A 61,940-nucleotide genomic window follows, 5' to 3' on the forward strand; every position below is an offset into this window, starting at 1 on the left:
ATGGGGGAGCAGATATATCATATATCACACTGTGCCCCTATATTACCCCCTGTACACATATGATATGGGGGAGCAGATATATCATATATCACACTGTGCCCCCTATATTAACCCCTGTACACATATGATATGGGGGAGCAGATATATCATATATCACACTGTGCCCCCTATATTACCCCCTGTACACATATGATATGGGGGAGCAGATATATCATATATCACACTGTGCCCCCTATATTACCCCCTGTACACACATGATATGGGGGAGCAGATATATCATATATCACACTGTGCCCCCTATATTACCCCCTGTACAGATATGATATGGGGGAGCAGATATATCATATATCACACTGTGCCCCCTATATTACCCCCTGTACACACATGATATGGGGGAGCAGATATATCATATATCACACTGTGCCCCGTATATTACCCCCTGTACACACATGATATGGGGAAGCAGATATATCATATATCACACTGTGCCCTCTATATTACCCCCTGTACACACATGATATGGGGGGTGCAGATATATCATATATCACATTGTGCCCCCTATATTACCCCTTGTACACATATGATATGGGGGGAGCAGATATATCATATATCACACTGTGCCCCCTATATTACCCCCTGTACACACATGATATGGGGGGAGCAGATATATCATATATCACACTGTGCCCCCTATATTACCCCCTGTACACATATGATATGGGGGAGCAGATATATCATATATCACACTGTGCCCACTATATTACCCCCTGTACACATATGATATGGGGGAGCAGATATATCATATATCACACTGTGCCCCGTATATTACCCCCTGTACACACATGATATGGGGGAGCAGATATATCATATATCACACTCTGCCCCCTATATTACCCCCTGTACACATATCATATGGGGGAGCAGATATATCATATATCTCACTGTGCCCCCTATATTACCCCCTGTACACACATGATATGGGGGAGCAGATATATCATATATCACACTGTGCCCCCTATATTACCCCCTGTACACATATGATATGGGGGAGCAGATATATCATATATCTCACTGTGCCCCCTATATTACCCCCTGTACACACATGATATGGGGGAGCAGATATATCATATATCACACTGTGCCCCCTATATTACCCCTTGTACACATATGATATGGGGGGAGCAGATATATCATATATCACACTGTGCCCCGTATATTCCCCCCTGTACACACATGATATGGGGGGAGCAGATATATCATATATCACACTGTGCCCCCTATATTACCCCCTGTACACACATGATATGGGGGAGCAGATATATCATATATCACACTGTGCCCCGCATATTACCCCCTGTACACACATGATATGGGGGGAGCAGATATATCATATATCACACTGTGCCCCTATATTACCCCCTGTAAACACATGATATGGGGGGTGCAGATATATCATATATCACACTGTGCCCCCTATATTACCCCCTGTACACACATGATATGGGGAAGCAGATATATCACATATCACACTGTGCCCCCTATATTACCCCCTGTACCGTAACCCACATGATATGGGGGGAGCAGATACATCATATCACACTGTGCCCCCTATATTACCCCCTGTACACACATGATATGGGGGAGAAGATATATCACATATCACACTGTGCCCCCTATATTACCCCCTGTACACACATGATATGGGGGGAGCAGATATATTATATATCACACTGTGCCCCCTATATTACCCCCTGTACACACATGATATGGGGGGAGCAGATATATCATATATCACACTGTGCCCCCTATATTACCCCCTATACACACACGATATGGGGGAGCAGATATATCATATATCACACTGTGCCCCCTATATTACCCCCTGTACACATATGATATGGGGGGAGCAGATATATCATATATCACACTGTGCCCCGTATATTACCCCCTGTACACACATGATATGGGGGGAGCAGATATATCATATATCACACTGTGCCCCCTATATTACCCCCTGTACACACATGATATGGGGGAGCAGATATATCATATATCACACTGTGCCCCGTATATTACCCCCTGTACACACATGATATGGCGGGAGCAGATATATCATATATCACACTGTGCCCCCTATATTACCCCCTGTACACACATGATATGGGGGAGCAGATATATCATATATCACACTGTGCCCCCTATATTATCCCCTGTACACACGTGATATGGGGGTGCAGATATATCATATATCACACTGTGCCCTCTATATTACCCCCTGTACACACATGATATGGGGGAGCAGATATATCATATATCACACTGTGCCCCCTATATTACCCCCTGTACACACATGATATGGGGAAGCAGATATATCATATATCACACTGTGCCCTCTATATTACCCCCTGTACACACATGATATGGGGGGTGCAGATATATCATATATCACACTGTGCCCTCTATATTACCCCCTGTACACACATGATATGGGGGGAGCAGATATATCATATATCACACTGTGCCCCGTATATTACCCCCTGTACACACATAATATGGCGGGAGCAGATATATCATATATCACACTGTGCCCCCTATATTACCCCCTGTACACACATGATATGGGGGGTGCAGATATATCATATATCACACTGTGCCCCCTATATTACCCCCTCTACACACATGATATGGGGGAGCAGACATATCATATATCACACTGTGCCCCTATATTACCCCCTGTACACACATGATATGGGGGAGCAGATATATCATATATCACACTGTGCCCTCTATATTACCCCCTGTACACACATGATATGGGGGAGCAGACATATCATATATCACACTGTGCCCCTATATTACCCCCTGTACACACATGATATGGGGGAGCAGATATATTATATATCACACTGTGCCCCCTATATTACCCCCTGTACACACATGATATGGGGGAGCAGATATATCATATATCACACTGTGCCCCTATATTACCCCCTGTACACACATGATATGGGGGAGCAGATATATCATATATCACACTGTGCCCTCTATATTACCCCCTGTACACACATGATATGGGGGAGCAGATATATCATATATCACACTGTTCCCTCTATATTACCCCCTGTACACACATGATATGGGGGAGCAGATATATCATATATCACACTGTGCCCCCTATATTACCCCCTATACACACATGATATGGGGGAGCAGATATATCATATATCACACTGTGCCCCCTATATTACCCCCTGTACACACATGATATGGGGGAGCAGATATATCATATTTCACACTGTGACCCCTATATTACCCCCTGTACACATATGATATGGGGGAGAAGATATATCATATATCACACTGTGCCCCCTATATTACCCCCTGTACACACATGATATGGGGGAGCAGATATATCATATATCACACTGTGCCCCCTATATTACCCCTTGTACACATATGATATGGGGGAGCAGATATATCATATATCACACTGTGACCCCTATATTACCCCTTGTACACACATGATATGGGGGAGCAGATATATCATATATCACACTGTGCCCCCTATATTACCCCCTGTACACACATGATATGGGGGAGCAGATATATCATATATCACACTGTGCCCGCTATATTACCCCTTGTACACATATGATATGGGGGAGCAGATATATCATATATCACACTGTGCCCCCTATATTACCCCCTGTACACACATGATATGGGGGGAGCAGATATATCATATATCACACTGTGCCCTCTATATTACCCCCTGTACACACATGATATGGGGGAGCAGATATATCATATATCACACTGTGCCCCCTATATTACCCCCTGTACACACATGATATGGGGGAGCAGATATATCATATATCACACTGTGCCCCCTATATTACCCCCTGTACACATATGATATGGGGGAGCAGATATATCATATATCACACTGTGCCCCCTATATTACCCCCTGTACACACATGATATGGGGGAGCAGATATATCATATATCACACTGTGCCCCCTATATTACCCCCTGTACACACATGATATGGGGGAGCAGATATATCATATATCACACTGTGCCCCCTATATTACCCCCTGTACACACATGATATGGGGGAGCAGATATATCATATATCACACTGTGCCCCCTATATTACCCCCTGTACACACATGATATGGGGGAGCAGATATATCATATATCACACTGTGCCCCCTATATTATCCCCTGTACACATATGATATGGGGGAGCAGATATATCATATATCACACTGTGCCCCGTATATTACCCCCTGTACACACATGATATGGGGGAGCAGATATATCATATATCACACTCTGCCCCCTATATTACCCCCTGTACACATATGATATGGGGGAGCAGATATATCATATATCACACTGTGCCCCCTATATTACCCCCTGTACACATATGATATGGGGGAGCAGATATATCATATATCACACTGTGCCCCCTATATTACCCCCTGTACACATATGATATGGGGGAGCAGATATATCATATATCACACTGTGCCCCCTATTTTACCCCCTGTACAGATATGATATGGGGGAGCAGATATATCATATATCACACTGTGCCCCCTATATTACCCCCTGTACACACATGATATGGGGGAGCAGATATATCATATATCACACTGTGCCCCGTATATTACCCCCTGTACACACATGATATGGGGAAGCAGATATATCATATATCACACTGTGCCCTCTATATTACCCCCTGTACACACATGATATGGGGGGTGCAGATATATCATATATCACATTGTGCCCCCTATATTACCCCTTGTACACATATGATATGGGGGGAGCAGATATATCATATATCACACTGTGCCCCCTATATTACCCCCTGTACACACATGATATGGGGGGAGCAGATATATCATATATCACACTGTGCCCCCTATATTACCCCCTGTACACATATGATATGGGGGAGCAGATATATCATATATCACACTGTGCCCACTATATTACCCCCTGTACACATATGATATGGGGGAGCAGATATATCATATATCACACTGTGCCCCGTATATTACCCCCTGTACACACATGATATGGGGGAGCAGATATATCATATATCACACTCTGCCCCCTATATTACCCCCTGTACACATATGATATGGGGGAGCAGATATATCATATATCACACTGTGCCCCCTATATTACCCCCTGGACACACATGATATGGGGGAGCAGATATATCATATATCACACTGTGCCCCCTATATTACCCCCTGTACACATATGGTATGGGGGAGCAGATATATCATATATCACACTCTGCCCCCTATATTACCCCCTGGTCACACATGATATGGGGGAGCAGATATATCACATATCACACTGTGCCCCTATATTGCCCCCTGTACACACATGATATGGGGGAGCAGATATATCATATATCACACTGTGCCCCCTATATTACCCCCTGTACACACATGATATGGGGGAGCAGATATATCATATTTCACACTGTGACCCCTATATTACCCCCTGTACACATATGATATGGGGGAGAAGATATATCATATATCACACTGTGCCCCCTATATTACCCCCTGTACACACATGATATGGGGGAGCAGATATATCATATATCACACTGTGCCCCCTATATTACCCCTTGTACACATATGATATGGGGGAGCAGATATATCATATATCACACTGTGACCCCTATATTACCCCTTGTACACACATGATATGGGGGAGCAGATATATCATATATCACACTGTGCCCCCTATATTACCCCCTGTACACACATGATATGGGGGAGCAGATATATCATATATCACACTGTGCCCCCTATATTACCCCTTGTACACATATGATATGGGGGAGCAGATATATCATATATCACACTGTGCCCCCTATATTACCCCCTGTACACACATGATATGGGGGGAGCAGATATATCATATATCACACTGTGCCCTCTATATTACCCCCTGTACACACATGATATGGGGGAGCAGATATATCATATATCACACTGTGCCCCCTATATTACCCCCTGTACACACATGATATGGGGGAGCAGATATATCATATATCACACTGTGCCCCCTATATTACCCCCTGTACACATATGATATGGGGGATCAGATATATCATATATCACACTGTGCCCCCTATATTACCCCCTGTACACACATGATATGGGGGAGCAGATATATCATATATCACACTGTGCCCCCTATATTACCCCCTGTACACACATGATATGGGGGAGCAGATATATCATATATCACACTGTGCCCCCTATATTACCCCCTGTACACACATGATATGGGGGAGCAGATATATCATATATCACACTGTGCCCCCTATATTACCCCCTGTACACACATGATATGGGGGAGCAGATATATCATATATCACACTGTGCCCCCTATATTATCCCCTGTACACATATGATATGGGGGAGCAGATATATCATATATCACACTGTGCCCCGTATATTACCCCCTGTACACACATGATATGGGGGAGCAGATATATCATATATCACACTCTGCCCCCTATATTACCCCCTGTACACATATGATATGGGGGAGCAGATATATCATATATCACACTGTGCCCCCTATATTACCCCCTGTACACATATGATATGGGGGAGCAGATATATCATATATCACACTGTGCCCCCTATATTACCCCCTGTACACATATGATATGGGGGAGCAGATATATCATATATCACACTGTGCCCCCTATTTTACCCCCTGTACAGATATGATATGGGGGAGCAGATATATCATATATCACACTGTGCCCCCTATATTACCCCCTGTACACACATGATATGGGGGAGCAGATATATCATATATCACACTGTGCCCCGTATATTACCCCCTGTACACACATGATATGGGGAAGCAGATATATCATATATCACACTGTGCCCTCTATATTACCCCCTGTACACACATGATATGGGGGGTGCAGATATATCATATATCACATTGTGCCCCCTATATTACCCCTTGTACACATATGATATGGGGGGAGCAGATATATCATATATCACACTGTGCCCCCTATATTACCCCCTGTACACACATGATATGGGGGGAGCAGATATATCATATATCACACTGTGCCCCCTATATTACCCCCTGTACACATATGATATGGGGGAGCAGATATATCATATATCACACTGTGCCCACTATATTACCCCCTGTACACATATGATATGGGGGAGCAGATATATCATATATCACACTGTGCCCCGTATATTACCCCCTGTACACACATGATATGGGGGAGCAGATATATCATATATCACACTCTGCCCCCTATATTACCCCCTGTACACATATGATATGGGGGAGCAGATATATCATATATCACACTGTGCCCCCTATATTACCCCCTGGACACACATGATATGGGGGAGCAGATATATCATATATCACACTGTGCCCCCTATATTACCCCCTGTACACATATGGTATGGGGGAGCAGATATATCATATATCACACTCTGCCCCCTATATTACCCCCTGGTCACACATGATATGGGGGAGCAGATATATCACATATCACACTGTGCCCCTATATTGCCCCCTGTACACACATGATATGGGGGAGCAGATATATCATATATCACACTGTGCCCCCTATATTACCCCCTGTACACATATGATATGGGGGAGCAGATATATCATATATCACACTGTGCCCACTATATTACCCCCTGTACACACATGATATGGGGGGAGCAGATATATCATATATCACACTGTGCCCCCTATATTACCCCCTGTACACACATGATATGGGGGAGCAGATATATCATATATCACACTCTGCCCCCTATATTACCCCCTGTACACACATGATATGGGGGAGCAGATATATCATATATCACACTGTGCCCCCTATATTACCCCCTGTACACATATGATATGGGGGAGCAGATATATCATATATCACACTCTGCCCCCTATATTACCCCCTGTACACACATGATATGGGGGAGCAGATATATCATATATCACACTGTGCCCCTATATTACCCCCTGTACACACATGATATGGGGGAGCAGATATATCATATATCACACTGTGCCCCCTATATTACCCCCTGTACACACATGATATGGGGGAGCAGATATATCATATATCACACTCTGCCCCCTATATTACCCCCTGTACACATATGATATGGGGGAGCAGATATATCATATATCACACTGTGCCCCCTATATTACCCCCTGTACACATATGATATGGGGGAGCAGATATATCATATATCACACTGTGCCCCCTATATTACCCCCTGTACACATATGATATGGGGGAGCAGATATATCATATATCACACTGTGCCCCCTATATTACCCCCTGTACACACATGATATGGGGGAGCAGATATATCATATATCACACTGTGCCCCCTATATTACCCCCTGTACAGATATGATATGGGGGAGCAGATATATCATATATCACACTGTGCCCCCTATATTACCCCCTGTACACACATGATATGGGGGAGCAGATATATCATATATCACACTGTGCCCCGTATATTACCCCCTGTACAAACATGATATGGGGAAGCAGATATATCATATATCACACTGTGCCCTCTATATTACCCCCTGTACACACATGATATGGGGGGTGCAGATATATCATATATCACATTGTGCCCCCTATATTACCCCTTGTACACATATGATATGGGGGGAGCAGATATATCATATATCACACTGTGCCCCCTATATTACCCCCTGTACACACATGATATGGGGGGAGCAGATATATCATATATCACACTGTTCCCCCTATATTACCCCCTGTACACATATGATATGGTGGAGCAGATATATCATATATCACACTGTGCCCACTATATTACCCCCTGTACACATATGATATGGGGGAGCAGATATATCATATATCACACTGTGCCCCGTATATTACCCCCTGTACACACATGATATGGGGGAGCAGATATATCATATATCACACTCTGCCCCCTATATTACCCCCTGTACACATATGATATGGGGGAGCAGATATATCATATATCTCACTGTGCCCCCTATATTACCCCCTGTACACACATGATATGGGGGAGCAGATATATCATATATCACACTGTGCCCCCTATATTACCCCCTGTACACATATGATATGGGGGAGCAGATATATCATATATCACACTCTGCCCCCTATATTACCCCCTGGTCACACATGATATGGGGGAGCAGATATATCACATATCACACTGTGCCCCTATATTGCCCCCTGTACACACATGATATGGGGGAGCAGATATATCATATATCACACTGTGCCCCCTATATTACCCCCTGTACACATATGATATGGGGGAGCAGATATATCATATATCACACTGTGCCCACTATATTACCCCCTGTACACACATGATATGGGGGGAGCAGATATATCATATATCACACTGTGCCCCCTATATTACCCCCTGTACACATATGATATGGGGGAGCAGATATATCATATATCACACTGTGCCCACTATATTACCCCCTGTACACATATGATATGGGGGAGCAGATATATCATATATCACACTGTGCCCCGTATATTACCCCCTGTACACACATGATATGGGGGAGCAGATATATCATATATCACACTCTGCCCCCTATATTACCCCCTGTACACATATGATATGGGGGAGCAGATATATCATATATCTCACTGTGCCCCCTATATTACCCCCTGTACACACATGATATGGGGGAGCAGATATATCATATATCACACTGTGCCCCCTATATTACCCCCTGTACACATATGATATGGGGGAGCAGATATATCATATATCACACTCTGCCCCCTATATTACCCCCTGGTCACACATGATATGGGGGAGCAGATATATCACATATCACACTGTGCCCCTATATTGCCCCCTGTACACACATGATATGGGGGAGCAGATATATCATATATCACACTGTGCCCCCTATATTACCCCCTGTACACATATGATATGGGGGAGCAGATATATCATATATCACACTGTGCCCACTATATTACCCCCTGTACACACATGATATGGGGGGAGCAGATATATCATATATCACACTGTGCCCCCTATATTACCCCCTGTACACACATGATATGGGGGAGCAGATATATCATATATCACACTCTGCCCCCTATATTACCCCCTGTACACACATGATATGGGGGAGCAGATATATCATATATCACACTGTGCCCCCTATATTACCCCCTGTACACATATGATATGGGGGTGCAGATATATCATATATCACACTGTGCCCCCTATATTACCCCCTGTACACACATGATATGGGGGAGCAGATATATCATATATCACACTGTGCCCCCTATATTACCCCCTGTACACATATGATATGGGGGAGCAGATATATCATATATCACACTGTGCCCCCTATATTACCCCCTGTACACACATGATATGGGGGTGCAGATATATCATATATCACACTGTGCCCCCTATATTACCCCCTGTACACATATGATATGGGGGAGCAGATATATCATATATCACACTGTTCCCCCTATATTACCCCCTGTACACACATGATATGGGGGTGCAGATATATCATATATCACACTCTGCCCCCTATATTACCCCCTGTACACACATGATATGGGGGAGCAGATATATCATATATCACACTGTGCCCCCTATACACATATGATATGGGGGTGCAGATATATCATATATCACACTGTGCCCCCTAGATTACCCCCTGTACACATGATATGGGGGAGCAGATATATCATATATCACACTGTTCCCCCTATATTACCCCCTGTACACACATGATATGGGGGTGCAGATATATCATATATCACACTCTGCCCCCTATATTACCCCCTGTACACACATGATATGGGGGAGCAGATATATCATATATCACACTGTGCCCCCTATATTACCCCCTGTACACATATGATATGGGGGTGCAGATATATCATATATCACACTGTGCCCCCTAGATTACCCCCTGTACACATGATATGGGGGAGCAGATATATCATATATCACACTCTGCCCCCTATATTACCCCCTGTACACACATGATATGGGGGGAGCAGATATATCATATATCACACTGTGCCCTCTATATTACCCCCTGTACACATATGATATGGGGGGAGCAGATATATCACATATCACACTGTGCCCTCTATATTACCCCCTGTACACATGATATGGGGGAGCAGATATATCATATATCACACTCTGCCCCCTATATTACCCCCTGTACACACATGATATGGGGGAGCAGATATATCATATATCACTCTGTGCCCCCTATATTACCCCCTGTACACACATGATATGGGGGGAGCAGATATATCATATATCACACTGTGCCCCCTATATTACCCCCTGTATACATATGATATGGGGGAGCAGATATATCATATATCACACTGTGCCCTCTATATTACCCCCTGTACACATATGATATGGGGGAGCAGATATATCATATATCACACTGTGCCCCCTATATTACCCCCTGTACACACATGATATGGGGGAGCAGATATATCATATATCACACTGTGCCCCCTATATTACCCCCTGTATACATATGATATGGGGGAGCAGATATATCATATATCACACTCTGCCCCCTATATTACCCCCTGTACACACATGATATGGGGGAGCAGATATATCATATATCACACTGTGCCCCCTATATTACCCCCTGTATACATATGATATGGGGGAGCAGATATATCATATATCACACTCTGCCCCCTATATTACCCCCTGTACACACATGATATGGGGGAGCAGATATATCATATATCACACTGTGCCCCCTATATTACCCCCTGTACACACATGATATGGGGGGAGCAGATATATCATATATCACACTGTGCCCCCTATATTACCCCCTGTATACATATGATATGGGGGAGCAGATATATCATATATCACACTGTGCCCTCTATATTACCCCCTGTACACATATGATATGGGGGAGCAGATATATCATATATCACACTGTGCCCTCTATATTACCCCCTGTACACATATGATATGGGGGTGCAGATATATCATATATCACACTGTGCCCTCTAGATTACCCCCTGTACACATGATATGGGGGACCACTATTTTCACTGTTTGGCTATGTAGACACGATGGTTATCTTTCGGCGACCCAGACAAGTTCTCTCTTGTTACTTTGCGCATGCGCAGCTCAGTCTCCGCCTTGTTCTCTGTCCCACCAATCAGCGGGCGCCGTCTCCGTTCTCTCAGCGCGTGCTCTGTGGCGCGGCAGCCGAGGATGAAGGGACCGGAGAGTGTGGCGCTCAGTACCGGGGCCAGGATGCCCATCCTCGGCCTGGGGACATGGAAGGTGAGGTCGCGGCTGTCCCACCTCTCCGTAGTTAACCCTTTCTTCCCTCTACACACGGCTGTGGGTCTCTCAGTGGTGCAGACTCCTCGTCACGTGATGTGGTTTCCTTCTGTCTCGCGGGTCTGTAGGAAAGTCGCAGCGATTAATCGCGGCTCTGTCGGACTGGACGCGATTTGCCGTTTAACCCTTCATTGTTGCAGCCTCTCCGGCGGTGACTGCGCCCCCCACAGTCTGTGCAGTCACTCCCCTCTATAGCCACACAGTGATGGCGGCATAGGTGCACAGCTGGGAGTTGTAGTTCTACCACTCACCGTTGTATCAGTCCCCGGTGCAGCGATCTAATCCCCTCCCCCGCGGGGTCTACAGGGTGATGGCGGGGCCAGACTCCTCGCTTCATGGGTGTGAAGGGGCCTGCTTGACCCTTGGGTTCACCCCTGTGACCCCGGGACCCTTCCCCGGCAAGAAATCCGGGGGTGAGGCGGGAGACCCCTATACAGTGCTGCTGAGGGGGGGGTCATCCTGCCTCTGGCTGCCATGTTGGAGGCCCCGTGTCCGGGCACGACGGTTGTAGCCGCGGATGGCGACCACAGGAAGGGGACACCCCCCCATCTACAATATCTACTGCCTGCTTGGAGGGGTGTGAATACTTCTGTGCCGTCATGGATAGGTTAGTGACAGCTATGGGCGGCTGCTAGGACGCTGTTATTACATAAAGCTTATATTTTCCGGGAATTTTCTGCTTTCGGGGACCTGATCCCATGATCGGTTTTGTGACGTCAAATGATAAGCGGGGAAGGGGCGTCCTCCGTCTCGGAGAACCCGAAACCCTCAGTCTCCGCACAGGGTCAGCTTGGGCGAGATTTCTCCGGAGCGATGACCCACTTTCCACGGCTGAACCTGCTTATCTCTTGGTGAGGCGCCAGGGAAACACTGGGGTCCTTGTCATCGCTGCTCCAGAGTACACAGCACGCATGTTGGGGGGGCTCGGGAAGGCTTGGCATGTGGGCCCCTCTCCTGGGCCACCACGGGCTCGTTCATCCCGGCGACTTCCTCATCCCTCCCCCATAGTCAGAGCAGAGCGCCCCAGTAGTCACAGCAGAGTCTCCCATGTACTCTGCTCCTACACTACTGGCAGGAATCCCCCCTTCAATTTTTACTTTATTGCAGTCCGAGCCCGGAAAAGTGACAGCAGCCGTGATGAAAGCGCTGGAGGTCGGGTACCGGCATCTGGACTGCGCCTTCGTCTACCAGAATGAGAGCGAGGTCGGGGAAGGCATCCAGCAGAAGTTCAAGGACGGCACGCTGAAGAGAGAGGAGCTGTTCGTCACCAGCAAGGTAACTCCGGCCCGGTGTCAGGGCCGCACAATACGATCTATCTACACTGGATGGTTGTCTGGGCTCCATTTACTTCAGCTGCAATACCAAACATGGCCAACTAGAAAATGGTGGCACTGTTACTGCATAAACTGTAAAAGTTACTTTTTTTTTTTTAAGCTGTGGTCAACATTTCATGAAAAGTCCTTGGTCCGTGGAGCCTGTGAAAAAACCCTCTCTTCCCTGAAACTTGATTACCTGGACCTCTACCTTATGCATTGGCCAACAGGATTTAAGGTACGGTCTCAAGGATATTCCTCAGGCCGGGGTCACACTTGCGAGAAACTCGCACGAGTCTCGCGTCTCAATACCCGGCAGTCAGGACCGGAGTGTGCGGCTGCGTGTATTTCTATACAGATGAGCGCTCCGGTCCAAGTGCCGGGTATTGAGACTCGTGCGAGTTTCTCGCAAGTGTGACCCCGGCCTAATCCAGACTTCAATTGTGGAATGAGAGCCTTAAAGGGTGACTGTAAACTTGTACCTTAAGGTCGGACAACCCCTTTAAGAAACAAGTGACTTCCAGTGTTTCAACAATAGCCCAAAATGTGCTGCTTATATCTTCATAGAGCGGAGACGCTCCTCTTTCTCTACTCTTCTAAACTGAGATCAGTGATAAAATGAACTACCTGCAGCCACCAACTCCACTGAGCTAGATGTATAATGTGAGCTCCCCCCAATGGTGACTGTGTAATCTATATGTAGTGAGCTCCCTCTAGTGGTGACTGTATAACTATGTAGTGAGCTCCCTCTAGTGGTGGCTGTATAATATGTATGTAGTGAGCTCCTACTAGTGGTGACTGTATAACTCTATGTAGTGAGCCCCCCCTAGTGGTGACTGTATAACTATGAGGTGAGTGCCCTCTAGTGGTGGCTGTGTAAATCTGTATGTAGTGAGCGCCCTCTAGTGGTGGCTGTATAAATCTGTTAAGGGTTAATACTAAAATCAGAGTTGAAGTTTCGTTTTATCCATTTCAATGTAAGGTTTCGTTTCTCCGTTTTTGTTGCTGTAAGATACATTTTTGTAATTGGCATGGGCTGGCATGAAACCAGATTGTTCTCATCAGGTGCAAAGATAAGGGAGGTGGGAATGTTAAACTCTGAAGAATATGCCATTATACTACTTTTTATTTTGATACGGACATATATGTAGTTTCTGGTTTTCTTGCAATATTATTGGCTTATAAAGTGAAGTATTACCATGATGCTATTGGTAGTTGAGAACTTTGCATAATTAAGCAAAAGATTATAAAAGATGTGACTAAAATAAAGGGGCTTAGTGATCTGCCTCGATCCTCCCGTACAGAGACCCCAGTCTCCGTGTGGTCATTTGAGTTGCTAGCAACACTAGAATAATTTGGAAATCACTGGCTCAACCGTGAAGGGTTAATTTAGCCCTCCCTAAATAGCTACCTCGACAGTGGGGCCACTGAATAGGGATGCCTCTGCCCCCGGAGGACAACAAGACAAAGGACCCTCGGAGCGGACACAGGTGTTGGGAAATTGGGATTGATCACCACCCCCCCCCAGCCACGGTAAGTTGGCAGTTATACTGTTCACACTGACCGTTGGTGTGGTTTTCCTGTGCTTGTTGCTGCAAAGAGGATCTGAGGTTTGTCCCCTGGTGGGGTGATTCATGGGTGGAATCATAAAGAGGTGCAGTCCCGTTGGGGGCCCAGTGCTCGAACCGTACCTTATAAGGGACGGACACCCCGGATTGACCAGTGATTGTGACTCTCTTTATAGTCAAAATATCCTGAATTCCTGGTCATTATTAGTATTGGGCGTGGTCATGTGATCGAAGACTGGGTAGGATATGTAACTCAGGTATATATAGAAAGATATATATATAACCAGAGGTGTCCGGAGGGTTAGTCTGAGACGCCCTCCTCCTTTCACTGAGTACCGCGAATTTTGGGCTTCCCAGAGGGGGTTGACCCTGTGGAACAAACTGAGATGGCTGCTCCAGTATTGTGCACAATTTGTCAGGATATTTAGCTCTAAAGGAGAGAATTATGTTTCTGTGGAAGAAAAAGAAAAGTTTGGAATTGTGTGAAGGATCAGATACTGTTAGTCTTATGATTCAAAGACGAGGAAAGAAATCTGTCAGGAATGCAGGAAAAATATTTTCGATTCTGGGATTTCCTAAGGGCGGGAGGTTGCAGCCTACGCTATGGGATGAAGGAGTTAAAAGGTTGACTGATGATGATTACTTAAAGGCGCTGAGGAATTCCGTGGCTTGGCACATGAATTGTATAATGAAGGTTATGTGGAAATTGAACAGAAAGTGAATTCTGATTGTTTCTGTTACTGCTATGTTGAAGAAGGAAAAATTGTCTAATGACAGGGACGGGATGTTTTATGGTTCAAGAAAGTGACTGTGGTATGAGAATGTAATTGATTAAAGAAGGAACTAAGATTGATATTAATGTGTCAGGGAAATAGTTAAAAGTGATGATTTGAAACAAGAAGTTTCCCTGCTAGATGATAAGGTCCCTCCCCAGGAAATCAAGCCTCCTCCCGATTGTAAGCTCTGTGCCCTTTAACCCTAAGGCACCGATGTATCCTGGACTACCGAAACTCAGTATGCCCCCACCCTATGATCCTGCCGGGTGGATCTGTGCTGTATGTGTAGTTACTAATCCTCAGTGGAGAGAGGTCTGTTATAATTGTGGCACTAGGAGACCGAGAGTTGCAGCCCCCACCTCTGCTAACGGCACCTATTATCATCTGCCGCCAGCCTTAGTCCCCGTTATTGCTAGTGGTTATGAGTAGCCACCCCTTCCATTTACCTGCTCCAGAGGAAAAAAAAAAAGTTTTCAGACTTTAACCTGCTCTGTTCAGGAGGGAGAGAGGAAAAAAAAGAGCAAACAGCAGCCTCTAGCCCCCACCGCAGCTGCGAGCACACAGTGTGCCCTTCAGCCCACACAGCAAACTCTGCCCCCCCCCTCAGACTTCATCTAGTGGGAGCCCTGCTCCTCAGCCCCTCCCTGCTAATTCTCGTTACTGCTCAGTTTGTAATCTCATATGTCCTGTAAATTTACTAGGGGCAGATTTATTATCACAGTTCCGCTCCAGAATACAATTCCAAGATGATGGTCAGATGGTTTTTTTTTTTTCGTTATATAATCCTTATGTAGATGAAGACAGTGAGGAAATCTGTATTTTGCATGCCCTTCCTACAGTTATGATGGCCCTGATAGGCTCAGATCCACCCCCAATATTGCCTGAGGATCAATGACTCACCCCATACCTCTCAGAGATACTATCTAAAATCTTGTCAAAAGGGCCAAATGATATAGGGAAAATGCCCGTAGAACCAGTAAGTAGAGTTGAGCGACTTTTGGTTTTTTAGGGTCGCGTTTCGTTTCGTGAAACCCGACTTTTCCAAAAGTCGGGTCGAGCAAGATCGTCCGATTATAGGGAAAAGTCGGGGTCGTCCCGAAACACGAAACCCAATGTAAGTCAATGGGGAATAAAAGTCGGCAGTGAGAGGAGGACAGGAAACACACTTACAGTGCCCATTTGAATGCCAAAAGCATCAATTCTTCTTACTTAAGCTTGTCAACCTTAATTAACTTCATAATACAAGTTACGCACTGAAAAATGGGGGTTATTTGGCTAAGGTTGTGGGGGGGGGGAGGGCTGGCTGCAGGTTTTCATGTGCCCTGGGCGAAAGAGCGCCCCTTTAACACATACCACAACTCATCATGCTCCGATACGGCAGAGAAATAGCGGTATAGTACAATGAAAAATACCTCACTTTTTACATCTCATGACGAGGCCCATCTATTTCTCCATATAGAATCATTGGTCCCATATAATGTTTGAAACAGTATATGATGAGCTCCACATAATGCTACAGTATATGTTGGTCCCCATGGATGAAGCTCCACTGTCTTATGGGCCCAAATAATGCTCCAAACATAATGGGCCCCGTTTCTAATGCTCTAGTGTATAATGGGCCCTGTAAATGCTGCTCCAGTGTCTGATGTCCACCTTTGGAATGTTCCAGTGTATGGTGGGCCCCATCTATCATTCTCCAGAGTATAGTGCTCCCCAAAAATTGCTGTCCCAACATTGAAAACAATCAAATAAGTCTCCTCGCTAGGGAATCCCTGTACCTGTCTGGACTCCTCGTCGTCCCCATCTTCCATCTCACTGCACAGTATTTCAACTTTGCAAGTGCTGTGATCCTGGGCAAGCAGGGGGGCCCACTCGTTGGCGACGGCACTGGCACAGGGCCCCTGAAAGTACGGTGGTGTGTCTGATGGCGGGTGGGCCGAACCTGCACTTTCATCTGCAGCTTCCTCTTTGTCACCGTGTAAGATGGAACTGTATATGGGAAGGGTAACCTGAATTTCATCAGGGTCAGATTCAGGCCGTGTAGCGTGCGAGGGGAATGTAGTGGTCTGGGTCAATGTACCAGCAGATTCATCGAGCAGTGGCTGGGCATCAGTGCACTTGTGTCGCCCCCAGGAGTACGGTCGCCACAGTGGCATTACCTTCTTCCTAGGGAGTGTGATGTCATGCTTGGGAGCAACGAATGATCTCTAGCAGGTTAACTGATTGGGCGGCGTTATTCCCACGAGTCATGACCCTCCAAACAGCGTTCATGAAGGCAAAGTGTTTGTTTTACGTGGGCAGTATGGTTGCAAAGCTGAACCTTAAAGGAATGTCCAGAAGGGCACCACCAGGAGTGGAGCCTACGGTTAAATTCGACTCCACCTGGGAAGCCTCAACCATGCCAGCTACAGAACAGATGCACACATTGCAAGCTTAATTCCGTTAACGAACGAGACTCCGTCATGCCCCGCGGTCCGAGTCCGGCTTACTAGAGGGACACGTGAGGCTCTGGCACATGAGATTGGCCAATAACTGGTGTGTCATGCCCTTACGTGTCCGTGGCTGCATGTGCGCTACACTGAAAAGGCCAGCGTTTGTCGCTTACAGGTGCAGATAACCCGCTGAACAACGTTAGTGATGGGGATCACTGATTACAATTATTACCCGTGAACAATGATTTCCCAGTAAGTGCAGGTCAACCGCAGTTCCGGAATTAGGCCTAACCGTCATTCCTGAAAAAATGAAAAACTTACGTGTGCAAACCACAGGTGCTGTAGCTTGCTTAACAGCTCGCCAGCCGTTCTCACGCCCAGTATGGATTACATGTGATTGCACAAAGGTGAGAAAGGGTACCGTATCCCCAGATAACATGTATGGATAGCGTACACATTCAAAATATGTCTATACATCAGGAGGCAGGCTCAGACGGTGTTAGGCCCAGTATGGACTGCACAAAGGTTAGAAAGGGTACCGTATCCCCAGATAACATGTATGGATAGCGTACACATTCAAAATATGTCTATACATCAGGAGGCAGGCTCAGACGGTGTTAGGCCCAGTATGGATTGCACGTGATTGCACAAAGGTTAGAAAGGGTACCGTATCCCCAGATAACATGTATGGATAGCGTACACATTAAAAATATATGTCTATACATCAGGAGGCAGGCTCAGACGGTGTTAGGCCCAGTATGGATTGCACGTGATTGCACAAAGGTTAGAAAGGGTACCGTATCCCCAGATAACATGTATGGATAGCGTACACATTCAAAATATATGTCTATACATCAGGAGGCAGGCTCAGACGGTGTTAGGCCCAGTATGGATTGCACGTGATTGCACAAAGGTTAGAAAGGGTACCGTTTCCCCGGATAACATGTATGGATAGCGTACACATTCAAAATATATGTCTATACATCAGGAGGCAGGCTCAGACGGTGTCAGGCACAGTATGGATTTGACTGCCCAGACTACACAGCGGAGGAGCAGGGAGAGGTACAGATTGCAAATGCTGGGGCCCTGCCCAAGCAAGGGGGGCCCACTCGTGGGCGTCGGTACTGGCACTGGGCCCCTCATAGTACGGCGGTGTGTCTGATGGCGGGTGTGCACCACCACCGTCAGACACTTGATTGCACTATGAAGGACCCTGTGCCCGCGCCCAAGAGTCGGCCTACCCACCTGTCCAGGGCAACGGCACTCGCACGGTGTCGTGCGCTAGGTGGTGTCCCCGGCCATGGGGGGGGGGGAGGCAGCACAGTTAGGGAGTTTTAGAAAGTGGTATATGTTGATGTTGGACATTCAGCTGATGCAAAAGGTGAAATAGGTCAAGTCCCAGGAAGAGGTGGACCAAAGCAAGCCATTTTTCTGTCACCCTATGTGTCATCAGGGGAAGGTGGGACAAAATCCTTGGAAAGCCATGCATGGTTCATTTTAATGAAGGTTAGATCATCCACATTTTGGGTTGACAGACGGGTCCTTTTTTCTGTCAGGATTGATCCAGCTGCACTGAAGACTCTTTCCGATAGCACACTTGCAGCTGGGCAAGCGAGCTCCTGTAAGGCATATTGTGCCAATTCAGGCCAGGTGTCCAGTTTAGCGGCCCAATAGTCAAAGGGGAATGACCTGTGTGGGAGAACATCGATATGGGAGGAAAAGTAGTTTGTAACCATAGTTGACAACTGCTGTCTCCTGTCACTTTCCATCGATGCAGTATTACCAGTTGTGTGAGCGGTACTTGAAAAATCAGTCCACAACATTGTCATGAAACCCCTGTCTCCAACGCCACTTCTGCTGTGTGCACCACGAACACCTCTGCCAAGCTGCCCCCGGCCCGTACGGCTCGTGTGAGAACCATCACCGCTGCTGTGTGCTGGGAATGCCTCAAGCAAACGATTTACCAGAGTTGCTTGTTTATTAGCCAATATTAGGTCAAGGTTCTCCTGTGGCATGATGTTTTGTAATTTGCCTTTATAGCGTGGATCCAGGATGCTGGCCAACCAGTAGTCGTCATCGTTCATCATTTTGGCAATGCTTGGTCCCTTTTTAGGATCTGCAAGGCATAATCTGATATGTGGGCCAATGTTCCCGGTGTCAATGATGCACTGCGAGTGCTGGGTGGAGGAGCACTTTCTGGCAAATCCACATCCCTCCAGTCACGCACAAACCCTGTACCAGACCTTGCCACGCCAACATTTTCACTTGCCCCACGAGATGCATCCTCCTCCCTTAAGTAATCATCCCCATCATCCTCCTCCTCTTCTTCCTCCACCTCATCCAGGAGAGGTCCCTGAGCAGACAATGGCTGAATGTCATCAAGGATTCCCTCCTCTTCCTCCTCATCAACATTGGCTGCAGACACCTGCTCCTTAAGGTGCGTCAAAGTTTGCATGAGCAGACGCATAAGTGGGATGCTCATGCTTAGGATGGCGTCGTCTGCGCTTACCAGCCGTGTGCATTCCTCAAAACACTGAAGGACTTTACAGAGGTCTTTCAGCTTCGACCACTGCACACCTGTCAACTCCATGTCTGCTCTCAAAGTGCCTGGCCGTGTATCCTCCCACAAATGCATTATGGCCTGCCTCTGCTCGCACAGCCGCTCCACCATGTGCAGGGTGGAGTTCCACCTTGTTGCAATGTCGATAATGAGGCGGTGGTTGGGAAGGTGGCGCAATCGCTGCAGCTTCTGCATACGAACAGAGTGTACAGGTGACCGGCGGATGTGCGCGCACAGTCTTCGCACCTTCTGGAGCAGGGCTGTTAACTCCGGATAATTTTTGAGGAAGCACTGCACCACCAGGTTCAAGGTGTGAGCCAAGCAAGGTATATGGCTGAGTTTTGAAAGGGCTATGGCTGCCACAAAATTACGGCCGTTATCACTAACTACCTTGCCTGCCTCGAGATGTACACTGCCCAGCCATGACTCAGTTTGTCGCTTCAAGTACTCGGCCAGCACCTCGGCGGTGTGTCTGTTGCCCAAACACATCATCTGCAACACAGCCTGCTGACGCTTTCCACTAGCTGCTCGATAGGGGGACACATCGTGTGCAACAGTGGCAGCTGCAGATGGAGTGCTCGTACGACTGCGCTCTGTGGACGAGCTTTCGCTTCTGGAGGAGGAGGAGGGTCGAACGCCTACAGCCAACTGTTTCCTATACCGTGGGCTAGGCAGCACTGTCCCACCACCGCTGTCCCCTGTGGACCCTGCATCCACCACATTAACCCAGTGTGCAGTGATGGACACGTAACGGCCCTGGCCATGCCGACTGGACCATGCATCAGTTGTGAGGTGCACCTTTCCGCTCACTGACTGCTTGAGTGCATGGACAATGCGGTCTTTCACATGATGGTGGAGGGCTGGGATGGCTTTGCGAGAGAAGTGGCAACTGGGTAGGTCATAGCGTGGTACTGCATAGGCCATGAGTTCGCGGAAAGCTGTGCTTTCCACCAACCGAAAGGGCATCATCTCAAACGAGATTAGTTTGGCAATGTGGGCGTTCAAACCCAGTGTACGCGGATGAGAGACTGAGTACTTTCTTGACCTACTCATAGTGTCTGGGAGGGTGAGCTGGACTTGAGAGCTGCATATGGTGGAAGTAGCGGTGGACAGGGCGGACTGAGAGAGGGTTGATGTTGGTGATGGAGTTGGTGTTCTTTCTGATGGCCTAGAATCAGTCTTTCGTTGATATAACAGTGGGATTCCCTGACTGCTGTGGCCTTGCAACGACACCTCAACATTTGCTGCTGTGCTAACCGGTGGGCTTACAGTGGGGGAAACAATGTAGCGTTGCTGACTACCTTCGTTGTGATCAGTTGCACATGTGGCACTTGAGGTTTGGTGTTGTGTCCACGCTTGCAAGTGCATGCTGGTTAAATGTCTAAGCATGCAACTGGTATTCAAATTTTTCAGATTTTTCCCTCGGCTAAAGGTCTTTGCGCACTTCTTACAGATAACCTTGGCCTGATCATGAGGATTTTGGTCAAAAAAGTGCCACACTGCACTCTTCCTACTTTGGCAGACATTTTGCGGCCTAGCACGCTGTGATCTTTTGACCCTCTGGACAAGCTGTCCAGCAACTCTTTTGATATTTGGAACCTGTCTTTGGAGTGCTCCGGGCCTGCCAGATAACAGCTGTTGCGATGTCGATGTCTGCTGTGGATGCTCCTCATCTGAGCTATTGGAAGCAGCACCCTCTTCCCCCAATGGATGCCAATCTGGGTCAACAACTGGGTCATCCATCACCTCCTCTTCTATGTCATGTGCACCTTCCTCTGTGTCACCGTGTATGGTGGTATAGTGTGCGGGAAGGGGCACCTGAGTCTCATCAGGGTCAGAATCTGGCTCTGTACACTGCGAGGACAATGTAGTGCTCTGAGTGAATGTACCAGCAGAATCATCCATCAGCGGCTGTGCATCAGTGCACTCCATGTCAGATTCATCTTGGCCTGGGTAATTCACCATTTGACTTGATAATCCAGGCATGGTATGTGAAAACAGCTCCATGGAGTAATCAGTAGTATGGCCTGCGTCATCCTTCAATCTTGGTTGGGGTGAAGGGCACAAGGAAAGGTGTGGTTCATGAACATGAGCCTCCAATGACGACTCAGTGCTTTTCCTTTTTACAACTGAAGAAGAGGAGGCGATAGAGCTGGAGGCTGAGTCAGCAATGTAAGACAAAACTTTTTCCTGATGCTCTGGCTTTAAAAGCGGTTTGCCAACTCCTAGAAAACTAAGCGTTCGAGGCCTTATGTAGCCAGACGATGACGCAGGCTCAACACCTCCTGCATTCGGTCCTATTTTGCTCTTGCCACTACCATCAGATCCACCACCAACACCATCATTACCAGCTGCCAACCCCCGCCCAATTCCACAGCCTCTTCCACCAGCCTTCCTCATTTTTGGTAGAAATGTAGACAAAATCTAACAAACTATATAGTAATGTAAAACAAGGTACAAGGTGTCTATAGGACAGGGGAGATTTTGAATTTCTGCAGACACTTGTGGACACTGGAGACTTTTGGATTGTGTGAGGCCCAATGAATATCTGAGCACTATGTGACAGGCTCGATGGCACAGCTGTGACCAAAGTGACTAGAGGATAAGTGAGATTTTGAATTTCTGCACACACTTGTGGACACTGGACACTTTTGGATTGTGTGAGGCCCACTGATATCTGAGCGCTATGTCACAGGCTCGATGGCACAGCTGTGACAAAAGTGACTAGAGGATAAGGGAGATTGGATTGCTTTTAAAAAAGCAGTTTGCAGAGCAGTGGGTAAACAGCAATGCCAGCCTGTCAGGAAGCCTTAAAAGGCAGCCCAACAACCAACACCACTGATACACCACTATATAGCCTCCCCTTGCACTGCACACACAGTGACTGGTGTGTTGTACAGGCCAAATCGCTAGCAGCAGAAGCAGTTTTTTTTTTTCTTCTCAGCAGGACAAAAAAAAAAAATTGGGATTGCTTTTAAAAAAGCAGTTTGCGGAGCAGTGGGTAAACAGCAATGCAGGGATGTCAGGAAGCCTTAGAAGGCAGCCCAACAACCAACACCACTGATACACCACTATATAGCCTCCCCTTGCACTGCACACACAGTGACTGGTGTGTTGTGCAGGCCAAATCGCTAGCTGCAGAAGCAGTTTTTTTGTCTTCTTCCCTGCCTAACGCTCTCCCTACAGAATCAGCAGCAATCTCTCCCTATACTGAGATCGGCAGAAGTAAGATGGCGGTCGGCGTGCACGCCCTTTTATACCCCCTGTGACGCCCACCAAAGCAAGCCAATCACTTGCATGCCCTTCTGAAAGATGGTGGTGACCCCTGCCTATGTCATCACGTTGGCCACAGTGTCTGTGGATCCTGATTGGCTGAAAGAGCGCTAAACAAACTTTTGAAACGCGACTTTGGTGCGTAAGTCGCCGACCTCGTGGCCGACCTCATCCTAGGGTCGGGTTTCGTTTCATGAAACCCGACTTTGCCAAAAGTCGTCGACTTTTGAAATTTTTCGACCCGTTTCACTCAACTCTACCAGTAAGTGTTTCTCAAACCTGGTGCCTAATCCTCATACTCTTTTGTCCCAAATACCCCAGGATGCTGCTTCGTTTACAGTTATTGATCTTACCAATGCCTTCTTTAGCATTCCGTTACACTCAGACTGCCAGTGTCTATTTGCCTTCATTTATCAGGGACAACAGTTAACATGGACAGTTATGCCACAAGGGGCCCAAAACAGTCCCAACCAGGTTGCAAAAAATATGAGCAGGTGTCTTTTTTGCCATTGCTGCCACTGTTAGCCTCCTTAAAGTATCTGGCAGCACTGAACTGTTGGGTTTCGGCCTCGGGACTTCAGTTCTGCCTTGGTCAAGTGATATTCTTGGGTCACTGTCTCCTTCAGGGTGTCAGACACCTCGCAGAAGAAAGAAAAATAGCTGTCAGCTCCCTTCCTTTCCCAAAAGATGAATCTGAACTCCAGCGTTTTCTTATGCACTTATTGTCAGTGGATACCGGATGCATCCCGCATAATGCAACCCCTTTACAACGCCTTGAAAGACGGTATAATGAACTATAAGGAAGGATGGCAGTGATGAGGATTACCTCCAATATGATTGTTCCCAACTTCTGACTGAAGAAACAGCTACTCCACCAAATGTCAGTGAGAACCCACTCCCAAATCCTGATCTGGTGTTATACACGGATGGTTCAAGATATGCTGACGAGTTTGGTAGATTCCACATGGGATATGCTGTTACCACAGAGGACACTGTAGAGCACGCAGCTGCACTCCCACCCTCAGTCAGTACAAGAAGCAGAACTCCAGGCTCTGTCTACTGCATGTACTTTGGCCAAGAACAGACGCGCTAATATATACACGGACTCACAGTATGCATTTGGTATTGCTCATGATTTTGGGGCTCTATGGGCCAATCGAGGGTTTATTACTACTGCCGGAACCCCAGTGAAAAATGCTGAAGCTGTTAAAACCCTCATGGACTCGATCAAATTACCTACTCAGGTGTTATTATCAAAGTTAAGGCGCACGGTCCTAGGAACAGTCCACAGACTGTTGGCAACACATTTGCGGATATGCAAGCAAAAGCCACCGCTCTTTTACCCGTTAAACCAACCATACCAACTATGGTGACCACATGCTCTCAGCGTAAACAGTTACAAGAAGCACTGACCCTACAAGAACCTGATGATCTACAACAGACTGAAGTTTTCTGTTGGACCCCGCGAGACCGCTTAATGACGATGCAGAGAATGTCTCTAAAGGAAGAGGTGAAGCAATGGAAGACTGATGGGGCACGAATGGATAATGGTCTCTGGAAAAAGGTGCGACTTGTGTGTCTCCCTAAGCGGATGTACCCTGCTATTGCCATATGGGCACATGGACCTATATATCAAAGAAAGAAAGAATCAGGCCCTCGCACTGGTGCAAAAATTCTACTGGGCCCCAGTTCTCCAGTTGGAAACATTCCCTGTTACCAACATGACTGTAAAGACCACAGCGAAGAAACTGTTGATGTAAGTTATATGCAGATATGGGATTCTAGAAGTTGTTGAAAGTGATCAAGGTCCGGCCTTTTCTTCTCATGTCTACTAAGAACTTCTGACAATGCTTGCATCCACTGTAGCCCTCCATACTCCGTACCACCCACAAACCAGTGGGGAAGTTGAGAGGTTGAACGGCACACTGAAGGGACAATTGACCAAAATGATGCAGGAGACTACGGCTCCATGGCCAGAGCTCCTACACATTGTACTATACCATATTCGTACTACCCCTATTGTAAAGCATGGCCTGTCCCCATATGAGATATTGTTTGGTGCTAGGCCCCCAGTTGCAAATTTCCAGCCCCAGCAGTTATCAGAAGAAACTGACCGTGCTGTTCAATGTGTTATTCAGCTTAGTAAAAATCTTGCTAACACCTATGTTCTAGTTTTCTCTTTTCCAGATTCAGCAGAAACCGACACCTGTCATAACCTGAAGCCTGGTGATTTGGTAGTTGTGAAGAGGCATGTCAGGAACCACGGACTAGAACCCTTGTATGACGGTCCCTATCAAATTCTCATCACCCAACAAGCCAATAGCAAAGGAAGGGACATAATGTTCTGTTTTTTCGCATTTTCCATATTATTATTTATTATTATTATTGGTAGAAGTTAAAGTTAGAAGATATTCTAAGACTCAAAGATCAATACGATAAAGACAATGATTGTAATAAGGACAGTTGGTGGTCAGACACCTTCTCCTTTCTCAATCCAGCCAATTGGTTTAAGGGAATTGGGGGCTGGATAGCTGGGATCTTACAAAGCTTGTTACACATTGCTGCCTGTATCCTTGTTGTATATGTGATACTAAAACTTGTTCTTTGGTGTATTTCTGTATGTATTAGGTAATTCTGCACCAAAACAGCTAATGATACCAAAGGCGTCGTTGCCCCTGCTTTTCTCTACACCGATCTCAAAAGGCTACTTGATGAAGATGTTGAAGCCAAGCACATGGCTACCTACAAAAGATCCCCACCACCATCATCAAAAATTGTTATTCGTGAACTGCAGTATACAGGGGGGACGGGTGCGCCGCGACAGCCATGACTGGTAACACGGCATCAGTCGTGAAGACCAGTACCCCTCAAGCTGTTAGCTTGGGATAGCACCTCTGATGCTGCATATGTGTTAAAATTTTTTAGGGGGGAATGTTAAGGGTTAATACTAAAATCAGAGTTGAATTTTTGTTTTATCCATTTCAATGTAAGGTTTCGTTTCTCCGTTTTTGTTGCTGTAAGATAAATTTTTGTAATTGGCATGGGCTGGCATGAAACCAGATTGTTCTCATCAGGTGCAAAGATAAGGGAGGTGGGAATGTTAAACTCTGAAGAATATGCCATTATACTACTTTCTATTTGGATACGGACATATATGTAGTTTCCGGTTTTCTTGCAATATTATTGGCTTATAAAATGAAGTATTACCATGATGCTATTGGTAGTTGAGAACTTTGCATAATTAAGCAAAAGATTATAAAAGATGTGACTAAAATAAAGGGGATTAGTGATCTGCCTCGATCCTCCCGTACAGAGACCCCAGTCTCTGTGTGGTCATTTGAGTTGCTAGCAACACTGGAATAATTTGGAAATCACTGGCTCAACCGTGAAGGGTTAATTTAGCCCTCCCTAAATAGCTACCTCGACACTGTATGTAGTGAGCGCCCTCTAGTGGTGGCTGTATAAATCTATGTAGTGAGCCCCCCCCCTAGTGGTGACTGTATAAATCTGTATGTAGTGAGCTCCCTCCAGTGGTAGCTGTATAAATCTGTATATAGTGAGCTCCCTCTAGTGGTGGCTGTATAAATCTGTATATAGTGAGCTCCCTCTAGTGGTGGCTGTATAAATCTGTATATAGTGAGCTCCCTCTAGTGGTGGCTGTATACATCTGTATATAGTGAGCTCCCCCAATGGTGACTGTGTAATCTATATGTAGTGAGCTCCCCCTAGTGGTGGCAGTTATGTGTATATAGTGAGCGCCCTCTAGTGGTGCTGTGTAATCTGTATGTAGTGAGCTCCCTCTAGTGGTGTCTGTATAAATCTGTATGTAATGAGCTCCCGTTAGTGGTGGCTGTATATATAAATATGTATGTAGTGAGCTCCCTCTAGTGGTGGATGTATAAATCTGCATGTAGTGAGCTCCCTCTAGTGGAGGCTGTATAAATCTGTATGTAGTGAACTCCCCCCAAGTGGTGGCTGTATAATCTGTATGCAGTGAGCTCCTTCTAGTGGTGACTATATAAATCTGTATGTAGTGAGCTCCCTCTAGTGGTGACTGTATAAATCTGTATGTAGTGAACTCCTCCTAGTGGTGACTGTATAATCTGTGTTGAGGTAGGGCTAAATTAACCCTTCACGGTTGAGCCAGTGATTTCCAAATTAATTTACAGGGCGTTGCTAGCAACTGGGAATGACCACACGGAGACGGGGGTCTCTGTACGGGAGGATCGAGGCAGATCACTGAGCCCCTTTACTGAATCTCACATGGCATTCTGCTTAATTATGCAAAGTATACAGCTACCAATAGAATCGTAATACATTTAAGCCGATAGTATTGCAAGAAAATCAGAATATGTCCCCAGCTGCATGACGTAGAATATAGAACAATAGCGCATTCTTTTAGGGTCTCATCTCATATCTTGTACAAGCTGGAACAGTCTGGTTTCATAACAGCCGTGAACTTTCATCTAGTTAAGTTACAAAATTTAACTCATAAACAACAAAATGGCATCGCAAGCACAAAAATGGAGTCTGGAGAACAAGATGTCCCGTACATCTGAATACTGTACTTCACAATTCCCCCCCTAGATAAATTTTGATAACACATATGCAGCATCAGAGGTGCTATCCCAAGCCATAAGCTTGAGGGGTACTGGTCTTCACATGGCTGATGCCGTGTTACCAGTCATGGCTGTCGCGGCGCACCCGTCCCCCCTGTATACTACAATTCACGAATAACAATTTTTGATCATGGTGGTGGGGATCTTTTGTAGGTAGCCATGTGCTTGGCTTCAACATCTTCATCAAGTAGCCTTTTGAGATCGGTACAGAGAAGAGCAGGGGCAACGACACCTTTGGTATCATTAGCTGTCTTAGTGTAGAATTTCCTAATACATACAGAAATACACCGAAGAACAAGTTTTAGTATCACATATACAACAAGGATATAGGTAGCAATGTGTAACAAGCTCTGTAAGATCCCAGCCCCCAATTCCCTTAAACCAATTGGCTGGATTGAGAAAGGAGAAGGTGTCTGACCACCAACTGTCCTTATGACGATCATTGTCTTTATCGTATTGATCTGAGTCTTTGAATATCTTCTAACTTCAACTTCATAGTACTGTTAGGATCTATATAATGACAGCAAGCGGGTCCAATGACCTGACACCACCTTGTGCTGCTGTTAACTAGTCCAGCACTATAGGATGTTGATTAGTGACTATAATAAGTTGATTTTGGACAGCAACAGTAATATTAAGTATGTCCAATATATCCCAAATTTGATCATCTAGATAGTCTGTGGCCCTAACCAATTTATCCCATATTTGTGTAATCATAGGGTAAATGAAAATAGAACTGACAATTTTATTGGCCACACTCATCTGTACTATATGTGGTCTCCCTGAAGGGCGGGGTGAATTGTCCGCAGCTCTTTTGTATAATGTATGTTTGGGTATAGCCTGTGTATCCAACTGTTCGGAATAACAAAGGTGGCCGGGGTCAGGCGACCCAGAGTGCAAGTACCTCTTACCCCTACTGGCAACCATTTATAAGCATTGTCTCCACATACCCAGAACATGTCATCAGGTAAATCCCATAGGGCTGAATGTTGCAGTACCAATCTATGAGCTAAGTCTATGAACGCAGATGCATACACCAAGCTGGAGATTGCTCTAAAGGACTACAATCCCCTACATCGGGATTTCCACAAGTGGGGGTTCCTGGCACATATTCAGAGGACTCATTACAAGATATATTGCCAGGGATACTGGCACAGGTTTCGTTAGAACCCTGGGGAAACAAATTAGAATATTCCCATGATGTGTTATGTAACCTTCTTTTTAGCAACATTGGTTTGAAAGCGTCAGTAGAGTGTGAAGTTACATTGAAACTGACTTGTAGACATACGTTGGAACTTGCCCTAGATTGGTTAACTAGTCTTATTCTTAGGGACACATGCCCCTCCTTTGTAGGCCAAATATTGAAGTTGCGTATTACTTCCTGAAAGGTTACCTTGTCACCAGGGGTATCCCACCCATCCCACAATAGGTATACCAACAGTTAAATTCCATAATTTAGCATTATCTGTGGCATTATTAGCGAAGGTGTCAGAACAGTCAGTCCAAGCAAATAACTCCTCTGGTGGAACAGGGATAGCCAAAAAGGGGATGATTGTGGCTGACACTGGTGAATACGTGCAAATCCAACAGTCTGCCAGAGACTGGGAATTGTCCAACAAATCTCTCAGTAATTTTTCATGATGTTGTATAAACTTATTATTCAAGGACGTTGGGGAATTTAGGCTGTCCCATGCGGTTACCAATAATATAAAAAATGCGAAAAACCAAAACATTATGCCCCTTCATTTGCGATTGGCTTGTTAGGTGATGAGGAGGACTTCACAGGGACCGTCATACAAGGGTTCTAGTCCGTGCTTCCTGACATGCCTTTTCACGACTACCAAATCACCAGGCTTCAGGTTATGACAGGTGTCGGTTTCTGCTGAATCTGGAAGAGAAGAAGAAACTAGAACATGGGTGTTAGCAAGATTTTTACTAAGCTGAATAACACATTGAACAGCACGGTCAGTCTCTTCTGATAACTGCTGAAGCTGGAAATTTGCAACTGGTGGCCTAGCACCAAACAATATCATATGGGGACAGGCCATGTTTTACAATAGGGGTAGTACGGATATGGTAGAGTACAATGTGTAGGAGCTCTAGCCATGGAGCTGTAGTCTCCTGCATCATTTTGGTCAATTGTCCCTTCAGTGTGCCATTCAGCCTCTCAACTTTCCCACTGGTTTGTGGGTGGTACGGAGTATGGAGGGCAACAGTGGATCTAAGCATTGTTAGAACTTCTTGGTACACATGAGAACAAAAGGCTGGACCTTGATATCAACAACTTCTGGAACCCCATATCTGCATATAACTTCCATCACCAGTTTCTTCGCTGTGGTTTTTGCAGTCATATTGGTAACAGGGAATGCTTCCGGCCAACTGGAGAACCGGGGCCCAGTAGAATTTTTGCACCAGTGCGAGGGCCTGATTCTTTCCTCGATGTGTAGGTCCATGTGCCCATGTGGCAATAGCAGGGTACATCCGCTTAGGGAGACACACGAGTCGGTCCTTTTTCCAGAGACCATTATCCATTCGTGCCCCATCAGTCTTCCATTGCTTCACCTCTTCCTTTGGAGACATTCTCTGCATCGTCATTAAGCGGTCTTGTGGGGTCCGACAGAAAACTTCAGTCTGTTGTAGATCCTCAGGTTCTTGTAGGGTCAGTGCTTCTTGTAACTGTTTACGCTGAGAGCGTGTGTTCACCATAGCTGGTATGGTTGGTTCAACGGGTAAGAGAGCGGCGGCTTTTGCTTGCATATCCGCAAATGTGTTGCCAACAGTCTGTGGACTGTTCCTAGGACCGTGCGCCTTAACTTTGATAATGGCCACCTGAGTAGGTAATTTGATCGAGTCCATGAGGGTTTTAACAGCTTCAGCATTTTTCACTGGGGTTCCGGCAGTAGCAATAAACCCTCGATTGGCCCATAGAGCACCAAAATCATGAGCAATACCAAATGCATACTGTGAGTCCGTGTATATATTAGCGCGTCTGTTCTTGGCCAAAGTACATGCAGTAGACAGAGCCTGGAGTTCTGCTTCTTGTACTGACTGAGGGTGGGAGTGCAGCTGCGTGCTCTACAGTGTCCTCTGTGGTAACAGCGTATCCCGTGTGGAATCTACCAAACTCGTCAGCATATCTTGAACCGTCCGTGTATAACACCAGATCAGGATTTGGGAGTGGGTTCTCACTGACATTTGGTGGAGTAGCTGTTTCTTCAGTCAGAAGTTGGGAACAATCATGTTGGAGGTAATCCTCATCACTGCCATTTTTTATTATATTTCATTATATCGCCTTTCAAGGCAATGTAAAGGGGTTGCATTATGCGGGATGCATCCGGTATCCACTGACGACAGTAGGTACATAGTCCAAGAAAACGCTGGAGTTCAGTTTCATCTTTTGGGAAAGGAAGGGAGCTGACGGCTATTTTTCTTCTGCGAGGTGTCTGGCACCCTGAAGGAGACAGTGACCCAAGAACATCACTTGACCAAGGCAGAACTGAAGTCTCGAGGCCAAAACCCGACAGTTCAGTGCTGCCAGATGCTTAAGGAGGCTACCAATGGCAGCAATGGCAAAAGACACCTCATATTTTTTTTTTTTTTTGCAAACTGGTTGGGACTGTTTTGGGCCCCTTGTGGCATAACTGTCCATGTTAACTGTTGTCCCTGATAAATGAAGGCAAATAGACACTGGCAGTCTGGGTGTAACGGAATGCTAAAGAAGGCATTGGTAAGATCAATAACTGTAAACCAAGCAGCATCCTGGGGTATTTGGGACAAAAGAGTATGAGGATTAGGCACCAGGTTTGAGAAACACTTTTACTGGTTCTACGGGCATTTTCCCTATATCATTTGGCCATTTTTTTTTTACCAGAGTTTAGATGGTATCTCTGAGAGGTATGGGGTGAGTCATTGATCCTCAGGAAATATTGGGGATGGATCTGAGCCTATCAGAGCCATCATAACTGTGGGAAAGGCATGCAAAATACAAATTTCCTCACTGTCTTCATCTACATAGGGATTTTATAACAAAAAAAAAAACCATCTGACCATCATCTTGGAATTGTATTCTGGAGCGGAACTGTGATAATTAATCTGCCCCTAGTAAATTTACAGGACATGTGGGAGAGATCACGAACTGAGCAGTAACGAGAATTAGCAGGGAGGGGCTGAGGAGCAGGGTTCCCACTAGCTGAAGTCGAGGAAGGGGGGGCGAGAGTTTGCTGTGTGGGCTGAAGGGCTGTGTGTTTTTTTTGTTTTTTTTTCTGTACGCTGAACAGACGGGTTAAATTCTTCTGCGGTGGCTCATAAGAGATACTGTGAGCGTTTAACAAAGAAAAGGTGGGGGCTGCGACTCTCGGTCTCCTTGTACAATTGTCATCTAGCAGGGAGACCTCTTTCAAATCATCACTTTTAACTATTTCCCTGACACATTAATATCAATCTTAGTTCCTTCGTAACCAATCACTTCCTCACAGCACAGTCACTTTCTTGAACCACAATACATTCTGTCTTTGCCATAATATAGACAATTTTTCCTTCTTCAACATAGCAGTAACAGAAACAATCAGAATTCACTTGCTGTTCAATTTCCACATAACCTTCATTATACAATTCATGTGCCAAGCCACGGAATTCCTCAGCGCCTTTTAAGTAATCATCATCAATCAACCTTTTAACTCCTTCATCCTATAGCGTAGACTGTAGCCTCCCGCCCTTAGGAAATCCCAGAATCGAAAATATTTTTCCTGCATTCCTGACACATTTCTTTCCTCGTCTTTGAATCATAAGACTAACAGTATCTGATCCTTCACACAATTCCAAACTTTTCTTTTTCTTCCACAGAAACATAATTCTCTCCTTTAGAGCTAAATATCCTTACTTCAGTTGTGCACAATACTGGAGCAGCCGTCTCCGTTTGTTCCACAGGGTCAATAATCCCCCTCCTGGGATTGCCCAAAATTCGCGGTACTCAGTGAAAGGAGGAGGGCGTCTCAGACTATCCCTCCGGACACCTCTGGATATATATATATATATATATATATATACACCTGAGTTACGTATCCTACCCATCTTCGATCACATGACCACGCCTGACTAGTAACAGTGAATTCAGGATATTTTGACTATAAAGAGAGTCACAATCACTGGCCAATCTGGGGTGTCCGTCCCTTATGAGGTACGGTTCGAGCACTGGGCCCCCAACGGGACTGCACCTTTATATGATTCCACCCATGAATCACACCACCATGGGGACAAACCTCAGATCCTCTTTGCAGCAACAAGCACAGGAAAACCACACCAACGGTCAGTCTGAACAGTACAGAACAGGGGGGGGGGGGGGGGGGGGCGCCAAGACTGTTGAGGTGGGGCTAAATTAACCCTTCACGGTTGAGCCAGTGATTTCCAAATTAATTTACAGGGCGTTGCTAGCAACTGGGAATGACCACACGGAGACGGGGGTCTCTGTACGGGAGGATCGAGGCAGATCACTGAGACCCTTTACTGAATCTCACATTACATAGCATTCTGCTTAATTATGCAAAGTATACAGCTACCAATAGAATCGTAATACATTTAAGCCAATAGTATTGCAAGAAAATCAGAATATGTCCCCAGCTGCATGACGTAGAATATAGAACAATAGCACATTCTTTTAGGGTCTCATCTCATATCTTGTACAAGCTGGAACAGTCTGGTTTCATAACAGCCGTGAACTTTCATCTAGTTAAGTTACAAAATTTAACTCATAAACAACAAAATGGCATCACAAGCACAAAAATGGAGTCTAAAGAACAAGATGTCCCGTACATCTGAATACTGTACTTCACATCTGTATGTAGTGAGCTCCCTCTAGTGGTGCTGTGTAATCTGTATGCAGTGAGCTCCTTCTAGTGGTGACTATATAAATCTGTATGTAGTGAGCTCCCTCTAGTGGTGACTGTATAAATCTGTATGTAGTGAACTCCCCCCTAGTGGTGACTGTATAAATGTGTATGTAGTGAACTCCTCCTAGTGGTGACTGTATAAATCTGTATGTAGTGAGCTCCCTCTAGTGGTGTCTGTATAAATCTGTATGTAATGAGCTCCCGCTAGTGGTGGCTGTATATATAAATCTGTATGTAGTGAGCTCCTTCTAGTGGTGGCTGTATGTGTGTCTATAGTGAGCTCCCTCTAGTGGTGACTGTATAATCTGTATTTAGCGAGCTCCCTCTAGTGGTGTCTGTATAAATCTGTATGTAGCGAGCGCCCTCTAGTGGTGACTGTATAGATCTGTATGTAGTGAGTTCCCTCTGGTGGTGGCTGTATAGATCTGTATATAGTGAGCTCCCTCTAGTGGTGGCTGTATAGATGTTTGTAGTGAGCTCCCTCTAGTGGTGGCTGCAGTAGCAGACTTCTATCTGCCCTATTCTGTGAGTTTGGCGCAATGTATCAGAAACATGTGATTTCCTCTTTCAGGCTGGAGATTCGTTTTTCCCCGTTGATGAGCAGGGGCTGGTGATACCCAGTGATACCCACTTCTTGACCGCATGGGAGGTAAGGTAATACCCCGCTGGGTATGATGAGACCAACCGTTTTATACACAAATGACCGAGCTAAAACTAATTCTTCTTGCTAAGGCGAGACAGACAGTTTACCTGCAGCGCCTTCTACAGGGGAAATTTAGCATTGCAGGGTGAATTATCAGATGGCTGGTGGTCTACGTACTACGTGGAGTCTTCCTGAGTACGGGCGTCCCGACTAATGACACTTCCCCCTTGCGTTCCTCTCTGCCCTCAGGGTATGGAGGAGCTCGTGGATGCCGGCTTGGTCAAAGCCATAGGAATCTCTAACTTTAACCACAGCCAAATAGAGCAGCTGCTGAACAAGCAGGGTCTGAAGTACAAGCCGGCGGTGAACCAGGTAGGTGATGAGGGTTTTTGTAAAGAAAAGAAAAAAAAAAATTCACTGTCCTGATTTTTCATTTTTGGAAGTGTTTGATCCATAAGAGGCAAAAGTACTTCACCCTTTAAGGAAGGAATTGACTTGTATTACAGATTGAATGTCATCCGTACCTGACCCAGAATAAACTCATCGAGTATTGTCAATCCAAAGACATCGCCGTCACAGCGTACAGCCCCCTGGGATCTCCAGATCGGCCCTGGTCAGTAAAATCAGATGGAAAGGGGATCTAAATGCAGCGTTATATCTGCTGCTGCCACTAGATGGCGCTCACTGCACTACAACTGTACAGTGGAGGTGATGGCACTGCAGTGAGCTTCCCCAAGTGGTGACGATGGGAAGTGCTGACTTTATTATCATTATCTGGTTTGTTTTTTTGTTTTTTGTTTTTTATTTCAGGGCCAAACCTGAGGACCCATCCCTTCTAGATGAACCAAAAATCAAAAACATTGCTGCCAGCCATAAGAAAACAGCTGCCCAGGTACTGGGGTGTGACATCTATTGTCCAGACTGCTGGTGCAATAATAAGATTCCTACAGAGAAGCGTTATATCACCAGACACGGTGACTTAATCCCCACAGGTCCTGATCCGCTACCATATCCAGAGGAACGTAGTCGTCATCCCGAAGTCTGTGACCGCTGAACGCATCGAAGAGAACTTCCAGGTATAAGCTGGAATAAAAGAGAAAAAAAATGTATCCTCTGCATCCTGTATTGTACTCCAGAGCTGCGCTCACTGTTCTGCTATCCATCTCGCTGATTTGTCGTTCTGTATTTCTAGGTGTTTGACTTCCAATTGACCCCAGAAGAGATGAAGGACATTTCCAGCTTTGATCGGGGGTGGAGGGTCTGTGCCTTAACATCGTAAGTCAACCTAAAACCGAGCAAACTTTTTTACATGACAGTAGGAACCTCTGTATTAGGCTGTCGCTATGCATTGATCTTCCTAGTAACCGGGACAGTGGACCTCCACAAGCCCACCCACCCCCAGCCCCTTTTCTCTGAGGAGTAGCCGCCTTCCTGACCCCATTGGTCAGTGTAAGAAGCAGATGGGATACGACTGACAATTGACTGGTTGCTATGGACCTTGTGTGATGACACCATATAAGCAGCTGTGGTTGCTAGGACAGGATGCTTAGCAACCGCATCCACTTATATGGTGCCATCACAGTCACTTGGCTGCTCAGGGCATCGGATGTATCTAAATCAGCAGTTTGGGTGCAGTCACATGACAGTATCCCTGTCTCAGGCGGCGCCTTAAGCTTTCTTCCCAACAGGAGCAGAGATCGATCCCCTTAAAGTGACAGCACCATAGATTTAATTTTGGCCTCATTGTAGAAGACAATGTTCGAGCTCAGAAATGGCTAACTTTTTTTTTTTCTCTCTCGTCTCACAGAGCCAAGAAACACCGGGACTATCCGTTCAACGTGGAGTTTTAAGAGCGCTCTGCTGGGAAAGCCACGGTTGTGATCAGTCATTGTTGCCTTTTTCTAGTATTTTGTTATTTCTAGTATTGCGGCACAGATATCATAGAATCATCTGAGCCCATCCTGCACTCCATTATCTGCAGCTTCCTGTAATGTAGAGTATACAATAAACCAGTGTAATCTACCAGTCTCCTGCCTCCAGTAACATCTTAAAGTGCATTACTGGTCCTTATTATACCCCAGAGCTGCACTCCCTATTCTGCTGGTGCAGTCACTGTGTACATACATTACTGATCCTGAGTTACATTCTGTATTATACTCCAGAGCTGCACTCGCTATTCTGCTGGTGCAGTCACTGTGTACATACATTACATTACTGATCCTGAGTTACCTCCTGTATTATACTCCAGAGCTGCACTCACTATTCTGCTGGTGCAGTCACTGTGTACATACATTACATTACTGATCCTGAGTTACAGTTGTGGCCAAAAGTATTGACACCCCTGCAATTCTGTCAGATAATACTCAGTTTCTTCCTGAAAATGATTGCAAACACAAATTCTTTGGTATTATGTTCATTTAATTTGTCTTAAGTTAAAAAAACACAGAGAATGAAGCAAAACATTGATCATTTCACACAAAACTCAAAAAATGGGCCAGACAAAAGTATTGGCACCCTCAGTCTAATAGCCAAAATAACTGCGACCAACCGCTTCCGGTAACCATCAATGAGTTTCTTACAATGCTCTGCTGGAATTTTAGACCATTCTTCTTTGGCAAACTGCTCCAGGTCCCTGGTATTTGAAGGGTGCCTTCTCCAAACTGCCATTTTTAGATCTCTCCACAGGTGTTCTATGGGATTCAGGTCTGGACTCATTGCTGGCCACCTTAGAAGTCTCCAGTGCTTTCTCTCAAACCATTTTCTAGCGCTTTTTGAAGTGTGTTTTGGGTCATTGTCCTGCTGGAAGACCCATGACCTCTGAGGGAGACCCAGCTTTCTCACACTGGGTCCTACATTATGCTGCAAAATTTGTTGGTAGTCTTCAGACTTCATAATGCCATGCACACGATCAAGCAGTCCAGTGCCAGAGGCAGCAAAGCAACCCCAAAACGTCAGGGAACCTCCGCCTTGATTGACTGTAGGAACCGTGTTCTTTTCTTTGAATGCCTCTTTTTTTCTCCTGTAAACTCTATGTTGATGCCTTTGCCCAAAAAGCTCTACTTTTGTCTCATCTGACCAGAGAACATTCTTCCAAAACGTTTTAGGCTTTTTCAGGTAAGTTTTGGCAAACTCCAGCCTGGCTTTTTATGTCTCGGGGTAAGAAGTGGGGTCTTCCTGGGTCTCCTACCATACAGTCCCTTTTCATTCAGATGCCGACGGATAGTACGGGTTGACACTGTTGTACCCTCGGACTGCAGGGCAGCTTGAACTTGTTTGGATGTTAGTCGAGGTTCTTTATCCAACATCTGCACAATCTTGCGTTGAAATCTCTTGTCAATTTTTCTTTTCCGTCCACATCTAGGGAGGTTAGCCACAGTGCCATGGGCTTTACACTTCTTGATGACACTGCGCACGGTAGACACAGGAACATTCAGGTCTTTGGAGATGGACTTGTAGCCTGGAGATTGCTCATGCTTCCTCACAATTTGGTTTCTCAAGTCCTCAGACAGTTCTTTGGTCTTCTTTCTTTTCTCCATGCTCAATGTGGTACACACAAGGACACAGGACAGAGGAAGAGTCAACTTTAACCCCTTCCAGACATCCGACGTACTATCCCGTCCATGGGACCCGGGCCCCTATGCCCATGGACGGGATAGTACGTCTACCGCGATCAGCGGCGCCCACGTGATGAACGCCGCTGATCGAGGCTGGGTGTCAGCTGATTATCACAGCTGACACCCGGCACAATGTGTCAGGGGCGGTCACGGACTGCCCCCGACACGTTAACCCCTTGCACACCGCGATCAAGCATGATCGCGGTGTACCGGGGGTTAAAGGGAAGCATCGGCAGGGAGGGGGCTCCCTCCGTGCTTCCCTGAGCCCCCCACGGCAGCGCAATGTGCAGCACTGCTGCGGGGGGCTCCTTTCCTGCAGGCCCCCGAATCCAAGATGGCAACGGGGGCCTGCAGGGAGCTTGCTTCCTCAGTGCCTGCAAAGCGCAGGCATGAGGAAGCCTTCTGCACTGCCTGTGACGGATCGCTGATCTGTCACAGTGATCTGTGATGTGACAGATCAGCGGTCTGTCACAGGACAGTGATGTCCCACCTAGGACTATTTAATAAATTTAAAAAAAAAAAAAAGTGTTTAAAATAATAAAAAAAAAATCGCCAAATAAATTAGGAAAAAAAAAAATATTCCCCCAAATAAATCCATTTTTTGGAAATAAAAAAAAAACAATAAAAGTACACATATTAGGTATCGCCGCGTCCGTAACGACCCGCCCTATAAAACTGTCCCATTAGTTAACCCCTTAAAAAATAAAAAAAACGAAGCAAAAAATAATGATTTATTATCATACCACCAAACAAAAAGTGTAATAACGCGTAATCAAAAAGACGCATATAAATATCCATAGTACCGCTGAAAACATCTTGTCCCGCAAAAAACCAGCTGCCACACAGCATCATCAGCAAAAAAATAAAAAAGTTATAGCTCGCAGAATAAAGCGATGCAAAAATAATTATTTTTTTATATAAAATTGTTTTAATTGCATAAAAGCGCCAAAACATAAAAAAAGACACAAATGAGGTATCGCTGTAACCGTACTGACCCGAAGAATAAAACCGCCTTATAAATTTTACCACACCCGGAACGGCGTAAACGCACCCCCCCAAAAGAAAATTCATGAAACCCTGGTTTTTGTTCATTCTGCGTCCCAAAAATCGGAATAAAAAGCGATCAAAAAATTTCACGTGCCCGAAAATGGTACCAATAAAAACGTCAACTCGTCCCGCAAAAAATAAGACCTCACATGACTCGGTGGGTCAAAATACGGAAAAATTATAGCTCTCAATATGTGGTGATGCAAAAACTATTTTTACAATAAAAAGCGTCTTTTAGCGTGCGACAGCTGCCAAACATAAAAACCGCCATAAATAGTAAATCAAACCCCCCGTTATCACCCCCTTAGTTAGGGAAAAATAATAAAATAAAAAAAAATGTATTTATTTCCATTAGGGTTAGGGCCAGGGGTAGGGTAGGGTTGGGTTAGGGCTAGGCTAGGGTTAGGGCTGAGATTAGGGTTAGGGGCGTGTTGGGGTTCGGGTTGGAGTTAGAATTGGGGGTTTCCACTGTTTGGGCACATCAGGTGCTCTCCAAATGCAACATGGCGTCTGATCTCAATTCCAGCCAATTCTGAGTTGAAAAAGTCAAATGGTGCTCCTTCCCTTCCAAGCTCTGCCATGCGCCCAAACAGTGTTTTACCCCCACATGTAGGGTATCAGCCTACTCAGGACAAATTGCAAAACAATTTTTGGGGTCCAATTTCTCCTGTTACCCTTAGGAAAATAAAAAATTGGGGGCAAAAATATCATTTTTGTGGAAAAAAATGATTTTTTTATTTTCACGCCCGGGCGTTATAAACTTCTGTGAAGCCCTTGGGGGTTCAAAGTGCTCACCACACATCTAGATAAGTTCCGTGGGGGGGGTCTAGTGTCCAAAATGGGGTCACTTGTGGGGAGTTTCAATAGTTTGGAGAGCCCCTGATGTACCTAAACGCACATGACACCCGCAGACCATTCCATCAAAGTCTGCATTCCAAAACGTCACTACTTCCCTTCCGAGCCCCGACGTGTGCCCATACAGTAGTTTTCTCCCACATATGGGGTATCAGCGTACTCAGGACAAATTGGACAACAACTTTTGGGGTCCAATTTCTCCTGGTACCCTTGGGAAAATATAAAATTGGTGACTAAAAGATCATGTTTGTGGAAAAAATACGAATTTTTTATTTTCACGCCCGGGCGTTATAAACTTCTGTGAAGCACTTGGGGGTTCAAAGTTCTCACCACACATCTAGATAAGTTCCTTGGGGGGTCTAGTTTCCAAAATGGTGTCATTTGTGGTGGGTTTTCACTGTTTTGGTACATCAGCGGTTTTCCAATTGCGACATGATGTCCAATCTCAATTCCAGCCAAAATCATCAAATGGCGCTGCTTCCCTTCCGAGCTCTGCCATGCGCCCAAATAGTTGTTTACAGCCACATATGGGGTATCAGCGTACTCAGGACAAATTGCACAATAACTTTTAGGGTTCTGTTACCCTTGGGAAAATAAAAATTGGGGTGAAAAGATCTTTTGTGGAAAAAATGATTTTTTAATTGTACCGCTGTACGTTATAAACTTCTGTAAAGCCCTTGTGGGTTCAAAGTTCTCACCACACATCTAGATAAGTTCCTTGGGGGGTCTAGTTTCCAAAATGGGGTCACTTGTAGGGGGTTTCCACTGTTTAGGTACATCAGGCGCTCTCCAAACGCGGCATGGCGTCCGATCTAAATTCCAGCCAATTTTGGATTGAAAAAGTCAAACGGCGCTCCTTCCATTCTGAGCTCTGCCATGCGCCGAAACAGTGGGTTCCCCCCACATATCAGGTACCAGCGTACTCAGGACAAATTGCACAATAACTTTTGCAGTCCAATTTCTCCTGTTACCCTTGGTAAAATAAAAAAAAATTGAACCTGAAGTATTTTTTTTGTGAAAAAAAGTTAATGTTCATTTTTTTTTTTTAAATATTCAAAAAAATTCCTGTGACGCATCTAAAGGGTTAATAAACTTCTTGAATGTGGTTTTGAGCACCTTAAGGGGTGCAGTTTTTAGAATGGTGTCACTTTTGGGTATTTCCTATCATATAGACCCCTCAAAGTGGCTTCAAATGTGATGTGGTCCGTAAAAATAAAATGGTGTTGTAAAAATGAGAAATCGCTGGTCAACTTTTAACCCTTATAACTTCCTAACAAAAAAAAATTTTGGTTCCAAAATTGTGCTGATGTAAAGTAAACATGTGGGAAATGTTACTTATTAAGTTTTTTGTGTGCCGTATCTCTGTGATTTAAGGGCATAAAAATTCAAAGTTGGAAAATTGCGAAATTTTCAAAATTTTCACCAAATTTCCGTTTTTCTCACAAACAAACGCAAGTTATATGAATGAAATTTTACTACTGACATGAAGTACAATATGTCACGAGAAAACAATGTCAGAATCACCGGGATCCATGGAAGCGTTCCAGAGTTATGACCTCATAAAGGGACAGTGGTCAGAATTGTAAAAATTGGCCCGGTCATGAACGTGCAAACCATCCTTGTGGGTGAAGGGGTTAATCCATGTCAACTGGCTGCAAGTGTGATTTAGTCATTGCCAACACCTGTTAGGTGCCACAGGTAAGTTACAGGTGCTGCTAATTACACAAATTAGAGAAGCATCACATGATTTTTCGAACAGTGCCAATACTTTTGTCCACCCTCTTTTTATGTTTGGTGTGGAATTATATCCAATTTGGCTTTAGGACAATTCTTTTTGTGTTCATTCATTTAAGACAAATTAAATGAAGATAATAACAAAGAATTTGTGTTTGCAATCATTTTCAGGAAGAAGCTGAGTATTATCTGACAGAATTGCATGGGTGTCAATACTTTTGGCCACAACTGTGCATCCTGTAGTATACCCCAGAGCTGCACTCACTATTCTGCTGGTGCAGTCACTGTGTACATACATTACTGATCCTGAGTTACATCCTGTATTATACTCCAGAGCTGCACTCACTATTCCGCTGGTGCAGTCACTGTGTACATACATTACATTACTGATCCTGAGTTACATCCTGTATTATACCCAAGAGCTGCACTCACTATTCTGCTGGTGCAGTCACTGTGTATTACATTACTGATCCTGAGTTACATCCTGTATTATACTCCAGAGCTGCACTCACTATTCTGCTGGTGCAGTCACTGTGTGCATACATTACTGATCCTGAGTTACATCCTGCATTATACTCCAGAGCTGCACTCACTATTCTGCTGGTGCAGTCACTGTCTACATACATTACTGATCCTGAGTTACATCCTGTATTATACCCCAGAGCTGCACTCACTATTCTGCTGGTGCAGTCACTGTGTACATACATTACATTACTAATCCTGAGTTACATCCTGTATTATACCCCAGAGCTGCACTCATTATTCTGCTGGTGCTGTCTGACTGTACAAGTGTTAACAGCTGCGAGTAGGGCAGGGCGCGGCTTGGAGTTTGGCAGGAGCAGATTCCTTTGTGTGTGTTGGTTTCCTGGTGCCTACACATGCTTGGACGTTACTTTTATAACTGACTCCGCCGTGATGAGCAGTTGTGGCCCCGAACCTGCTGCGCGCTTCTTATTTAAAGAAGCCATCGTGTGTCGGATGATACAATACTGAATGGCGAAGACCTGCACCTCCCTCCGATAGCAGAAAAAGCCGATCGAGGGAACGAATGTCGCTTTTTAACACCAACATAATGTGGATTAAAGTTGCATGTTTTGTGGATCTTTGACACAGACCTGCACTGACCAATATATTACCAATCCTGTGCAGAGAAGTAGGTGATCGGAATCATCCTATGACAAGTCATGTAATCTGAGCCTAGCATGATGTAGGAGCAGAGATCCTGATTCCAGCAATATGTTACTGGCCTGTGTTGTAGTTTTAGGGTGTGCACACCCTGCAGATCCGCAGCAGTTTCTGCTGCGATGTACAGTACCATTATTCCCTATGGGAAATGGAAACCGCAGTGCAGATGCTGCGCAATTTTCTGGGCAGATTTTCTGCGGTTTCTAAACCGCAGAAAGAATTGACATGTCAATTCTTTCTGCGGATTCTGCAGATCGTCACTGCAGGACGCGGTCGCACGGGCACAGCCGTCAAGCTGGTCTGTAACCCCGCCCTCAACGCTGATTGGCAGTGTACAACAGAAGCCACCAATCAGGTGTGTGGGCGGGGCTAGACAGCGCAGCATTCCAAGCTGAGAAAATAGAATCCCTATCAAAGCTGCAGCGGGCGACGTCCCCGGAATCAGGGTCTCTGCCCCTGCATCATCAGATTTCATGTAAGAGCATCAGTCCTATCCTGCAGACCCAGAACAAAGGAGTTTTTTTCTTTTTCTTCCTTGGATGTGTACGGCTAAAAGTAAGAGCCGATGATGAGACTGCAGGAGCCTTGATAATCGGCTTTATTCATACGCTGGGGTCTATACACAAGGAGGGGGGCGACGTGTAATAAATAACATAAATAGAGCGCGGGTCACGTGTGCGGCGGGAGATGTGCATCTGCACTGAACACGGGGCAGTCTGCGCTCAGTAACTCTCCCTCCTCCTCAGACTCGTCGTCCTCCTCGTCCTGGTCGGTCAGGGGGGCCGGGCTGGGGCCTTTGCAGATCTTCAGGTGGCGGGTGAGGTGGTACTTGGTGAGGAAGGCCTTGGAGCACTTCTCGCACACGTAGTCCCGCTTCCCCTCATGGGAGTTCAGGTGTTTCTTCAGGTGGTTCGTCCTGCAGAAGTGCTTGTCGCATTTCGGACACTTCAAGGGTCGCTCTCTGTATGGGGGGGGTAGAGGGGGACAAAGCAGCGAAAGTGTGAGCTACTGGTGCTGACATACTCTGCGCTGCTGGGATTACGCTAGTGACCCTGCCCCGAGCTCAGCCTGAAATACTCTGCCCCAAGCTAAGCCAGAAATCCTCTGCGCTGCTGGGATTACACTGGTGACCCTGCCTCGAGCACAACAGCCCAAAATACTCTGCAGTGCAGGCATTACACTGGTGACCCTGCCCTGAGCTCAGCCTAAAATACTCTGCACTACTGGGATTTCCCCCCTGGTTACTGCAAGTTATTGGACCTTTGAAAAAAAAAAAAAACAAACCTAAAATATAATGTTTAATTTGTAATTTAAAATACGTGGAAGTAAATATATAAGACAAACCCCTTTATCCCCTGTTCTGACTCATTATCTCCTGCCTTGCAGCGGAGGTTGTGGCCTCCTGGACCCGCGCAGGTGGCGCCCCCGCTAGTCGGCGGCTGATTCTGAAATCCTCTGTGCTGCTGCGCGGCCTTATCTATGTCGCTGGTCTGCCCAGCTTGTGTCTGTGTACACGGCCACCCCCTGGTGGCGACTCACCGTGTGTGCGTGAGGATGTGCTGCTTCAGGTCCTGCCTCCTCATGAACATCTTCTCGCAGAAGTCGCACTTGAAGTTCTTCTCGCCCGTGTGGGTCACCATGTGCGAGGCCACATGGGCCTTCTGGGTGAAGGACTTGCCGCAGAGGACGCAGTGATGGTTCTTCTGTCCTGCGGGGGCCACAGCATACAATCTGTGTCTGGTCATGGTGATGGCGCTGGGAGGGAGGGGGGTGAATATTCGGAGGTCTTACCTGTGTGGATGCGGAGGTGGGTGCGCAGGTTGCTGGGGTCGCTGAAGGCCTTGCTGCAGAACTCGCACTTGTGGGGCTTCATGCCCATGTGGCCCATGTAGTGCACGTTCAGCTTGGTGGAGGAGGAGAAGGATCGGGGGCACACCGTGCACTTCCACTTCCGCTCTTTGCTCGACGTCACCGCCTGGCCCGTGTCCTCGCTGCTCAGGGACTCCCCGCCGGGGAGGTGGCCCCCGATGTGGCTGCTCAGGTGGGACTTGAACTCGGCGTAGGACAGGCACTCCTTCCCGCAGTGACACAGCAGCATCTCCGGCTGCTCCGGTAAACCTGACGGGAAGAGGACGGGTAAGTGCTGGCAGGCGGATCCCTGCCAGCCGATAACCCAGCTAAAAACTGCAGCAAGCACTGTAACTAGGAGCAAGGTGATTGATGTCAGGATCCCTGGTGGTCTGGGGGAGTGAATGGGTTAATGTCAGTATTCCTAGAGGGTCTATTAGTAGAGGGTTAGACATCTTATGACTGTCCTAGACCACCAGGGGACACCGACATTAACCCCGCCACTACCCTAGACCACCAGGGGACACCGACATTAACCCCGCCACTACCCTAGACCACCAGGGGACACCGACATTAACCCCGCCACTACCCTAGACCACCAGGGGACACCGACATTAACCCCGCCACTACCCTAGACCACCAGGGGACACCGACATTAACCCCGCCACTACCCTAGACCACCAGGGGACACCGACATTAACCCCGCCACTACCCTAGACCACCAGGGGACACCGACATTAACCCCGCCACTACCCTAGACCACCAGGGGACACTGACATTAACCCCGCCACTACCCTAGACCACCAGGGGACACCGACATTAACCCCGCCACTACCCTAAACCACCAAGGTGTCTGAACCCTTTTCTAATTATGCCCCTGGTGGTCTAGGAGACAATGAGGAATTAATGTCACTGGTGGGGAATTAACCTCTTCCATGCCCTAGCCCTCCAGCCTTACTAACGTTAACCCCTTCACTGTCCATGACCAGCAGTTGTGCCCCATTCTTCACTTATGATGAGCGGACGTTATCCGAGCACGCTCCGCTGTTACTTTCCCGTGCTCGCGTATTATGTCCGAGGCTCCATGATTTGCGGTTGTTAGACGGCCTGAACACGTGGGGATGGCTTGTCTGTTATGCAGGGGGCACGTGTGTTCAGGCCGTGTAACAGCCGCACGTCATGCAGCCGCAGGGACTCGGACATAATACACAAGCACGGCCAAAGACCAGCGGAGCGCCCGCTCATCACCCGTCCTCACTGCTTTATAGCAGCACACACCCATACGCTGGGCGAGAGCCGCCCGGGGTGGAGCAAGCAGCACCCGATCACCAGCCACAAGGGCCCACAATGGGAGTAGTGACAGTGACCTGATGGGGGCAGTAGTTACCCATCTGCTGAGCGTAGTCTCGGCTGTAATAGAAGAGCAGCTCCTCCTGGGCCGGGATGTCCCGCGTGGTGTAGAAGTAGATCTTCCCGTTATGGGGATACGCCACGAGATTCTGTTCATCCGGATTCCTGGAAATGAGAAAGGTTGTGACAATAACGGGAGGAGCCACACAAACGGGGTGGATCACGACGCCACACACACGGGCGGCCACACACACGGGCGGCCACACACACGGGCGGGCGGGCGGCCACACACACACACACACACACACACACGGGCAGGCGGCCCCACACACACACACACACGGGCAGGCGGCCCCACACACACACACACACGGGCAGGCGGCCACACACACACACACACGGGCAGGCGGCCACACACACACGGGGGCAGGCGGCCACACACACACACACGGGCAGGCGGCCACACACACACACACGGGCAGGCGGCCACACACACACACACACACACACGGGGGCAGGCGGCCACACACACACACGGGGGCAGGCGGCCACACACACACACACACGGGGGCAGGCGGCCACACACACACACACACACACGGGGGCAGGCGGCCACACACACACACACACACACGGGGGCAGGCGGCCACACACACACACGGGGGCAGGCGGCCACACACACACACGGGGGCAGGCGGCCACACACACACACGGGGGCAGGCGGCCACACACACACACGGGGGCAGGCGGCCACACACACACACGGGGGCAGGCGGCCACACACACACACGGGGGCAGGCGGCCACACACACACACGGGGGCAGGCGGCCACACACACACACGGGGGCAGGCGGCCACACACACACACGGGGGCAGGCGGCCACACACACACACACACACACGGGCAGGCGGCCACACACACACACACACGGGGGCAGGCGGCCACACACACACACACACGGGGGCAGGCGGCCACACACACACACACGGGGGCAGGCGGCCACACACACACACACGGGGGCAGGCGGCCACACACACACACACGGGGGCAGGCGGCCACACACACACACACGGGGGCAGGCGGCCACACACACACACACACGGGGGCAGGCGGCCACACACACACACACACGGGGGCAGGCGGCCACACACACACACACGGGGGCAGGCGGCCACACACACACACACGGGGGCAGGCGGCCACACACACACACACGGGGGCAGGCGGCCACACACACGGGGGCAGGCGGCCACACACACGGGGGCAGGCGGCCACACACACGGGGGCAGGCGGCCACACACACGGGGGCAGGCGGCCACACACACGGGGGCAGGCGGCCACACACACGGGGGCAGGCGGCCACACACACACACACGGGGGCAGGCGGCCACACACACACACGGGGGCAGGCGGCCACACACACACACGGGGGCAGGCGGCCACACACACACACGGGGGCAGGCGGCCACACACACACACGGGGGCAGGCGGCCACACACACACACGGGGGCAGGCGGCCACACACACACACGGGGGCAGGCGGCCACACACACACACACACACACACACACACACACACACACACACGGGGGCAGGCGGCCACACACACACGGGGGCAGGCGGCCACACACACACGGGGGCAGGCGGCCACACACACACGGGCAGGCGGCCACACACACACACGGGCAGGCGGCCACACACACACACACACACACACGGGGGCAGGCGGCCACACACACACACACACACACACACACACACACACGGGGGCAGGCGGCCACGTACCTCGCTTTCCGGACAAACATCATCCAGTTACATTCATTCTCGTCCGTGGTGATGACGCAGAACTCCATCACGTTGTTGCTGTAAATCTGCCACGAGATAACAAGTCACCCACCCGAGAGGGAGACGCCGCAGCCCCCCATGCCGATGCCCCCCCCCCCGCTCACTCCCCTTCCTGCCGGCGTCGGTCCCCATGACAGTCCTGGGGGCATCGTACCTTCCAGATGTGGTTGGCAGATTTATCCGTCCATCCGGCAACTTCTAGGGATTGGCTCTCCTGCCCTATAAGGGGACCGAAGCAGGTCCGAACCGAAATACTGTCCTGTGTCCACACCCCTGAAACAAATAACCACTGGTGAAAGCTAAATCTGCAATAATCAGAGGCCCGGACTACACCGCCCATCCCCTGCATAAAGGGGTTCTCCAGCGCCAATGCTTCAAGCATTCTGGGAAACGGTTATCAGCACCATCCTCCACCTGAAGAGGCGCCAGAGAACTCAGACACAACACTAAGGTATCAGCAAGCGGCCCAAGCCAAAACAGCTACAAATCCTCTTACAAGGTCCTGTCTGCAGCCACCACTAGGGGGAGCTCCCTGTATACAGGGATACATGATAAGATCCTGTCTGCAGCCACCACTAGGTGGAGCTCCCTGTATACAGAGATACATGATAAGATCCCATCTGCAGCCACCCATCTCTGTATACAGGGAGCTCCCCCTAGTGGTGGCTGTAGACAGGATCTTATCATGTATGTCTGTATACAGGGAGCTCCCCCTAGTGGTGGCCACAGACAGGCAGAATTTATCCACAAGGCTAGAACACCCATTACTTACCTACATCTACTCCTGTCACCGACTGTCTCAGCACCAGTTGTTTGGGGAAGGACAGTCGTGCCCGGCTCTCGATGGGGCTGTCTGGTATAAAGGTGACGGGGCCGTGCTCGGGGCAGTCGGCGGGATAGGCCCGGTTACACAGAGTGCACCCTGGAGAAACGGTAGAAGGCAGAGAGATGCCACAGGGGCAGGAGTTACTGGAACTGAAGGTAAATATTGTAATTTTCTTTTTTTTTGGGGGGGGGGGGGGGGGCACATTTCACTTTCTTACGTTATACAAAAGATAAGTTTCACTTTTTTTTTTACATTTGCTCTAGATTGGTGACAAGAGCTGTCGGCGACTCACAGATGGTGAACAGGGCGGCCATATTCTCCTTGTTGGAGGTGGAGTCCATGTGGAGCGAGGTCGGGACGAAGGTCAGGCTGGTGGCGTCCACGTGCGGCAGGGTGACGCCGTCCGGCGTGATGGAGGACACGGTGACGGGCTCCAGGCTGAGGCCGTTCCCGTGTAAAGACACGGCGGTCAGGGAGGAGAGCGGGTGTGAGGTAGACAGGGTCACGCTGACGGGGTTACTGCTCAGGGCCACGGTGTGGATGGCGTCGGTGAGGGCGTTGTCCGACATGCCGGACCTGGCGTCCATGTGATGCTCCGACTCCATTACCACGGGAAGCTCCAGGGACCCGCTGTGCAGCGGCAGCACCCCTGCGTGGCCCACGGCGTCGGGAGGTAGGCTGGCGTCCACGGTGAGAGGCTCGTGGGGACGTGACGTGATCTGTCCGTGCTCGCCCGTCACCCCCTCTATGGTCAGCTCCTCGCTTGTGATCGGGCTGGTCACCCGCGAGACGTCATCCATGCCCATCCCTGCGTCCAGCGCCACCTCGTGGGCATCGCTGGGGTGTAAGCTCTGCCCGCCGTGTCCGCCCACCGAGCGGGAGTCCAGGGACACTATGCCGCTCTCCAGTCCTACGGAGGGTCCCGAATGGTACGGATCCAGGGAGGGGTTACTGGAGGATACCGAGAGCCCGCCAGACGAGTCCACGCTGAGGGAGCTGGGGTGTATGTACTGAGGAGGAGGGCGGTCTGCCAGGTACGACAAGATGCCTGGGGGGGGGAGAAAGAAGACATCACGGTGAGAAGGAGCCACGGGGGAGACAAGGACATATACAGGCGAAATACCACAGCTCGTCAGTAGGGGACGTCATACCGGGGAGTAAGTGACGGAAGTAGCTGTTCTCCAGGTGCGGGTACGGAGGCGGCGGGAGCGGAAAGTTACGATCCGGGAGTCCACACATGACGCCACGCTCGCCGATCCCCATAGGAAGCATGACGGAGAGGGCCGAGGGCAGCGAGCCGAGAGACGGCCCCAGGTTAGGAATGGCCACCGGCAAACCTGCGAGACAGCGAGGGGAGAGAAGACACGCAGGGAAGTCTAACATCAGCCACGGAAGGATGGGAAGAGACTGACGGCGGGCGGAAAGCACCGAGAACCTCAGACCCCCACGATCGGTGGATCTCCAGTGCCAAGAGCCATCCTACTGCACTACTGATACCAGCAGGAATCAGCGTTACCGGCCCTTTAACCCCCATCCATACATCTACGTCCAGGGCAGCAGCACCGAGCATTTTATTCTGGGTTCAATTCCCCCCCCAAAGGGGCAGAAAAAAAAAACAATAAAAAAAAAATAAATAAAAATATATATATTATTTTATTAATTATATTTATTATTAATAAGTAAAATAAAATACGATGTATATTTATTTTAATTACCGTATATACTCAGGTATAAGCAGATTCTCAGCCCATTTTTTGGGGCTGAAAGTCGCCGAACAACCCCCCCACCCCTATGGGGCAGCATATGGGGGCATTTTATGGGGCCATAACCTTTATGGAGCATTATATGGGGCATATAATTCTATGGAACATCTTATGGGGCCATTATATGGGATGTATTTTGTATGGAGCATCTTATGGGGCCATCATGAACTGTATGGAGCATTATATGGGGCTCCTGATTCAATATGGATATTCAAAAACATTTAACCTACTGATGTCTCAATTAATTTTACTTTTATTGGTATCTATTTTTATTTTTGAAATTTACCAGTTTACCAGTAGCTGCTGCATTTTCCACCCTCGACTTATACGCGAATCAATACGTTTTCCCAGTTTTTTGTGGCAAAAAAATAGGGGGGGTCGTCTTATACACGAGTATATACGGTATATTACTACTAACAAATATTAATTTATTATGTTTAATAAATGAAATAAAAACATGTTTATTTGTATTTACTATTTTTATAATATTTATTTTATTAAAACTGATAAATACTAATCAATAACATCATAAAAATAAAATAAAAAAAATCTTTAAAAAAAAAAAAATAGCGATTAAAAGACAAATGAACTTTATTTCTCCCATATAGTAAATGCTGGAGGAGACGTGGACGGACGCACGCTGAGGAGGAGCGCCACCCTTACCTGTGGCGGTGAGAGCATTGTGCGGCGGTGACGCAGTCAGTCCGAGGTGGCCTCCCGACACTGGCAGGGTGTTGGCAACGGAGGAGGAGCCCAGCGGCTCCATGCCCACTGCACTCAGGTTCAGCTCATTCATTCTGTGTAGACACGAAACAGGAAACTCCGCAGTCAGTGCCAGACGCAGGCGAGGCCGCCCCCTCCTCCCCGGTCACAGACACAGAAACTGCAGCTGCATCTCCCCCCTACGTCCAAATAGCACTGTAACAACAGGTAGCGGGAAAGAGAGAAAGAAGCCGAGACCTCGAACAGCAGCCGCTGCCCGTACCTGTGTCATCCTCCGATACAGACGACCCGGAACACGGAGACGGAGATCTGAGCACATCCAATGCAACACCGCCAGCAGAAGAGTGAGCGCAGCTCTGGAGAATAATACAGGATGTAACTCAGGATCAGTAATGTAATGTATGTACACAGTGACTGCAGCAGCAGAATAGTGAGTGCAGCTCTGGAGTATAATACAGGATGTAACTCAGGATCAGTAATGTAATGTATGTAAACAGTGACTGCACCAGCAGAATAGTGAGTGCAGCTATGGGGTATAATACAGGATGTAACTCAGGATCAGTAATGTAATGTATGTACACAGTGACTGCACCAGCAGAACAGTGAGTGCAGCTCTGGAGTATAATACAGGATGTAACTCAGGATCAGTAATGTAATGTATGTACACAGTGACTGCACCAGCAGAATAGTGAGTGCAGCTCTGGGGTATAATACAGGATGTAACTCAGGATCAGTAATGTATGTACACAGTGACTGCACCAGCAGAATAGTGAGTGCAGCTCTGGGGTATAATACAGGATGTAACTCAGGATCAGTACAGGATCAGTAATGTAATGTATGTACACAGTGACTGCACTAGCAGAATAGTGAGTGCAGCTCTGGGGTATAATACAGGATGTAACTCAGGATCAGTAATGTATGTACACAGTGACTGCACCAGCAGAATAGTGAGTGCAGCTCTGGGGTATAATACAGGATGTAACTCAGGATCAGTAATGTATGTACACAGTGACTGCACCAGCAGAATAGTGAGTGCAGCTCTGGGGTATAATACAGGATGTAACTCAGGATCAGTACAGGATCAGTAATGTAATGTATGTACACAGTGACTGCACTAGCAGAATAGTGAGTGCAGCTCTGGGGTATAATACAGGATGTAACTCAGGATCAGTAATGTATGTACACAGTGACTGCACCAGCAGAATAGTGAGTGCAGCTCTGGGGTATAATACAGGATGTAACTCAGGATCAGTAATGTATGTATACAGTGACTGCACCAGCAGAATAGTGAGTGCAGCTCTGGGGTATAATACAGGATGTAACTCAGGATCAGTACAGGATCAGTAATGTAATGTATGTACACAGTGACTGCACTAGCAGAATAGTGAGTGCAGCTCTGGGGTATAATACAGGATGTAACTCAGGATCAGTAATGTATGCACACAGTGACTGCACCAGCAGAATAGTGAGTGCAGCTCTGGGGTATAATACAGGATGTAACTCAGGATCAGTAATGTACTGTATGTACACAGTGACTGCACCAGCAGAATAGTGAGTGCAGCTCTGGAGTATAATACAGGATGTAACTCAGGATCAGTAATGTAATGTATGTACACAGTGACTGCACCAGCAGAATAGTGAGTGCAGCTCTGGGTATAATACAGGATGTAACTCATGATCAGTAATGTAATGTATGTACACAGTGACTGCACCAGCAGAATAGTGAGTGCAGCTCTGGGGTATAATACAGGATGTAACTCAGGATCAGTAATGTAATGTATGTACACAGCGACTGCACCAGCAGAATAGTGAGTGCAGCTCTGGGGTATAATACAGGAGGTAACTAAGGATCAGTAATGTAATGTATGTACACAGTGACTGCACCAGCAGAATAGTGAGTGCAGCTCTGGGGTATAATACAGGATGTAACTCAGGATCAGTAATGTAATGTATGTACACAGCGACTGCACCAGCAGAATAGTGAGTGCAGCTCTGGGGTATAATACAGGAGGTAACTCAGGATCAGTAATGTAATGTATGTACACACTGACTGCACCAGCAGAATAGTGAGTGCAGCTCTGGAGTATAATACAGGATGTAACTCAGGATCAGTAATGTAATGTATGTACACAGTGACTGCACCAGCAGAATAGTGAGTGCAGCTCTGGGGTATAATACAGGATGTAACTCAGGATCAGTAATGTATGTATACAGTGACTGCACCAGCAGAATAGTGAGTGCAGCTCTGGGGTATAATACAGGATGTAACTCAGGATCAGTACAGGATCAGTAATGTAATGTATGTACACAGTGACTGCACTAGCAGAATAGTGAGTGCAGCTCTGGGGTATAATACAGGATGTAACTCAGGATTAGTAATGTAATGTATGTACACAGTGACTACACCAGCAGAATAGTGAGTGCAGCTCTGGGGTATAATACAGGATGTAACTCAGGATCAGTAATGTACTGTATGTACACAGTGACTGCACCAGCAGAATAGTGAGTGCAGCTCTGGAATATAATACAGGATGTAACTCAGGATCAGTAATGTAATGTATGTACACAGTGACTGCACCAGCAGAATAGTGAGTGCAGCTCTGGGGTATAATACAGGATGTAACTCAGGATCAGTAATGTATGTACACAGTGACTGCACCAGCAGAATAGTGAGTGCAGCTCTGGAGTATAATACAGGATGTAACTCAGGATCAGTAATGTAATGTATGTACACAGCGACTACACCAGCAGAACAGTGAGTGCAGCTCTGGGGTATAATACAGGATGTAACTCAGGATCAGTAATGTAATGTATGTACACAGTGACTGCACCAGCAGAATAGTGAGTGCAGCTCTGGGGTATAATACAGGATGTAACTCAGGATCAGTAATGTAATGTATGTACACAGTGACTGCACCAGCAGAATAGTGAGCGCAGCTCTGGGGTATAATACAGGATGTAACTCAGGATCAGTAATGTAATGTATGTACACAGCGACTGCACCAGCAGAATAGTGAGTGCAGCTCTGGGGTATAATACAGGAGGTAACTCAGGATCAGTAATGTAATGTATGTACACAGTGACTGCACCAGCAGAATAGTGAGTGCAGCTCTGGGGTATAATACAGGATGTAACTCAGGATCAGTAATGTAATGTATGTACACAGTGACTGCACCAGCAGAATAGTGAGTGCAGCTCTGGGGTATAATACAGGATGTAACTCAGGATCAGTAATGTAATGTATGTACACAGCGACTGCACCAGCAGAATAGTGAGTGCAGCTCTGGGGTATAATACAGGAGGTAACTCAGGATCAGTAATGTAATGTATGTACACAGTGACTGCACCAGCAGAATAGTGAGTGCAGCTCTGGGGTATAATACAGGAGGTAACTCAGGATCAGTAATGTATGTACACAGCGACAGCACCAGCAGAATAGTGAGTGCAGCTCTGGGGTATAATACAGAATGTAACTCAGGATCAGTAATGTAATGTATGTACACAGCGACAGCACCAGCAGAATAGTGAGTGCAGCTCTGGAGTATAATACAGGATGTAACTCAGGATCAGTAATGTAATGTATGTACACAGCGACAGCACCAGCAGAATAGTGAGTGCAGCTCTGGAGTATAATACAGGAGGTAACTCAGGATCAGTAATGTAATGTATGTACACAGCGACAGCACCAGCAAAATAGTGAGTGCAGCTCTGGAGTATAATACAGGATGTAACTCAGGATCAGTAATGTAATGTATGTACACAGTGACTGCACCAGCAGAATAGTGAGTGCAGCTCTGGGTATAATACAGGATGTAACTCAGGATCAGTAATGTAATGTATGTACACAGTGACTGCACCAGCAGAATAGTGAGTGCAGCTCTGGGGTATAATACAGGAGGTAACTCAGGATCAGTAATGTAATGTATGTACACACACAGTGACTGCACCAGCAGAATAGTGACTGCAGCTCTGGGGTATAATACAGGATGTAACTCAGGATCAGTAATGTAATGTATGTACACAGTGACTGCACCAGCAGAATAGTGAGTGCAGCTCTGGGGTATAATACAGGAGGTAACTCAGGATTAGTAATGTAATGTATGTACACAGTGACTGCACCAGCAGAATAGTGAGTGCAGCTCTGGGGTATAATACAGAATGTAACTCAGGATCAGTAATGTAATGTATGTACACAGTGACTGCACCAGCAGAATAGTGAGTGCAGCTCTGGGGTATAATACAGGAGGTAACTCAGGATCAGTAATGTAATGTATGTACACAGTGACTGCACCAGCAGAATAGTGAGTGCAGCTCTGGGGTATAATACAGGAGGTAACTCAGGATCAGTAATGTAATGTATGTACACAGTGACTGCACCAGCAGAATAGCGAGTGCAGCTCTGGGGTATAATACAGGAGGTAACTCAGGATCAGTAATGTAATGTATGTACACAGTGACTGCACCAGCAGAATAGCGAGTGCAGCTCTGGGGTATAATACAGGAGGTAACTCAGGATTAGTAATGTAATGTATGTACACAGTGACTGCACCAGCAGAATAGCGAGTGCAGCTCTGGAGTATAATACAGGAGATAACTCAGGATCAGTAATGTAATGTATGTACACAGTGACTGCACCAGCAGAATAGTGAGTGCAGCTCTGGGGTATAATACAGGAGATAACTCAGGATCAGTAATGTAATGTATGTACACAGTGACTGCACCAGCAGAATAGTGAGTGCAGCTCTGGGGTATAATACAGGATGTAACTCAGGATCAGTAATGTAATGTATGTACACAGTGACTGCACCAGCAGAATAGTGAGTGCAGCTCTGGGGTATAATACAGGATGTAACTCAGGATCAGTAATGTAATGTATGTACACAGTGACTGCACCAGCAGAATAGTGAGTGCAGCTCTGGGGTATAATACAGGATGTAACTCAGGATCAGTAATGTAATGTATGTACACAGTGACTGCACCAGCAGAATAGTGAGCGCAGCTCTGGGGTATAATACAGGAGATAACTCAGGATCAGTAATGTAATGTATGTACACAGTGACTGCACCAGCAGAATAGTGAGTGCAGCTCTGGGGTATAATACAGGAGGTAACTCAGGATCAGTAATGTATGTACACAGCGACAGCACCAGCAGAATAGTGAGTGCAGCTCTGGGGTATAATACAGAATGTAACTCAGGATCAGTAATGTAATGTATGTACACAGCGACAGCACCAGCAGAATAGTGAGTGCAGCTCTGGAGTATAATACAGGATGTAACTCAGGATCAGTAATGTAATGTATGTACACAGCGACAGCACCAGCAGAATAGTGAGTGCAGCTCTGGAGTATAATACAGGAGGTAACTCAGGATCAGTAATGTAATGTATGTACACAGCGACAGCACCAGCAAAATAGTGAGTGCAGCTCTGGAGTATAATACAGGATGTAACTCAGGATCAGTAATGTAATGTATGTACACAGTGACTGCACCAGCAGAATAGTGAGTGCAGCTCTGGGTATAATACAGGATGTAACTCAGGATCAGTAATGTAATGTATGTACACAGTGACTGCACCAGCAGAATAGTGAGTGCAGCTCTGGGGTATAATACAGGAGGTAACTCAGGATCAGTAATGTAATGTATGTACACACACAGTGACTGCACCAGCAGAATAGTGACTGCAGCTCTGGGGTATAATACAGGATGTAACTCAGGATCAGTAATGTAATGTATGTACACAGTGACTGCACCAGCAGAATAGTGAGTGCAGCTCTGGGGTATAATACAGGAGGTAACTCAGGATTAGTAATGTAATGTATGTACACAGTGACTGCACCAGCAGAATAGTGAGTGCAGCTCTGGGGTATAATACAGAATGTAACTCAGGATCAGTAATGTAATGTATGTACACAGTGACTGCACCAGCAGAATAGTGAGTGCAGCTCTGGGGTATAATACAGGAGGTAACTCAGGATCAGTAATGTAATGTATGTACACAGTGACTGCACCAGCAGAATAGTGAGTGCAGCTCTGGGGTATAATACAGGAGGTAACTCAGGATCAGTAATGTAATGTATGTACACAGTGACTGCACCAGCAGAATAGCGAGTGCAGCTCTGGGGTATAATACAGGAGGTAACTCAGGATCAGTAATGTAATGTATGTACACAGTGACTGCACCAGCAGAATAGCGAGTGCAGCTCTGGGGTATAATACAGGAGGTAACTCAGGATTAGTAATGTAATGTATGTACACAGTGACTGCACCAGCAGAATAGCGAGTGCAGCTCTGGAGTATAATACAGGAGATAACTCAGGATCAGTAATGTAATGTATGTACACAGTGACTGCACCAGCAGAATAGTGAGTGCAGCTCTGGGGTATAATACAGGAGATAACTCAGGATCAGTAATGTAATGTATGTACACAGTGACTGCACCAGCAGAATAGTGAGTGCAGCTCTGGGGTATAATACAGGATGTAACTCAGGATCAGTAATGTAATGTATGTACACAGTGACTGCACCAGCAGAATAGTGAGTGCAGCTCTGGGGTATAATACAGGATGTAACTCAGGATCAGTAATGTAATGTATGTACACAGTGACTGCACCAGGAGAATAGTGAGTGCAGCTCTGGGGTATAATACAGGAGATAACTCAGGATCAGTAATGTAATGTATGTACACAGTGACTGCACCAGCAGAATAGTGAGTGCAGCTCTGGGGTATAATACAGGAGATAACTCAGGATCAGTAATGTAATGTATGTACACAGTGACTGCACCAGCAGAATAGTGAGTGCGCTCTGGAGCGATCACAATAGAGAGCAGTGTATGGCTGGCAGGGCATGCTGGGATATGTAGTCCATTCCTTAGCTTAGTGAATCCTGGCACAGAGCTCTCAGCCGTGTCTTCCCCATGCACACCCGTCCCCCGCCGCCGTCACTCACACCCTCCTCTCCGGTGTCTCCGCTCGTTCATTCTTTGCTTCTTTCCTTCTCTCCTCACTCTTCTGTTTTATGTCCACTCCCAAGATGGCGCATACGGAAGTGACGTCAGAGCGACTGAAAGAGCCAATCATGCCCTGCTGGGAGTTGACGCCATGGCTGAGTGGGCGGGGCTTCTGAGGAGAGCGCTGCTCTGGCTTCTCCGGTGTTGCTATGGAGACGAGTGTGCTGCGTTCTGCTATGAGCGTGCGTGTGTCGAGGAGCTGAGGGGCCGCGACACTTTTCTTTTTCATATGTCGTCACTTTACATTTTTTGTGCATTTATTTATTTTCCTCCTTTTCTTCCAAGGTCCAGAGCTTTTTATTTATCCGTCCACATTCTGGAGCAAGAGCTGAGAGACGGTATCACGCCCGACAGGATTAGGTACACGGCTGAGAGGATTAGGTACACGGCTGAGAGGATTAGATACACGCCCGACAGGATTAGATACACGCCCGGCAGGATTAGATACACGCCCGACAGGATTAGGTACACGCCCGACAGGATTAGGTACAAGCCCGGCAGGATTAGATACACGCCCGACAGGAATAGGTACACGCCCAACAGGATTAGGTACACGCCCGACAGGATTAGGTACACGGCTGAGGATTAGATACACGCCCGGCAGGATTAGGTACACAGCTGAGAGGATTAGATACACGCCTGGCAGGATTAGGTGCACGGCTGAGAGGATTAGATACACGCCCGGCAGGATTAGGTACACGCCCGACAGGATTAGGTACACGCCCGACAGGATTAGGTACACGCCCGGCAGGATTAGGTACACGCCCGGCAGGATTAGGTACACGCCCGGCAGGACTAGGTACACGCCCGGCAGGACTAGGTACACGGCCGACAAGATTAGGTACACGGCCGACAAGATTAGGTACACGGCCGACAAGATTAGGTACACGGCCGACAAGATTAGGTACACGCCCGGCAGGATTAGGTACACGCCTGACAGGATTAGATACACGGCTGACAGGACTAGGTACACAGCCGGCAGGACTAGGTGCACGCCTGGCAGGATTAGGTACACGGCTGGCAGGATTAGATACACGGCTCACAGCACGAGGTACACGGCTGACAAGATTAGGTACACGGCTGACAGGATTAGATACACGGCATCAAAGGTAGTTGGCCAAGAAAGGGCGATAGATGTTGAAAATGAAATCGACCAAGATTTGATCCACCGTAATGAAAGGGTAAGCGTTAGCCACTTACTAGGCCAAGACTGGAAGCATCTTAAAGGAAGGAATGAAGATATTGGCAGTTGACCAAGACGGGACCCACCACGAAGGTCAGACTTTAAACCTACTTGACCAAGACCGACTGTATCGTGAAGGAAGGGACATCGATGGTGTCCACAAGAACAGAGATAGGTGTGGTAAAATAAGGTGACCAAAATAGGACCCAACCTGGAGGAAGCCATCTCGAAGTCGGCCACTTTGTAGGCCAAGAGAGGAAGAATCATAAAAGAAGGTATATAAAGTTTTTCCATCAAGTCACCCAAAACAGGACCTACATTAGAGAATGTACTAGTGGACTTCGTTTTCCAAGGAGGCTTCATGACAGCACGGGAGACGTTCTACGCTTCACGAAGGGAAGCTATAGAGAGGTTCTCCACTTAGTCAGGACTTCCGTGAAGGACAGGAGACAAGAGGCTGACGTTCTTGACCATTGCTATAATGAACAGAAGCAAACAGGAGCTGTTCTTCCAAAGGACCTCGATCCATTCCATGATTCTGCCCAGGGGATCCATATAGGCCACCACGACCCCTCATTAAGTGACACTTATGGGGTGTCTTTCCACTTTGGCTCTGTCACTTACTGGGACAGCAGATATTCAGCTCATTTTTCCTACTTGCCTTTCCAAAGCCACCTGGGATTTTGTGACTATTCCAAGGAGCCGGCCTTCATCCGTAAAAGGAACGAAAAGGAGAGGCAAAGGGTGGAATGTGTGAACGATGGCTACACGCGGCTCAGGCAGCATCTGCCCCAGGAATCGGCGGAGAAACAGCGAAACAAAGTGGAGACCCTACGAGCGGCCACAGGATGCATGAAATGTCTTCAGGGTTTACTAGACCTGGAGGCCCGGAGACCCCCGCTGAAGGATAAAGGGTCCTATGTGGACAATATTTTGCATGTTGCATCCCATTCTACGGCCCTGTGCAGAACCCTTAACCCCAACCACACCGCAGCTACAGTCAGCCTGGTCCATCCTGATAACGTCCTAAGGGGGGGGCATGGCTTAGACAGGGCAGAGGGGGGAGGCTCCTGCTGCAGCCAGCTGGAGGTGAGGGGGCGTGGCTTAGACAGGACAGAGGGGGGAGGCTCCTGCTGCAGCCAGCTGGAGGTGAGGGGGCGTGGCATAGACAGGACAGAGGGGGGAGGCTCCTGCTGCAGCCAGCTAGAGGCGATGGGGCGTGGCTTAGACAGGGCAGAGGGGGGGAGGCTCCTGCTGCAGCCAGCTGGAGGTGAGGGGCGTGGCTTAGACAGGGCAGAGGGGGGAGGCTCCTGCTGCAGCCAGCTGGAGGCGAAGGGGCGTGGCTTTGACAGGGCAGAGGGGGGAGGCTCCTGCTGCAGCCAGCTGGAGGTGAGGGGGCGTGGCAT

General features: G+C 47.3%; 2 protein-coding genes across 2 annotated transcripts; one reads left to right on the plus strand and one right to left on the minus strand.

Moving 5' to 3' along the window:
• Positions 1 to 12,263: 12,263 nt before the first annotated feature.
• Positions 12,264 to 37,578, plus strand: AKR1B1 (aldo-keto reductase family 1 member B). Its single transcript, XM_073567494.1, has 10 exons — positions 12,264 to 12,422; positions 13,590 to 13,757; positions 13,917 to 14,033; positions 35,480 to 35,557; positions 35,801 to 35,923; positions 36,058 to 36,164; positions 36,362 to 36,443; positions 36,544 to 36,627; positions 36,744 to 36,826; positions 37,359 to 37,578. The coding sequence occupies exons 1-10, from the start codon at positions 12,351 to 12,353 to the stop codon at positions 37,399 to 37,401; spliced, it is 957 nt and encodes a 318-aa protein (XP_073423595.1). The 5' UTR covers positions 12,264 to 12,350; the 3' UTR covers positions 37,402 to 37,578.
• A 6,988-nt stretch (positions 37,579 to 44,566) lies between these two features.
• PRDM4 (PR/SET domain 4) lies at positions 44,567 to 59,401 on the minus strand. The gene is made up of 12 exons (XM_073567484.1): positions 59,291 to 59,401; positions 52,605 to 52,698; positions 52,283 to 52,416; positions 51,008 to 51,193; positions 50,149 to 50,904; positions 49,803 to 49,952; positions 49,185 to 49,303; positions 48,971 to 49,056; positions 47,222 to 47,349; positions 45,778 to 46,104; positions 45,526 to 45,694; positions 44,567 to 44,947 (listed from the first exon to the last, which is right to left on the minus strand). The coding sequence occupies exons 3-12, from the start codon at positions 52,413 to 52,415 to the stop codon at positions 44,656 to 44,658; spliced, it is 2,346 nt and encodes a 781-aa protein (XP_073423585.1). The 5' UTR covers position 52,416; positions 52,605 to 52,698; positions 59,291 to 59,401; the 3' UTR covers positions 44,567 to 44,655.
• Between the last annotated feature and the right edge of the window lie 2,539 nt (positions 59,402 to 61,940).

This window comes from Dendrobates tinctorius, unplaced genomic scaffold (genome assembly GCF_039654945.1).
Source record: "Dendrobates tinctorius isolate UK_male_01 unplaced genomic scaffold, ASM3965494v1 ptg000020l, whole genome shotgun sequence".
In the NCBI taxonomy this organism is placed as follows: domain Eukaryota; kingdom Metazoa; phylum Chordata; class Amphibia; order Anura; family Dendrobatidae; genus Dendrobates; species Dendrobates tinctorius.

Coding starts and splice junctions, on each gene's coding strand:
- AKR1B1 (XM_073567494.1), top strand. CDS start 12,351: ATGAAGGGACCGGAGAGTGTGGCGCTCAGTACCGGGGCCAGGATGCCC. Junction 36,165..36,361: donor GGATCTCCAGATCGGCCCTG/GTCAGTAAAATC, acceptor TTTTTATTTCAG/GGCCAAACCTGAGGACCCAT. Junction 36,444..36,543: donor ATAAGAAAACAGCTGCCCAG/GTACTGGGGTGT, acceptor TAATCCCCACAG/GTCCTGATCCGCTACCATAT.
- PRDM4 (XM_073567484.1), bottom strand. CDS start 52,415: ATGAATGAGCTGAACCTGAGTGCAGTGGGCATGGAGCCGCTGGGCTCC. Junction 50,905..51,007: donor CTTCCGTCACTTACTCCCCG/GTATGACGTCCC, acceptor TCCCCCCCCCAG/GCATCTTGTCGTACCTGGCA. Junction 49,057..49,184: donor CTGCCAACCACATCTGGAAG/GTACGATGCCCC, acceptor ATCTCGTGGCAG/ATTTACAGCAACAACGTGAT.